Raw genomic sequence first — 72,089 nt, 5'->3', positions numbered from 1 at the left:
GAGTACGGCATACCACCCACAGACTGACGGACAGAGTGAGAGGACGATCCAAACCTTGGAAGACATGTTGCGAGCGTGTGTAATCGACTTTGGCAAGGCATGGGATGTTCACTTGCCTTTGGTCGAGTTCTCTTATAACAATAGTTACCATACTAGTATCAAGACCGCTCCATTCGAAGCCCTTTACGGCCGTAAGTGCAGATCACCCCTGTACTGGACGGAAGTGGGCGACACACAATTGGCAAAAGGTCTAGTCCCTAATAGCACCCTCACCGGCCTGGAGATCATCAGAGAAACGACTGAAAAGATCATGCAAATACGAGAACGACTAAAGTCCTCAAGGGATAGGCAAAAGAGCTATGCTGACAGGAGACGTAAACCCTTGGAATTCCAGATTGGCGATCGTGTTCTACTGAAGGTCTCACCCTGGAAGGGCATGATATGCTTTGGGAAGCGTGGAAAGCTAAATCCTAGGTACATTGGACCCTTCGAAATCATTTCGAGAGTTGGTCCAGTGGCCTACAAACTCCAACTTCCAGTCGAGTTTAACAAAGTACATCCAGTATTCCACGTATCGAACCTGAAAAAGTGTTTGTCCGGCGAAACACTTGTAATTCCCCTCAATGAAATCGAGCTAAACGAAAATCTTAACTTTGTGGAAGAACCCGTCGAGATCATGGATAGGGAAGTTAAACGGACGAAGCAGAGTCGCATTCCAATAGTAAAAGTTCGATGGAATGCTAAGAGAGGACCCGAATTCACATGGGAACGAGAAGACCAAATGCAACAGAAGTATCCGCACCTCTTCCTCAGTCCCTAAGACTTCTATTTTGTATTAAAATTTCGGGACGAAATTCCCTCTAACGGGGGGATGATGTAACAACCCGATATTTTAACTCTTTGTATTGACCTAAAAAGTCAAGTATTGTAACCATCTTGGGGTAATAAAATTTACTTTGAGAATAAAATGCCCCAAAAAGTATCTATTTAAATTACTATTATGTGTAATATCATTAAACCGGGATCATACTTAAAGAGAATGCTCAAATCCGGCTTCGTATATTGAAATTTAGATTTTTCCAAGTTCGGCTTAGCAGCAGACAGCTAAAAACTCGACTCGGAGATCAAACGACTTTTGGCCGGAATGACCTAAACGAGAATCGAAGGTCTCGACAATGGTATTTCAGCGGTAAAAAGTCTAGCAAAAACCGACGTCAGATAACGAAGCTATGAATTTTTGAAGAAATACCTTAAACACGATGAGTTATAAAATAAATAATAAAAATAATTTCGGAATTTGCCAACGAAGTCAAAACGAAAGTTGTAGAGCGTAGTCTCACCTACGCGTGGATATAAAGACCATCGAAAACAGAGTTCGTATGAAGAAGATATGAATTTTTGAAGTTTATTAAATAAATTATATATTTATTTAATTCAAAAATCAAGTATTATCCGAAGAGGAGTCAGCGTCCTCATCCGAGGTACGCGCCGCGTACCCCTGTACGCCCTGCGTACCCGAGGGTATTGGCCTCGGATCGTCCACGTCGCCCTATGCGAGGCTACCGACCCGTCTGACCCGTCGTCCCATCCGACCCGCCGTCCCATCCGAAGCCGAGGCAGTCGAGGCTTCAGTAATGCATGACGTACGCGTACGCGCTGCGTATGAGCGTACGCCCCGCGTACGAGGCTTCTCAGACCCCCCTATAAATAGAATGTGAGGCTTTCCGAAAAAAATGCTCAATTCTCTCCTTTCTCTCACGATCTTGCCTCGATTTCCGTGCCCGTTCAAACCCGAACCCCTGGTCATTTTTGCTCAAGTCCCGAGGGTCGATTTTACTCCCGAGATTCCCGAGAATCCCTAGAAAAGTCCGTTTCCCGAGGCGAAACTCTGTCCGGTTTTCCATCTCACTATCTTTAAACTACCAAGTGAGTTCATATCCCCCTTCGAACACTCTTTAAATACATTTTAAATGCTTTTATACTCTTTTCGGGGAGGAATACAAGTAAACATACCGTTATTATCATGTAAAATCTCATTTACTCATTTCTATCAAATGAATCACTTGTGATTTAGTTCTATTATGCGGAAACTCTTGTTATACTTTACATGCAATAGTTTTATACAAAGTTTTTAGTAACGCCAAAGCATCTTTTGTTGTTAAAACCGTTTCATATATTCTAAAAACTTATAATTTATGTTGGTCAAACATTGTGAAAAGGGATAAACTTTGCATACAAAACTATCACTTTAATACAGACTTAGTTGAGAATCCATGAGACGAGTATATCTTCAAACACTGCCTTTTAGATAAAAGGTATCGCTACAAGTCCTGTCTATAACCAGAGTCTCACGTTCGGAGAACGTGTCAAATGTGTATAGATCTATACGGGAAGTCATGATCCCGCGCCCTGACTGTTAGCTACAATCCGTCTTTTGGGGTGACAGTTTGTCATAACGCTACGATGCCTGAAGAACGTCGCTACAGGCATATTATGTTTAGTATGGTTATAAAACTCATCGGATATACAACTATTATAGTACTTTTGAATAATGAATAAGTAGTTACTACGGTTATTCATTATCTAACAAACTGAAATCTTCTAATAGGTTTATTATATAAATCTATGTTTAAAACTTTTCTAAAGCATGTGGATTGCTTCAAAATGTCAGTCTTTGACATTAAACAAACAACTATTAGGAAAATAATGGATTTTCTTGGTTCAACTATCTATGTTTTTCAATACCAACATTCTCATGCATTTCACACTTTTATAAGGAAATATGGGGTTTTCTTGGAAAATATATACACTCATTTTGGAATGGCATTCAATGTTCCTAAATCACTTATGAACTCACCAACTTAATTGTTGACACTTTTTCTTTGAAATAACTTGTATTCTTAGGGAATCGTTAAGCAGGTTTGGAAATCAACTTTTGGTGAATAACGCGCTGGCATTATTACTTCTTTTGAAAGATGTTTATGCATTTATCTTTTGGACATGTAATGAATACAATGATGTAAACATTTTAAAACCTTTATATATGATGGTGTGTACTTTCCTTTCTATGAACTGTTATGATACTGAACATGACGTCCTCTGCCCCCGAACGTTTCCGCCGTTCTGGTTTGGGGGTGTGACATATTCCGTCCACCCAGGTTCAGATAAAATGTATTTGGATCTTAAGAAACTGTACTGGTGGCCTAACATGAAAGCAGAAATTGCTACCTTCGTAAGTAAATGTCTTACTTGCGCTAAGGTTAAGGTCGAGTATCACAAGTAGAATCTGCCACTGTCTCTTGCTTGGAACTCTTCCAAGAAATTGCTCCTCCGTTTAGGGTAAAGACCCAGCCCGACTGAGAGCGGAAATTATCCCTATCAGTCTGAAAGCTAGCATCACTATACCCTACAACTCTCAAGTCATCATTTCCACCAAGGGTAAGGACCCAGTCCTTAGTCCTCCGTAGGTACTTGAGGATATTCTTTACCGCAGTCCAGTGTGCCTTGCCAGGGTTCGCCTGATACCTGCTAACCATGCTCAAGGCAAAAGCTACATCGGGTCGAGTACACGTCATAGCATACATGATCGATCCTACAGTCGAAGCGTAAGGTGTTCGACTCATTTCTGCTATCTCAGCCTCAGTGCTAGGGCTTTGTGTCTTACTCAACCTGGTGTTACTCTGGATGGGTAACTCTCCTTTCTTGGAATCCTGCATGCTGAATCGCTTCAGCACTTTATCCAAGTAGGTACTCTGACTAAGTCCAATTAGCCTTTTACTCCGATCTCTCAAGATTCTTATCCCTAGAATATAGGCAGCTTCACCAAGGTCCTTCATAGCGAAACACTTCCCAAGCCAGGACTTAACTTCCTGCAGGGTTGGAATGTCGTTTCCTATGAGTAGTATGTCATCCACATACAATACCAAGAAGCTAACTATACTCCCACTAGCCTTGACATACACACAAGATTCATCTTCACTCCTAGAAAAGCCAAATTCCTTGACCTTTTCATCGAAGCAAAGATTCCATCTGCGAGGTGCTTGCTTCAATCCATAAATGGATTTCTCAAGCTTACACACTCTATTAGGGTACTCGTTGCTGACAAAACCCTCTGGCTGACTCATGTAAACATCTTCAGCCAGCTTCCCATTAAGGAAAGCGGTTTTGACATCCATCTGCCATATTTCATAATCATGAAACGCAGCTATGGCTAACAGAACCCGAATAGACTTAATCTTGGCTACTGGAGAAAAGGTCTCATCATAGTCCACTCCAGGAATTTGAGAGAAGCCCTTTGCAACCAGTCTAGCCTTATAAGTGTGTACTTTACCATCCATGTCGGTCTTCTTCTTGAAGACCCATTTGCACCCTACTGTCTTACGACCTGGTACATTCTCAACCAAGTTCCAAACTTGATTGTCATACATGGATTGTATCTCGCTATCCATAGCCTCTTTCCATTTAGCAGACTCGGGGCCTGCCATGGCTTCCTCGTAGCTGTTAGGGTCATCTTGACTTACTAGTGTTTCATCACTAATAAGTGTCTCACCTTCTGCAGTAATATGGAATCCATAGTAATGCTCAGGTGCACTCCTAACTCTCGTGGAACGTCTCAGAGGTACAGATTTGTCAATTTGCTCAACAGGAGTTTCCTCCTCAAGTTGAGGGCTAGAGTTTGAAGTTCCTTCACCGCTTGATTCTTGAATTTCTTCAAGATCAACTTGCCTCCCACTGTCTCCTTGGCTTATAAACTCTCTTTCTCGAAAGACTCCTCTTCTTGCTACAAAGACCACATTGTCACTAGGTCTGTAGAAGAGGTAACCAAAGGAATGCTGTGGGTAGCCGATGAAAATACACCTCTCGCTTCGGGGTTCGAGCTTATCATGAGTCTCGCGTCTCACGAAAGCCTCGCAACCCCAAATCTTGATGTGGTCTAGTTTAGGTACTTTACCAGTCCACATCTCGTGAGGAGTTTTGGCAACTTTCTTTGTAGGGACTAGATTGAGGATATGGGCGGCAGTCTCTAAGGCATACCCCCAGAATGAGATTGGTAGCGTAGCTCGACTCATCATGGAACGAACCATATCTAACAAGGTTCGATTACGCCTCTCAGCCACACCATTCAACTGTGGTGTCCTGGGAGGTGTCAATTGTGAGACTATCCCACATTCCCTTAGATAGTCGAGGAACTCTGAACTAAGATACTCACCACCACGATCGGATCGAAGCATCTTAATGTTCCTGCCCAATTGATTCTCGACTTCCTGTTTAAATTCCTTAAACCTCTCAAAAGTCTCTGACTTATGCTTGATCAAGTAGACATATCCATATCTACTATAATCATCAGTAAAAGTCAAATAATAACGATTAGCATCCCTTGTGGCATGTTTGAATGGTCCACACACATCCGTGTGTATAAGGTCCAACAAACCTTCACCCCTCTCACATGAACCTGTGAAGGGTGACTTTGTCATTTTTCCAAGTAAGCATGATCCGCAACTATCATCTGACTTTAGGTCAAACGACTCCAAGACTCCATCCTTTTGGAGTTGGCCTATGCGTTTCTTGCTTATATGTCCAAGATGACAATGCCATAAAGATGCTTTATCCAAGTTATTATTATTAGAATCAATACACAAAACATTATTTCCCAAGTTATCTACAACAGATACAGCTTCATACACACCATCACAAGGTAATGCTTTAAAATAAAAGACATTATTATAGAACACATCTATAGAACCAACTTCATTATTAAATGAAAAGGTAAACCCTTGTTTGTACAAAGCATGAAAGGAAATAATATTTCTTGCCATTCCTGGCGAATAACAACACTTATTCAAATCTAAACTAAACCCACTACTTAGCGATAAAGTATAAACTCCAATCTTGGTAACAGGTATAACTTTCCTATTCCCCATGATCAAGTTTATCCTTCCTTGCTCCACATCCTCACTTCTTCTTAGTCCCTGCAAGTCACAACAAATGTGAATACCACAACCGGTATCAAGGACCCAAGAATTAGAATGGGGTGAGTTATTAGAAATGATAGTGTAAATACCTGCATGGTTGGGTTTAACTTTCCCATCCTTCACATCTTGCTGGTATTTTGGGCAGTTCCGCTTCCAATGAGCTTTTTCATGGCAATAGAAGCATTCAGCCTCTTTTGGGTCAGAAGAAGGAGTAACGAAACCATTCTTGGTACCACTTGAAGAAGAGCCATCAAGGGTCCGAACCTTGGTACCCTTAGAAGAGCTCTTTCTCTTCCTCCCTCGACTTTTCCCGATTGCCAAAACCGGAGTAGAGTTTTGAGTAGGAGTGATAGCAACCGACTTCCCCTTAAGACCTGTTTCTGCGGTCTTGAGAAGTCCCTGAAGTTTGCTGAGGGTGACTTCTTCCTTGTTCATGTGATATGTCATGCGGAATTGATCATAGCACGATGGTAAGGAATGCAAAATAATATCTATTGCAAGATCCTCCGGGAAGTTCACATTAAGCTTCAGCAAACGATCCACATACCTTTGCATTTTCTGCATGTGGCTCGTGACGGATTCCCCGTCCTTCATCATGGTTGTTATCATGGAGCAGATGATTTCATACCTCTCTTGTCTTGCACTTTGATGGTATCTTTCCATCAAATCTTGGTGCATGTCATAAGGGTAGAAATCCTCATAAGACTTTTGGAGTTCCGCTGTCATCGTGGCCGTCATGATGCAAGCCACTTTCGTAGCATCCCTTTCATGTGCCCGAAATTCAGCGATCTCCTGAGGAGTTGCAGTGGACTCATCAATCTCCTTAAGATCCTTGTCAAGGACATATTCTTTGTCCTCGTAGCGGGTAATCATCCTGATGTTTCTGATCCACTCATTGAAGTTGGATCCATCAAAGGTGACTTTCCCACACAAGTTCATAAGGGAAAAGGAGCCATTAGGATTAGAGCCAGAAGCATTGTTGAAAGACATCTGAAGGAGAGAGGACAAGATTAGTTTAGATATAAGAGAGTCCTTAATAAAACACCCAAATGTAATATTAAGGCTAGGATCCAATCACAATATAATATAACTTAGAAGAGGTATGCCGTAATCTAAGCTATATCATATTTGAAAGGTAGGTGAATGACGATTCACCAATTTCCACCACGAAAACCGCAATATTTTAGTATTAGGTTTTTGAATGGTTCTTAGAAATTCCTAGATTCTTTGAGATTCAATGAACTTTTCAAAGGCATGTTTCAATCTCGAGTGTGCCCTCCAAGTTTTGTGACTGGGATACCGAGGATCACAAAACGAGGTGTGAAGTAACCATGCAAATCACTTGGTACCCTTAAAGTTTATCACTCAATCGATGTGCCGGTTAACCACACACGCTCCACCGATACTATAATAAACCCTAAGTCACCCTTTACCTACCTTGTTAAGTCCAAGTTAGTGTGCCGGTTAACCACACACGCTCCACCAACGACTTAATCAAAGTGTAAAGTGTAATTTCATGGAATAGCACCTTATTCACATTTTTCCTAAAGTAACTAAGATTGGGAATTTAATAAAACATTTAGTTACTTTATAATATTCATCATACTTTGAATGAGAATTAATAAGTCCTTGTCTTACCCGTTCGGCTAACGACCCTCCACCGATCAAGCAAGCGGTGGGTGAGAGTGGACACCCATTAAGTCACCATTTTATAGGCAACAACCTTATACCCACCTTATAGACCGGCTTCGTGAATGAGGCGTACTAGCGGTAAGACGACTTTGTTCTTATACATATATATATAATTATTAAATCATAATAATATAAGTATAAGGGTTGAATTTTAACTTTTAAAATTCTAGGGGTTGGAACTAAAGTTTTAACTTAACTTTACTTGTTCCAAAACTTGAGGGCAAGTTTTGTAATCTTTCAAAACTTTTCATTTCTTGTAACTTATGAGTTTAATAGAGTAATAAAATGAGGACTTTTCATTTTTCTAACTCTTGTGTTCTTTTAATGGTTTTTTAATCCAAGAGACTTTTGGTTTTCCATAACTTGAGGACAAGTTATGGACTCCATTAAAACACATTATGATCATGAATTAATCTACCACATAGGTTACAAATAATTCCTATGATCATCTAAACATCATAAGAACAAGAACATGAATATGAACACTTTCAAGAATCAAAATCACATTAAATCTTTGTAATTTTGATAATTTGTTGTTGTAAATGAGTTAGAAAAGACATTACACCTTCTAAAATAAGTTTTCAAGTACCAAAACATTTTAGGGTAATGATTCTAATCCATTTCTAGCAACACAAGTCGAAATTCTGCACTCTGTCGACCCTACTCGCCGAGTGCATAAACCTACTCGCCGAGTAGGTTGAAGATACACATGAACTCGTCGAGTCCTCCCCATGGACTCGCCGAGTCCATCAGTCAGACAGCAAGATTTTCGACTTTCTTCAACTTTTAAGCACAAATAACAAACAAACAAGCCTAGGCTCTGATACCACTGATGGGTTTTGAGCATTCTAACACTTCCTAAGTGTACATGCAACCCTAATAACCTTGGATCTATGTTTGTCTAATTATCATGCAAAGTTGAATTCCAAGGTTATATTCCTATCTAGCATACATGGGGAACAATTTTAACTTGAATCATAGATAGAATAACTTACCTTGTTGTTGCTTGTGTTCCTTGAAACCTTGTGAGCCTAGCACCCCAAGTGTGATGCCTCAAATGCTTCACACAACACCAAATGCTCTTGGAAAGACACTTGAGATACCACACACTTCTCAAAATCGGCCAAGCCCTCTTGTTTCTTATGTCTAGCCGTTTTTGGTGGAGAATGGGATCCTTATATAGTGTTGACACATCTAGGGTTACACCATGTAAACCCTAATGTGTCATGACTCTTCATTTCCATGACCCATGGGTTTGTAACTCCCATGGAGCATCCATGGAGCATCCTATGGGTAGAACCCAACTTGATAATCCATGGAGCCTCTTAGCCCACTATACAAGATATGGATGAACCCATATATTTAATTAGTTAACCTTTGATCACTTAATTAATTCCAAATTAATTCTTGATCAAACTAATCAAATAATATTATTAATATATTAGAACTTATAATATATTAATAATCTCCAAGTGTTATTTCTCTCATTTAGTCTATCCAATTGCATGGTGCCATGCAACCCAAATGGACCATGCCGGGTCGGGTCAAGTACAAGCCCGAAATAGTTATGGACTTAGACACCTTATCCAACATCATCGTCGATAGATTTACCAAATCCGCGCATTTCCTACCAATCAAAGAGACTGACAAGTTGGAAAGACTTACAATAACTTACATAAGGGATGTAGTACGACTGCATGGTGTTCCAATATCCATTATCTCCGATAGAGATAGTAGATTCACTTCAAGGTTCTGGCAGTCACTACAAAGTTCCCTGGGGACTAGGCTAGACATGAGTACAGCCTACCATCCACAAACAGACGGGAAAAGTGAGAGAACGATACAAACTTTGGAAGATATGTTGAGATCCTGTGTGATTGACTTTGGAAAGGCATGGGATATCCATTTACCCCTTGTCGAATTTTCATACAACAATAGTTATCATACGAGCATAAAGGCTGCTCCATTTGAAGCTCTCTATGGCCGTAAGTGCAGGTCCCCTCTGTGCTGGGCTGAAGTTGGCTACACACAGTTAGCTAAAGGACGAGTTCCTGAAAGCACTCTCACCGGTCCGGAAATCATACGGGAAACGACAGAGAAGATCGTTCAGATTCGTGAACGGTTGAAAGCCTCTAGAGACCGCCAGAAAAGCTACGCTGACCAAAGGAGTAAACCTTTGGAATTCCAGGTAGGAGACCGCATTCTATTGAAGGTCTCACCGTGGAAGGGCTTAATACGCTTTGGAAAGCGTGGAAAGCTAAATCCAAGATACGTAGGGCCTTTCGAGATTCTCGCCAGAATCGGCCATGTAGCTTACAAACTTAATCTACCACGTGAACTTAGTAACATACATCCAACCTTCCACGTCTCAAACTTGAAAAAGTGTTTGTCCGATTAGACTCTTGTTATCCCACTCGACGAGATCGAGATCAACGAGAGCCTCAACTTCATGGAAGAACCGGTAGAAATCATGGACCGAGAGGTCAAACAAACGAAACAAAGTTGCACACCCATCGTGAAGGTTCGTTGGAACGCCAAGCGAGGACCTGAATTCACATGGGAACACAAAGATCAGATGAAGCAAAAGTACCCACATCTTTTTCTCTGATTCACAAGTATCTTTCTTACTTTAAATTTCGGGACGAATTCCCTCTAACAGGGAGATGATGTGACAACCCGATATTTCAACTTTATGTAATGACCTAAAAAGTCAAGTATTGTAACCACTTTTGATATAATGAAATTAACATCGAATTTAAAATGTTCAAAAGTCTCTTTTTGGTTACCTACTATGTTAGATATCATTAAGCCGGGATCGTACAAAAAAAGAGCGTCCAAATCTGACTTCGTATAAGGAAGTTATGATTTTTCCAAGTTCGGCATAGCGGCAGACAGCTAAAAACTCGAGACAGAGATCGAGCGAATTTTGGCCGGAATGACCTAAATGAGAATCGAAGGTCTCGACAATGGTTTTTCAATGGTAAAAAGTCTGGCAAAAACAGACGTCGGATAATGAAGTTATGAATTTCTAACGAAATTTTCTTACAGCGACCTTTTAAAAATAAATAATAAAAATAAATTCAAAATTTGCCGATGGAGTCTAAACGAAAGTCATAGAACGTAGTCTCACCTACGTGTGGTTATAAAGAACGTCGAAAGCGGATTTCGTATGAAGAAGATATGAATTTTTGAATTATATTAAATAATAAAAATATAAATTTTAAATCAAAATTCGGTATTATCCGAAGGAGGAGTCACCAGGCCAATCCGAGTTACTCCCAGTGTACTCGAGGACTAGGCCTCGGATCGTCCACGTCGCCCCTATGCGAGGCTATGCCCCGTCCCATCCGAAGTTCCGAAGCAGTCGAGGATGCGGTCACGCATGACGCACGCGTATGCCTAACGTACCAAGGCGGTTCCCAACCCCTATAAAAGGGATACGAGGGTTCCGAAGAAAGGGCCCAATTCCTCTCATCTTTCTAGCGTTTTTGCCTCGTTTTCCGTGCACGTAATATCCCAAAGCCCCTATTTCCTTGCTCAAGTGCCGAAGGTCGTTTGTGCTCCCGAGATTCCCGACAAAATCCGCTTTCTCGAGTCGAAGTTCTGCTTGGATTTTATCTCGCCTTCCTCGATCTTGCAAGTGAGTTCATACCCCTATAATCCACACTTTTAAATGTTTTATAAATGCTTTTATATGCTTTTAAGGGGGGGAATACAAGTAAAACACACGATTATTATCGGGTGTTATATAAAGTTTCATTATACAGTTTTTATCAATGGAATCATAGGTGGTTTATAACTATTATAGGGAAACTTTCGTATGCAAAATATATCACGATAACATATTATCTTTTGAAATGAAAAACTTTGTTATATATATAAATTAAATACTCTGCTTGTACTATATGTATATGTGTCCATCTTTGGCACTACAAAAATTATACTTTTCATAACAAGTGAGCATTTCACTAGGGTTTACTATACAAACGAGACACACTTTTAGAAAACTGTAATAGGTATAGTTTTACGAGAACATCACGAACTTTTACATACTAGAAACACTATTTCAAGAAGTCACTTTCATATACAAGAACAAACGAACATTTTCACACGTAAATCTGTTTTATACTAAGTTTTGTGAGGCATTAAACTTCACGTACGTTCGAGTACACATTTCAAGTCCTGTATTATATACCAAAATCCCTTGGAGGGGGAGCATGGTGTTTGTGTATAGATCTATACGGGATTGACAACCCCGCGCCCTGACTGTTAGCTACAGTACACCATTTGGGGTGACAAACGTCAGAACATTCCAACGCCTGAAGAACGTTGTGTATAGGCAAATCCAGTAAATAGCATGGTTATAAAACTCACATGGAGTATTAAAAACACATTGATTTACGGGGTTTTTCAGACGTCTTGACGACTTTACACGTACATAAATTAACTACTTTAGGCATGAAAAACATTATTGTGTTACAGTTTTAGAATTTCTAAACTGCCACCCACATACGAAAAAACATAAATTTTCAAGAAAGAAACTTTGGTCTTGATAGAAGGCTACATTTATATCAGTAGAAAATATGGGATTTTCTAGGAAGAAACAAACAAAAACAGACCATATCATTTTAGTTCATACAAATATTGTCATTTAATACTTATGAACTCACCAGCTTAAATGCTGATGTACTCTTTCAAAACTACTTGTATGTCCCAGGGATTCAGTAATTACAGGTAATAATCAGCTTTTGAAGAAGGAACGCTGCGGTGCCAGTTTAAATTCATATTTTGGCATCATATTGTAATTGGTTTTGAACATGTACCTTTTAACAATGTAAACTTTCAATTATATATATGATGGTTATATTGCTTTTTTTACTACGTATTCATTTGTTACGGTACTACATGAAGTCATCCGCCCCCGAACGTTTCTGCCGTTCCGGTTTGGGGGTGTGACAGATTGGTATCAGAGCAATGTTTATAGTGAACTAAGTATATCGAACCACATAAGATATACAAACTATAAATGCTTAAGGGACTAATACTCTCTGACAAAACATTTTTTTGTTTTACGCCTAAGCCGCGTTTCGTTTAACTTAAATTGTTAGTTCATTTAAGTACAAGTACATGCAAACAACAACTTATTTTCATAAATATAACTATACAAGAAGTATTTAGGCAAGTTGGGATACTACGATTAAGCCTCGATATAGGTAATCAGATTTGGGACAAATATAGCATGATCAATTATATTTATCCGAGATCGGACCAATGTATATCGAGGAATGCTCGTAGTGAGCAACAAGTCGAAACTTACCAAAACATCACAAGGATCAAACACACGAATTTAAATACTATAGGAGTATTTGGTACATAAAATAGTTTAACCTACATGTTTAGTCTTACATGTTCCAAATTTTGCTCTAATCTTATAACCTTATTCTCGTACAGTCAAATGGTTGGATTTCATCACCCCGACGACCCCTACTATCCCAACCAAGGCAACGGGGGATGGATCGAAGAGGATCCCGAGGAGGACGAAGAACCCATAGAATCGGATGAAGGGGAGGACTCCGGTACCGACTCAGAGCCGGAAGTAATCAACCCACCACCCGCACAACCTCCCGTCTTCGTGAGAAACTTTCAAGGACCGACTCCCGTTTGGGGAAGTCACCTCCACCATTGGAGCCAGCAACAAAGTCTACGCCCTCCCTACGGCATGTGTCGAGACTTCTATGATGTCCGCGGCGGAGGTTCAGCCGATCGAGCACTCCCAGTCATGGTGGGCAAGCTAGCCAACCAATCCTATAAATCCGGAGTTCAAGCTAGCCAAATTCGTGAAGTCAATGTGGAAGTACAGGTTCACACTTCCGACATCCGTAGGCTAGATAAAGCTCAGGATAATGCCCAACTCCAAACCGAAGCATTCCAAGCACAAATGATTGCAGCCCTCTCCGAGATAAGGGAACAACAAGCCGCCTTTGATAGGCGTCTTATGGAACCAAAGCAATCGGATGCGGAGTCAAGCTCCAAGCGCAACCTACGTCGCAAGTAGTGCTTGCCAAATCCCAAATTTTGTTATAAGTTAGGACCTCGGCTAAAAGTTTTATTTTTTTTTTTAACTTTGTAATCGGAGACCCGTAGAGGGGTCAAATTTTCGTGATCGTTGTATCAACTATTATATTAATATAATTGGCATGCTATTATTACTAGATTGAGTATTTCGTTCAGTCCTTAAAATATTATGGAGAAACGATACGCTTGTTTCATATATTCGGATTTGCGAATAACTTCCATTCTTCTATCTTTGAGACTCATACTATCATCGTTTGTTGAACTATAGCGATTTAGCTCATGAGACACATTCATTTTCTATGCTATGAAATTCTTACCTTTGTCTTTTCAACCTATAGTTGAAGGATGCCTCCGCGTAGAAACCCGAGACGAAACAAAGGTGTGGAAGCACCGATACCACCACTGCCTCCACCTCCTCAATTTCATGTTGCCATGTTCCAAGCAGCAGTCAAAGCAGCTGTGGCGGCTGCCATGTCACAAATCAATACCCCTGTTACTACTGGTTCGGGAATCGGCACACTTCCTTCCAACCATGGCAAGAGTCATGGGCAACCCCGAGAGTCCACCTATAAAGACTTTACGAATGCCAAACCCTGGATGTTTAATGGAACTGGTGGTGTGATGATTTTGAGGTAGTGGATCAAAAGGACAGAATCAGTCTTTCAAATCTGCTCCTGTCCCGAGCACAGCAAAGTCAAGTTTTCTACTTTCACGCTTACTGATAGAGCTTTAACTTGGTGGACTGGCCACGTTAAGGCACTTACTCTGATAGTGGCGAATGCAATAAGCTGGGAGAGCTTAAAAATCATGATGATGAGAGAATACTGTCCACGAGGAGAGATTCAAAAACTCGAGCACGAACTTTGGACTCTTGGAATGATTGGTACCAATATAGCAACTTATACCAATAGATTCTGCGGTCTGGCAATCCTTTGTCCAGATATGATTGCTCCCGAGAGCAAGAAAATAAAGAGATACATTTGGGGACTGTCGCCCCAAATTCAGTCAAGTGTGTTAGCTTCAAAACCAGACACTTTTGAAAGTGCCAAGGAGCTGGCACAATCTCTTGTTGATCACGGAAGTCATCAAAACCCAACAATTTCTGCACCAGAACCACAAAAGGGAAACAACAACAACAACAACAACAACAACAACAGCAACAACAACAGGAAGAGAGGATGGAATAATGGGAAGGGTGGGTCTTCCCAAGAATCCTCGAAGAAAAAACAACTAGTTACAGTGAATGCTGCTACTGTACCTACTAACGTTCCTACAAATCTCTACCCAACAAAGCCTTATGTGGGTAACCTTCCAAAGTGCACCAGATGCACTTACCACCACAATGGACCTTGTCGGGAAATGCAGTGCTCCAACTGCAACAGAAAGGGACACACTGTCCGTTTCTGCAGAGCCCCCGTAAAGCCGATCAATCAAGTTCCTAATGCTGGTGTAGGCCAAGCTTGCTACGGTTGTAGCGAGGTGGGCCACTACAAAAGAAACTGCCCGTAGGCAGCGAATACCGGCGGAGTGGGACGAGTTTTGGCAATAGGCCATGAAGAAGCCGTAGTTGATCCTACAGTAGTTGCTGGTACGTTTCTTCTCGATAATTCATATGCATGCATACTATTCGATAGTGGAGCAGAGAGAAGCTTCGTGAGTCAAAATTTTATTCACTTACTTAAACATAAACCTAGCATGTTAGAAAAATCATTCACTATAGAAATGGCAAACGGAAATACGGAAAACACTAACTACATATACATGGGTTGTACAATAACTTTAGACGGTTATTCTTTCCCAATCAACCTCATGCCGCTCCAAATTAAAAGTTTTGACGTCATAGTAGGCATGGATTGGTTAAGTCTTCTTCGCGCCGACATCATGTGCTTTGAGAAAGCAGTTCGTCTTAATCTCCCTAACAACGAAACATTAGTGATTTATAGCAACAAATCAAGTACAAACCTCCGCATCATTTCGTGCATCCAAGATCGAAAGTGTTTGCGGAAGGATTATCATGCATTTCTTGCACACATCGTCGATACGAGTCAGGAAGTAAAGGAAATTAAGAGCATTTCGTAAGTATGCGACTTTCCTGATATCTTTCCAGAAGAACTACCGGGATTACCACCGCAGCATCAAGTCGAGTTTAGAATCGACTTAGTTCTTGCCTTCCTCGATCTTGCAAGTAAGTTCATACCTCTATCATCCACACTTTTAAATGTTTTATAAATGCTTTTATATGCTTTTAAGGGGGGAAATACAAGTAAAACACACGATTATTATCGGGTGTTATATAAAGTTTCATTATACACTTTTTATCAATGGAATCATAGGTGGTTTATAACTGTTATAGGGAAACTTTCGTATGCAAAATGTATCACGATAACATATTATCTTTTGAAATGAAAAAGTTTGTTATATATATAAATCAAATACTCTGCTTATACTGTATGTATATGTGTCCATCTTTGGCACTACAAAAATTATACTTTTCATAACAAGTGAGCATTTCACTAGGGTTTACTATACAAACGAGACACACTTTTAGAAAACTATAATAGGTATAGTTTTACGAGAACATCACGAACTTTTACATACTAGAAACACTATTTCAAGAAGTCACTTTCATATACAAGAAAAAACAAACATTTTCACACGTAAATCTGTTTTATACTAAGTTTTGTGAGGCATTAAACTTCACGTACGTTCGAGTACACATTTCAAGTCCTGTATTATATACCAAAATCCCTTGGAGGGGGAGCATGGTGTTTGTGTATAGATCTATACGGGATTGACAACCCCGCGCCCTGACTGTTAGCTACAGTACACCATTTGGGTGACAAACGTCAGAACATTCCAACGCCTGAAGAACGTTGTGTATAGGCAAATCCAGTAAATAGCATGGTTATAAAACTCACATGGAGTATTAAAAACACATTGATTTACGGGGTTTTTCAGACGTCTTGACGACTTTACACGTACATAAATTAACTACTTTAGGCATGAAAAACATTATTGTGTTAGTTTTAGAATTTCTAAACTGCCACCCACATACGGAAAAACATAAATTTTCAAGAAACAAACTTTGGTCTTGATAGAAGGCTACATTTATATCAGTAGAAAGTATGGGATTTTCTAGGAAGAAACAAACAAAAACAGACCATATCATTTTAGTTCATACAAATATTGTCATTTAATACTTATGAACTCACCGGCTTAAATGCTGATCTACTCTTTCAAAACTACTTGTATGTCCCAGGGATTCAATAATTACAGGTAATAATCAACTTTTGAAGAAGGAACGTTGCGGTGCCAGTTTAAATTCATATTTTGGCATCATATTGTAATTGGTTTTGAACATGTACCTTTTAACGATGTAAACTTTCAATTATATATATGATGGTTATATTGCTTTCTTTACTATGTATTCATTTGTTACGGTACTACGTGAAGTCATCCACCCCCGAACGTTTCCGCCGTTCCGATTTGGGGGTGTGACAGATATTCGGTAACCCGACGAGTTACTCAGGTAACTCAGCGAGTTAGTAAACTACTAAGGCAACTCGGCGAGTTGATGGATGCACTCGACGAGTTGGGGTCAACATGGACTGTTGACCTTGACTATTGACTTTGATTTTGAGTAAATTAGTTCTAAGGAGTGCTTGAAGTGAACCAATTTTAATGAAGGAGATTATGAGATTAGAGTAAGGCCTGTAAGGAGTTGGGGCCCTATTTGGAAATTTAGGCCATTGATGAATTTATGGACATCACAGTGTTGGACTTTTGTTTTAGGCTTGGGCCTTAGTTTTGGATAATACTGCGCTACGGGTAGAATGGTTATTTCTGATGGGTTTTGGTCATAAGAACATCCTATGTGCTCATACAAACCCTAATGCTTGGATCTAGGTTTCTCTATTGTACATGCAAGTTATCCAAGACTATAAACCCTAATTCTAGCATTCAAGTAATCATATTAACATGAGAATAGGTTTAAGATATTACCTTGATTGTTATGTAGCAATAACAATCCCAAATCTCCTTGTATTGACTTTAGAAAGCTTAGAGTCACAAATGTCACTCCTCTAATGGTTCACAAACACCATAAGCAAGAGGATGAAGAGGAGAGAGGATGGAGGCTACCAAAACTCGTGTGAAACCCTAGCAAGAAGCTTAGCCACGTTTTTGGGTCATAAGGGATCTATATATATAGGAGGCAATTAGGGTTATCTAAAAAGGAAACCCTAATTTGGATGCTTAAGCCCTAAGCAACCCATGGATCCCTTTCCTTAAGGCCTTGGACGATTTCCTTATGGGTTTCCCCATAGAATTAGTCCACTCCTTAATACAAGGCAATCCATGGCCCAAATTACAATTATCTTATAATTACAATTCCAGTCCCTTAAGTTTAATTAATCTCTTTTAGTCACAAAACTAATTACCAATTAATTCTTGACTAATATTAATTAAACAATATGATTTCTCCTTTAATATATTATTCACATAATATATTAATAAATCATATTTAATCCTTTCTCTCCATAATTCATCCTATCAAGTTGCTTTGGTGAAGGCAACCCAAAAGGACCATGCACCATCGGGTCAAGTACATACCAAAATAGTTATGGACTTAGACACTAATCCAACAGTCTCCCACTTGGATAAGTCTAATAACTATTATGCATATGACTTCAGATCCTGATCTGCAATCGTAGCTTTCCAAAGCCGTTGTCAACTCTGATCTTATCAGATACACGTGTCCTTTAGATAAGGGATCATATATTCCTCCATTCTAGATATCATATGAGATACGATTTCAAATCATTCTCTTTGTATTATATCTCGATTCCCGATTTATGACGACTGACTAATTGAACAAATCAAATTAGCCCTAGCCCGGCCGAGCATTTTCGTTTGTCATCATTAAATCATCGAGGGGCCCAAAGATATCGCTTTTTTCCTACTTTGGATAAAAGGAACGGATAAACTTTGATACAATGCTTGCTTTCACTCACTCACCGAATCACACACAACAATATGTTTTATAACACTAAGTTACTAGTGCATTTACATATTATCAATGTGCAACCGATTTGCAAGATACAACTCACACATCTCGGTTTCAATAATATAAGATGTTATCATCTCACCAATCACTTGTGATACAATTCATGGGGTGATCCAAGTGAGCGTGGGTTTTATCCAATGCTCAAATCATATTCATAAGCACTCATGAACGTTGCAGCAAACATTTGCTTATGTCTAATGCTCTTTAGACAATCCACACACCAATTCACGACAGTCTTCATTCATACCTACTTCCAACATATGAACGACTATGGCCCGTTCGAATAATTTGACTGTTCTTAACCAATTAAATTATTCAGGAAGTCAAAACATGCAAAGGTGAAACACAAGAATAATACTAATCCCATATGGCCTCAAACCTTTGAGTATAAATAAAACACCTTTTATTTATCACCATATCGATTACTCATTATTTGTCGTTTCAGGTAATCAACTTCTTACTTGAATTATTACACTTGTCCCATGCTCTTAGCATGCACACAATGTTTACCTATGGTTCTTACTTTGTGAAATAAACCAAATTGAGCACATTTCCAATCATTCTCATTTCACAACTCCAAATCCTTTTCATAAGTGAAAGAATATCAAATTCTTGCTACTTATAGAATATGCTAGATTCTAACATTCTATGCAACGATCCTTTCATAATGTCACTGCACCAAAGTCACAAAGACTATTGCCAGTGATATTACAAAGTCCTCTATCGGAGATTGTTACAAGACAATTCCTTAGATATGATGTCTCTCACTCAAAGTACATTCCTTTGAACATCCTTTTGCATAAAAGTTTCTAATCTAGACATAGATTTTCAATATTCAATTCTCAATATGGACATGTTTCCATATTTTCCATATGACAACTCATTCTTAATAGAATTTTATCTATTCGTAATGATGTCGATATGGTCCATCCAATATGGAAACATTTCCATATTTTCCATATGACAACTCATTCTTAATAGAATCTTTTCTATTCATAATAATGTCGATATGGTCCATCCAATACTATACTTCCAACTACTCACAAGCGACCAATCCTAGGCGAACTTTGGATTGTCCTTTGATAGTTGTTTAATTATCTTAGTCAAAACCGATTCTTGTCCTTTTCCCTCTAAATGCGCTATACATTTGGAAAATTTTAGAATGGTCAAATATTATAGCATTTGCAATCGATCCTATACCCGAAGCATATGGGACACGATGCATGATGTCTTACATAAAGATTTGATACTTTATCAATCTTCTGCCATAATATTTTATGTGCTATGTTCTCAAAATTCGAACTATGAAGAGGAATGCCGTAATCATAATCGAAATTTGTGAACACACTATGTTTCCTTGACTAATTTATTAACATTCCACAACCTAAACCTTTTAAATTTGAAATGAAGCATAATATTCTCTCCCTTAATTATAGCAAAACAACTTTTTAACTCTTGCAACTTTGCAAAGTGTAACTATTGTTTTCTATAATTAATATTTCTAACTTGCAATACTTTCCATAATAATCATGCAATCATAACATTTAAGCTCCCACTATCATGATTATTATTATAAAACATAACACTTATGCTCCAACTAGCTTTGACATGTATTAAAAAAACAACTTAATTTTCAGAAAAATAATACTTATCGAATTTCTTAAGTTCATGTTTCTAATACCTAATGCTTTGATAATCCTTTATCTAAGCTTATACACCTTTCCTTTAGATAGCTCATATGTGTGTCTAAACAATTCAAACTAATTGCCAAACCTCACAATTCAAATCATGGAAAGGGATACCGTAACCATAATCGAATTCGAGAATACAATTTTTTTTCACAATCACTATCCTTTTAGAATCTTTCTTAGTGAAAGCATTTCCTCACAATCACTTTCATGAAGGAGGAAATCTTATGACACTTAGATTTTAATGGTGTATGTGTTCTTATCCATGTGAATTTGTCAAAACCAAAGTTTGCGACAAATTCAAACTCATATGGACCGAACTTTCTTAATCTTGATTTCTTGCCTTATGGTAGCACAACTGCCCACCATGTCTTCCAAGTATTTAAGCAGCTCACCCTTTCCTATCAATGTACCTTTCATTGATTAAGGTGCCTTGCCTTTTATGCGTTCAAAATGAGAACTCATAGAACTCACATGCATAATTAACTTAATTGGAACAGCACAGAAACAAAATAATGTCAACACAATAGGTTGTAAACCTCAACTCGTGTGCTAGTGATGATCGATAAGGTTTATTTGATTTGTTCTTGAAACCTTTCAAGACCATTAAGACTCCCACAGACTCCTTGACATATAAGATTCTCTTGTCAATAACCATTTCTTGACAAACAAATATTCAAGAGTTAGTGTAGCTTTTATCAAAACACTTCATAAATTGGTCCTAGTTGGTCTTTGTCTTATCCAAGACATCACAACTTTCCACATTTGATGAATGTTATAAACCTTCTTAATACTTTTTCACTCGATGTCACAATCTTAACTTTAAGACTTGTTATTGGAACAAAGTATGATGACTTTTTGATTTAACCATTTCTTCAATTCTTGATTCCTCTTCTTATACATACAATTGTACTAAGACTCACTTAGAGGATCAATTGAGATATGGTTCTTAATCATTAAGACCTATCATAAAGCATAAAAAGGTACTCTCCCATCTTCTTAGAATGGAGAACCTTTTATCTTTCTGCCTACTTGATTCTTCTTATTCGTTCTGCTATTGATTTAAACATTGTCAATCAATTCAGAATTACACTTAATCTTATAAGTATAATCATATTTACTAAACCTGTAGTAAATCATGACGAATATCTTTGTTTACTCTTATGGTGGACTTGATCAATACGCAACTTTGTGTCCTCGATCTCCTAGTCCTTCACTTGACACTTTGTCAATGAATTAGTCTAATTTCCAAATATGAAAGTTCTCATTCATCGTGCAACCGAGTTGCATGATTCCAAGTTTCTGTCCAATCGAAACTTGGGCGATGAGAAACTCTCCTTATTTGGTAAATTTTTCGACATTTCCATAATTAAGAATCAAATCCATTATTACTAATAATAGAAACATTCAAACATCAATTTTTCATATACGCCATGGCAAGGATAAATAAATAATATAAAATCAAAATTTATTTTATTGCGGAAAAAATTTGTCCTTACAATGCAATTCATTGAAAAACTATGTTCATACATATTTCTAATTCTAACTCTAAGTAGTAGCTCAAAATCTAATCTTCAAGTAATGCGATCGAAATCCATTTATTCACGGTTAGATTCTGCTCACTTCTTCCCTTAAGCTTCCTCTCTTTTTCTTCGATCCTACAAAACATCAATTGTAATCTTATCACATTATGTATTAAGAATCTAGAATGGGAGCTTAAAAGAGTTAGTCAATGGATTTTACCTAAAGCAGAGCCATACGTTTTAACTCTCCCATCTCTTAGATTTCTTAGGCAAATTGGGCAGCTTCGTTTCCAATGCCCCTTCTCTTGGCAATAAAAGCAAATTGACTCTTTTGGAACAGGACATGGAACTACTTCAGACATTGCCTTGATCAAACTTTTCGATCATAGCATGTCTTTCGTTGCCATTGTCTATATCCATAGAGGTCTTGAAGGTAGATTCACCAATCAACTTTGCTTTTCTATTGCGCCAAACCATTGTTGATTCAGCAGCAATAAGCATATAGGTGAGATCCATAAGGTTCACGTCGCAGTTCATCATATAGTACTCTCTTACGAACTCACTATACGAGTTAGGAAGTGACTGAAGAACCCAAGCAACAGCCATCTCCTCACAGACAACGGATCCCAACATTCTTAACCTATCAATGTGTGACTTCATCCCTAGGACGTGTGCACACACCGAATTTCCTTCTTTATGTTTACTTGCTAAAAGGGCTTGAGTGAGCTTGAACTTTTCAAGCCTTCGAACGTGTGGGTTAGGGAGAATAATTGGAGGAGGTGGAGGAAGTGAAGCATGATTTCTTGTTTCTCGATCGAATTGTGGAGTATCATCTTCATGTGGAATGCTTGTTCCACGGGATTTGAGAAGACCATAGTTGTCGAACTTTGACATCTACAAAACGGGAGAAAACGAATTCAAGTTAGTTGATTGATTGAGTCCTTAGTAAATCACATATATGAGATACTAAGGCTAGGACCCAACACAATATTCCACAACTCAGGAGAGGGATGTCGTAACCCTAATTGCAGAACATTTGAAGGTAAGTTAATGACGATTCACTAATTTCCATCACGAAAAACGAAAAAGAAATTTAAGTTTTAAATCTATGAAAACTCCTAGATCCTTTGAGATTCATTGAACTTTCAATGGCATGTTTAAATCTCGATATGTCCCTCTTGTTTGTGACTGGGATGCCGAGGATCACAAAGCGGGTGTGAATAACCATGCAAACTTACATGGTGCCCTCACATGTTACAGTCACCTATTTGATGTGCCGGTAAACCACACACGCTCCACCAAACTATGAAAAACATTGAGTCACCCTTTGCTACCTTTTCTTAGAACCATTTAGTGTGCTGGTAAACCACACACGCTCCACGAACGTCTTCGCAAGGGCACAAAGTGTAATTTCATGGAATTGCATCAATTCACTTTTGCCTAAGTAACTAAGATTGGGAATTTTATGAAAACATTTAGTTACTTTTATACTTCATTATACTTATAATGTAAGGTTTTGTCCCATCCTACCCGTTCGGCTAACGACCCTCCACTAGTCAAGAGTGCGGTGGGTAAGAGTGGATACCCATTCAATCGCCATTTTATAGGCAATTTCCTTAAACACCCCTTATAGACCAGCTTCGTGAATGAGGCCTACTAACGGTAAGACTGACTTTTACTCATACATATATATAATGTTAGACTTTTAATGTTATATATATATATATAGTATAGGGTGTATTTTACACTTTTAAAATATTAGGTGGTCAAATTTAACAATTATGATTTTAATTCAACTAAATTTAAAACCAAAAACTTTATGGATTTATTAAACCTCTTTTAATTATACACCTTAATTAATTAATAAAACCATAAGGGTGTGATTTGAATCTTTTCAAAACAATACTAGGGTTTTAGAATTTAACATTCCTAATTAAACTTTTAATCAACTTTTAAATTCCAAAACTTGAGGGCAAGTTTTGAAACATTTCAAAACATTAGGGTTTAGAATTTAAATATACATCAAATTAAACTATTAATCAAAAATTTTAAATTCCAAAACTTGAGGGCAAGTTTTGAAACCTTTTTCAAAACATTAGGGTTTTAACTATTTAAATTTCAAAACAACAAAACTTTTGGGTTCAAATTTAAACTATAAAACCTAAAAGGGAAAATATGAAACTTTTCAAAGCACAAGTATCAAATAACAAATAATCTAAATTAAAATTTCATTACATAATTATCCATATTTGATTTATTTAATGATTTCTTGCAAAACAATTTACCAATTTAATCAAAATAATTAATCAATTATCACATAAGGAAACAATTATCTTATTAATTGATAAATATCTTCAATTAGATCAAGAATATAGTAAAATATATCATAAAATCGGATTTATATTGATCTAATATGATAAGGTAACTATCCATAAGCAAAAACAACAAGAAATCGCGAAATATGCTCCATCTGACGAGTTGACTCGTCGAGTTAAGGAAGGACTCGCCGAGTCAGCATGGACTCGGCGAGTTCAGCTATGGACTCGGCGAGTCCAGCCTCCAGAAATCAAAAAAATCGAATTTTTCAAACATATCAAGCATCAATACAATAGAAACCAGACTAGTCTCTGATACCATTGATGAGTTTTGGTCATAAGAACATCCTATGTGCTCATACAAACCCTAATGCTTGGATCTAGGTTTCTCTATTGTACATGCAAGTTATCCAAGACTATAAACCCTAATTCTAGCATTCAAGTAATCATATTAACATGAGAATAGGTTTAAGATGTTACCTTGATTGTTATGTAGCAATAACAATCCCAAATCTCCTTGTATTGACTTTAGAAAGCTTAGAGTCACAAATGTCACTCCTCTAATGGTTCACAAACACCATTAGCAAGAGGATGAAGAAGAGAGAGGATGGAGGCTACCAAAACTCGTATGAAACCCTAGCAAGAAGCTTAGCCACGTTTTTGGGTCATAAGGGATCTATATATATAGGAGGCAATTAGGGTTATCTAAAAAGGAAACCCTAATTTGGATGCTTAAGCCCTAAGCAACCCATGGATCCCTTTCCTTAAGGCCTTGGACGATTTCCTTATGGGTTTCCCCATAGAATTCGTCCACTCCTTAATACAAGGCAATCCATGGCCCAAATTACAATTATCTTATAATTACAATTTCAGTCCCTTAAGTTTAATTAATCTCTTTTAGTCACAAAACTAATTACCAATTAATTCTTGACTAATATTAATTAAACAATATGATTTCTCCTTTAATATATTATTCTCATAATATATTAATAAATCATATTTAATCCTTTCTCTCCATAATTCATCCTATCAAGTTGCTTTGGTGAAGGCAACCTAAAAGGACCATGCACCATCGGGTCAAGTACATACCAAAATAGTTATGGACTTAGACACTAATCCAACAATTTCACCCCTTGTATGGATTGAGGATGTAACACCCAAAATTAGGAAAGCCAAGAAAGGAGAGGTAACCCTAAGTTAAAGGGCCGACTCGTCGAGTCCAAGGAGGAACTCGGCGAGTCCGAGCGGGATCCGGGTCAAGGAGTAAGTGACCGACTCGGCGAGTCAGCTAAAGGACTCGGCGAGTCTAGTCTGAACAAGGAAAACCCTAAACCCGGGAGTTGTATCCTATAGAAAGGGTGCTATATCCCTTCCTCAACCTCCATATCATCCTAGAGAGCCTGTAAACCCTAGTTTTCGTGTGAGCTTCCATCATTTGAGAGAAATAGCTTTGGAGGAAGGAAACTTTGGAAAGGAACTTGAAGATCAAGGAGGTTGCTTCAAAGGAGAGGTGTAGATCCGAGTCTACTTCAATTAGTGTTCATCTTGGAGGTAAGCTGCTATCTTCCCTCCTTTGCATCTAGATATATTTTTGTTATGAGATTTGGGGGTTTTATGGTTGTTTAAGACCCAATTCAGACTTGGGGCTTAGATATGTGGTTGCCACTTCAGATCTAGTGTTGGGATGGTCCAATATGTCATAAAGCATCAGATATTGAGTAGTTGGTGAAGCCCTTTTGTCCTAAAACCTAGCCCTAGTGTGTTTTGAGCCTAGATCTCTTTAGTTATACGTAAAGTTTGCAACTTTATGTGAGGATTGAGATTTGGAAGTATGGATCTATGATTTGGAGCCCCTGCATGGCTCGAAAAGCCACTGTATGGATTAAGAACTGGAGCGACTCGGCGAGTCACATGGGTGGACTCGGTGAGTTGGTTGAAGTTGGGTAGGAACTCGGCGAGTTGGAAGAACAACTCGGCGAGTCTGTTGAAGATTGCCTTGGACTCGGCGAGTCTGTTCTTGGACTCGGCGAGTCAAGTCGCGAAACCCCAAACCCTTCGAGTTAAGACTCGGATCAGTGAGTTGAGTGGGGACTCGGTGAGTTGGACAGGTCAGGACTCGGAAATTGGTGGACTCGGTGAGTCGAGTCGCGAATGGAAGGACTCTGAGCATATGAACTCGGCAAGTCAGAAGGCAGACTCGGCGAGTAGGGTTGACCTGGAAGGTTGACTTTGACCAGGACTTTGACTTTGACCAGAGTTGACTTAGTTGACTTTCAGGAGACAGTTAGACTAAGTGTTGCTTTGATATTGGTAGCTCGGAGAGCTAGTGGAGCAGGAGTTTAGAGAGTTGAGGGGCAACAACTAGAGGGGTTATCAGCAAGTGCAGGTGAGTTTTCCCTTTGTGTGAATGGGTCTAAGGCCACAATGCCGGCCCATGTAGTTATGAGTAGGAAGACCTGGGGGTTAGCCCTAGGAACAGTATGCTAGTATGATATTCAGGACGAGGTCCAGTGTAGCGGGCGGGTGCCCAAGGAATGGTTTGCATGATAGTTATACTTGTTGTCTGTGTGATACATGTATGTGCCTGGTAGGAAGGTGAGTGTGGGCGAGGTCCCGTACCTCACCAGCAGCAGGGTATGGACGCTGTTCCATATCTCATTATGTAACAGCCCGGAATCCCAGGTATTATTAAAATTATGTTTTTGGGGTGATTTAAGAGGGGACTCGGCGAGTTGGAGCCTAGACTCGCCGAGTAGGATCGCGGACTTGGTCGCGGTTCCGCGACTGGACTCGACGAGTCCAGATATGGACTCGGCGAGTCGACGCTGATTCAGCAGAAACCCTAACCGTTCAGGTTTGGGACGTATAAAAGGGGTCCATTGGCCGTCTTTGTTCGTTTTAGCTTTCTGAGAAAAACCCTAAATCGATTTAGTGCAGTAGGAGCAAGGATCTTAGGCCATTGGTGGTTATAGAAGAGTGGGTGTGCAAGGAAGAGGAAGGATTGGCCAAAAGAGCAGCAAGGGGGTCGCATTCTGAGGTTGGGAAGGCAGAGAACACATCATCCAGGTAAGAATTCGTGTATGCTCTGCTATATTGATGTATTTATGAAATTAGGGTTTATAGAACCCATTTAGTGATTTGATGATGTAATGCCTTGTTACCCCCACGACTATAGTCATGTATTAGGACCTTTAGAGGTCCAGAAGGTCCCATGCATGTGTACTTCGGGACGAGACCTATCTCAGGAAGCAGTTACTCGTCTGCATGGCATGGACTCGCCGAGTTGTTCTTCAGACTCGGCGAGTAGCTTGAAGATGTGCTGGGACTCGCCGAGTTGTTCATCAGACTCGGCGAGTGGAGTCGGGGTAGCCCCGCGATTCTTCCACGAGGACCTCGTCGAGTCGAGAGGTATACTCGACGAGTAGAAAGGGAATATTCAGGAATCTGTGAGGACGACTAGACTCGTCGAGTCGCCATGGTACTCGCCGAGTCCAGTCGAGTTGACCGTTGACCAGAGTTGACCTAAGTCTGACTTTTTAGGGATAGTCACACTTAGCTGATATGAGTGTTAATGAGTTATGTAATGTTATAGGAGGGTTGTAGCTCGTTGGTTTGTGCGTGAGCGATTTCAGGAGTTGCTAGCTTTCAGCACTTACGAGGTGAGTCTTCTCACTATACTGTACCCGGAAGGGTTTGACTGTGTGACCGGAAGGTCGGATATGATATGTGATATGTATGCTATATGTGGTATGTTATATGTTATATGTGCTATGTATTATGGGCCGGAAGGCGATATGATGTGTGATGGACCGGAAGGTCGGCGTGGGTAAGGCCGGAAGGTTTACCCAGCAGGGACGGAAGTCCCCTGAGACACATGGACCGGAGGATGTGTGATGGACCGGAAGGTCGGCGTGGGTAAGGCCGGAAGGTTTACCCAGCAGGGACGGAAGTCCCCTGAGACACATGAACCGGACGGTCGGGCCTGGAAAGGCGTATGTGCGTAAGTTGTATATTGGGGAACTCACTAAGCATTTATGCTTACAGTTGTTATGTATGTATGTGTTTCAGGTACTAGCGAGGACCGTGGGAAGGCGCCGGCATGATCGTTACACACTGAAGAATGTTTCATGATCTTGGGAGTTTGAATAATTGTATTGACTAAATAATCAAACTGCTTATGCCTTGGTTTTTAATGGAAATATTTATGTTTTAAAAATGAAAAATTTTGTTTGAAAATTTAAGTTGTTACAATTGGTATCAGAGCCTGGTTTGAGGGATTCGGGTACACCTTCGGGGGTAACTGAACTCAAACCGAGGATTTGAGGAAACTTTTCAAATAAAGGCATAAACTTTGGTAAATGGTTTTATGGTAAGCAAGAAAGAAGCAGTGTGTACGATCAGTCAGCGCCCGAACGGTAAAGATCCCCAAAATACCTTACAATATTATATGATGTGAATTGTTATGCATGCTAGAAGACTAGGTATTCATGATAGGACTAGAGTGGCCTGATTTGTGATGCCTTAGTCTAGGGAAGTTGCCTATATGTGATGCTTTGCTAGTATGCGGGTAAATAGAGCGTATCAGAAGTAGAGTACTCACTATCTGGAGTTTGGGGAGGAGGACTTGGGATGAACATTGATGCGGTGTGGTCGGTAGTATTGGGCCCGTACTACCGAGGACACCGGGTCAGTGGGAAGCCCAAGTAGGAATCCCTGGATATCTGGGACTGAGTAGGGTTGCGTGTCGAGTACGATTATACTCGGTAGAATCTCTGATAGTTTTATGTTGTATTTCAGAGATATCATGGTTAGACCGCGGCACGGGGCAAGTTCGAGCGGTATGAGTGACGAGGATATTCGTCAGATGATCCACGAGGAGGTGGCGGCGGCGATCCGGGCTGAGATCCCGGAGATGTTTGGGTCTATCAAGACCACTCTGATGGAGACATTCGACGAGCGGTACGCCGCATTGACTGAGGCTGCAACCGCTGCAGCTACCGCAGCTGTGGCCGCTGCTAGGCCACAGGGGGTGATTCATTGCTGTTCCGAGAGTTCAGCAACACGAAGCCACCAGAGTTCGATGGTACGCAGGATCCGATTGCTGCGATGAGGTGGATCGCAGATATAGAGGGGTGCTTCTATACTTGTTCATGCCCGGAGCACCTGAGGGTACGGTTCGCTTTGAACCAGCTCCGCCTGGGAGCGAAAGACTGGTGGAAGTTTGTGACAGCGAATTTCACCTTGGCAGAGACTACAGCGGTGACATGGGAGGGATTTACTACCATGTTCAGGGATGAGTACGTTCCCCCGGTGGAGAGGGAACGATTGGTGCAGGAGTTCTTAACCCTCAAGCAGGGTACCGATTCTGTTGCGGTGATTACACGGAAGTTTCATGAGAGGGCGATGTTTTGCCCTGAGCTGGTGTCCTCAGAGCAGGCTCGGATGAGCCGATACTTGGGTGTCTTGAGGAGGGATATTCGGGAGTTTGTGTCAAACTCCACTTACCACACTTTTGCTGAGCTTCAGGCGAATGCCAGGAAGCGCGAGATCGAGTTGGAGACTCAGGCTAGGGAGGAGGCCGAGTCTCAGCGGGTGGATCGGCGACCGGCTCAGTTCCAGCCGGCAGCCAAGCGGACCAAGTCCGCTGATTCGAGGACAGGAGGTTCGAAGGGTCGCACTTGCGGGAAGTGCGGCAAGAGTCATGATGGAGCATGTCGATCTGGTGCTTGCTACAAGTGTGGCAAGGAGGGGCACATTGCTAGGGAGTGCCCCAAGGGATTTTCGGTTTGCTTTCATTGCAACCAGACTGGCCATAGGAAGGCCGAGTGCCCTCAGCTTCTTCAGGGATCTGCACCTGCTGCCGGAGTTACTGCGACTCGACCGGTGAAGGCCGAGGCCCCGAGGGCTCGGGGAAGAGCCTTTCAGCTGACAGCGGAAGAGGTCCGCGCTGCGCCCGATGTTGTGGCAGGTATGTCGTAATTCATGTAATTATTTTAATGTCGATATGTTATGCTTATGTTGTTATGCGCGTAGGTACTTTCCTTGTGAACTCTGTGCCTGCCTTAGTGTTATTTGACTCGGGTGCGAGTAGGTCCTTTGTGTCCTTGGCCTTTAGTCAGCATATTGGCGTTAGTCGTGAGTCGTTGAGTCGACCTTTGAGAGTCTCTATAGCTGACGAGAAGGTGATTTGTGCTACGGAGGTTCTTCGGGGATGTGTACTAGAGATTTTCGGGGTTGGATTCCAGATTGACCTGATTCCTATCGCGATGGGGGATGTCTGTGTCATCGTGGGCATGGACTGGTTGAGCCGGTTTGGCGCTGTCATCGACTGTGAGCGTCAGTTGGTGACTATACGAGACCCAAGCGGGGGAGTTCTTTCGGTATACGGCGAGGGTACCCGTTCGGGATCGGCTTTTTGTTCGGCCGCTAGGGCGAGGCAGTGTCTACGTCAGGGCTGTAAGGGTTTCGTGGCGTATGTGATGGATACGCGGGAGGTTTCTGGGAAACCGAAGTCAGTTGAGGAAGTTCCGGTGGTGCGCGAGTTTTCAGATGTCTTTCCCGAGGAGTTGCCGGGAGTACCGCCTGTGAGGCAAGTAGAGTTTAGTATCGATCTGGTTCCGGGGGCAGCGCCTATTGCCAAGGTGCCCTATCGTCTTGCACCTCCAGAGATGCAAGAGTTGTCCTCGCAACTCCAGGAGTTGCTGGGAAAGGGATTCATTCGGCCGAGCAGCTCGCCATGGGGAGCACCTATTTTGTTCGTCAAGAAGAAGGATGGTTCACACCGGATGTGCATTGATTACCGGGAGTTGAACAAGCTAACGGTCAAGAACCGTTACCCGTTGCCGAGGATCGATGATTTATTCGATCAGTTGCAGGGAGCATCTTGGTTTTCCAAGATCGATCTGAGGTCAGGATACCATCAGGTGAGAGTACGGGATGAAGACGTCCAGAAGACAGCGTTTAGGACGCGATATGGACACTATGAGTTTGTGGTGATGCCTTTTGGACTCACCAATGCCCCGACTGTGTTCATGGATCTCATGAACAGGGTATGCAGGCCGATGTTGGATCGGTCGGTGATCGTATTTATCGACGACATTCTGGTATATTCGAGATCGAGAGAGCAGCATATGGAGCATTTGAGGGAGGTCCTTGAGGTATTGAGGTCGGAGAAACTTTATGCAAAGTTCTCCAAATGTGACTTCTGGTTGCGGGAGGTCCAGTTTCTTGGGCATGTGGTTAATCAGAAAGGGATATTGGTTGATCCGGCCAAGGTTGAGGCGGTGATGAGTTGGGAGGTGCCGAAGTCACCCTCTGAGATCAGAAGTTTCCTTGGGTTGGCAGGGTATTATCGGAGATTTATCAAGGATTTCTCCAAGATTGCAGTGCCACTCACCAGATTGACCCGGAAGGGTGTTACGTTCTCATGGGGGCCCGATCAGCAGACCTCCTTTGAGACACTTCGCCAAAGATTGTGCGAAGCCCCGGTATTAGCTCTTCCAGAAGGGATGGAAGATTTCGTGGTCTATTGCGACGCATCGATTTCGGGATTGGGTGCAGTGTTGATGCAAAGGGGTCATGTGATAGCTTATGCATCGAGGCAGCTGAAGCCTCACGAGGCGAGATATCCTACACATGATTTAGAGTTGGGTGCAGTAGTGTTCGCTCTCAAGATTTGGCGCCACTACTTGTATGGGGTTCGATGTACGATATACACGGACCATAAGAGTTTGAAATATTTGATGGATCAACCCAACCTAAATATGCGTCAGAGGAGGTGGTTGGATGTGGTCAAGGATTATGATTGTGAGATCCTGTACCACCCAGGCAAGGCTAATGTGGTAGCCGATGCATTGAGCCGCAGGGCGGAGAGCACTTCATTGCGAGACGTATGCTTGAGACTGACTGTGATGACTCCAGTATTGGACGCTATTCGTAGGGCCCAGGCGGAGGCCGTGCGACCAGAAATGCAGAAGAAAGAGCGGGTTATGGGGTTAATCTCAGAGTTTGTCAAGGATAGTCGAGGCCTTATGACGTTTCAGGGTCGGATTTGGGTACCGTTTGTGGGCGGTACGCGTATTACCTTGATGGAAGAGGCTCATAAATCGAAATTCTCGATCCATCCTGGTGCTACAAAGATGTATTTGGATTTAAAGAAGGAATATTGGTGGCCCTGTATGAAGAGGGACGTGGCATGGTTCGTTGAGAGGTGCTTGACCTGCCGTAGGGTTAAGGCTGAGCACCAGAGACCGCATGGCAAGTTACAGCCATTGGAGATCCCCGAGTGGAAGTGGGAACAGATTACTATGGATTTTATCACCAAATTGCCGAGGACTGCTAGGGGAGTTGACGCAATTTGGGTGATCGTGGATAGGTTGACAAAGAGTGCACACTTCCTTGCCATCAGTGAGAGTTCTTCGGCGGAGAAATTGGCGGAGATATACGTGAGAGAGGTGGTATCTCGGCACGGGGTACCGATCTCGATTGTGTCAGACCGTGATGTGCGCTTTACTTCCAGATTCTGGAAGAAATTTCATGAGGAGCTGGGTACTAAATTGCATTTTAGTACTGCATACCATCCCCAGACAGACGGTCAGAGCGAGCGGACAATTCAGACGCTGGAGGACATGCTCCGAGCGTGTGTGTTAGACTTCGGGGGTAGTTGGGATGCGTATTTACCCTTAGCAGAGTTTTCCTACAACAACAGCCATCATTCGAGCATTGGTATGCCGCCTTTCGAGCTGTTGTATGGTAGGAGGTGTCGAACTCCCATTTGCTGGGGAGAGGTGGGACAGAGAGTGATGGGCAGCACGGAGATCATACTCCAGACGACAGAGCAGATTCAACAAGTGAGACAAAGATTATTGACTGCCCAGAGCCGACAGAAGAGTTATGCAGACAGGCGTCGATCCGAGCTTGAATTTCAAGTCGGCGACTTCGTTCTCCTGAAGGTCTCTCCTTGGAAAGGAGTGATTCGGTTCAGGAAGAGAGGCAAGTTGGGGCCCCGGTATATTGGGCCATTTCGTGTGATTGCAAGGATAGGTCGGGTAGCCTATCGGTTGGAGTTGCCAGCGGAGTTGGGTCAGATCCATGACACTTTTCATGTGTCGCAGTTGAGAAAGTGCATAGCCGATGAGTCGGCAGTGGTTCCATTGGAGGATATTCAGGTGGATGCGAGCCTGAATTACGCGGAGAGACCAGTGGCTATCAGGGATCGAAAGATCAAGGTTCTGAGGAACAAGGAGGTACCTCTGGTGTTGGTTCAATGGCAACACCGTAAGGGATCAGAAATGACTTGGGAACCGGAGCGCGAAATGCGGGAGCAGCATCCGGAACTATTTGCAGAATGAGACTTCGAGGGCGAAGTCTAATCCAAGTGGGGGAGAATTGTAACAGCCCGGAATCCCAGGTATTATTAAAATTATGTTTTTGGGGTGATTTAAGAGGGGACTCGGCGAGTTGGAGCCTAGACTCGCCGAGTAGGATCGCGGACTTGGTCGCGGTTCCGCGACTGGACTCGACGAGTCCAGATATGGACTCGGCGAGTCGACGCTGATTCAGCAGAAACCCTAACCGTTCAGGTTTGGGACGTATAAAAGGGGTCCATTGGCCGTCTTTGTTCGTTTTAGCTTTCTGAGAAAAACCCTAAATCGATTTAGTGCAGTAGGAGCAAGGATCTTAGGCCATTGGTGGTTATAGAAGAGTGGGTGTGCAAGGAAGAGGAAGGATTGGCCAAAAGAGCAGCAAGGGGGTCGCATTCTGAGGTTGGGAAGGCAGAGAACACATCATCCAGGTAAGAATTCGTGTATGCTCTGCTATATTGATGTATTTATGAAATTAGGGTTTATAGAACCCATTTAGTGATTTGATGATGTAATGCCTTGTTACCCCCACGACTATAGTCATGTATTAGGACCTTTAGAGGTCCAGAAGGTCCCATGCATGTGTACTTCGGGACGAGACCTATCTCAGGAAGCAGTTACTCGTCTGCATGGCATGGACTCGCCGAGTTGTTCTTCAGACTCGGCGAGTAGCTTGAAGATGTGCTGGGACTCGCCGAGTTGTTCATCAGACTCGGCGAGTGGAGTCGGGGTAGCCCCGCGATTCTTCCACGAGGACCTCGTCGAGTCGAGAGGTATACTCGACGAGTAGAAAGGGAATATTCAGGAATCTGTGAGGACGACTAGACTCGCCGAGTCGCCATGGTACTCGCCGAGTCCAGTCGAGTTGACCGTTGACCAGAGTTGACCTAAGTCTGACTTTTTAGGGATAGTCACACTTAGCTGATATGAGTGTTAATGAGTTATGTAATGTTATAGGAGGGTTGTAGCTCGTTGGTTTGTGCGCGAGCGATTTCAGGAGTTGCTAGCTTTCAGCACTTACGAGGTGAGTCTTCTCACTATACTGTACCCGGAAGGGTTTGACTGTGTGACCGGAAGGTCGGATATGATATGTGATATGTATGCTATATGTGGTATGTTATATGTTATATGTGCTATGTATTATGGGCCGGAAGGCGATATGATGTGTGATGGACCGGAAGGTCGGCGTGGGTAAGGCCGGAAGGTTTACCCAGCAGGGACGGAAGTCCCCTGAGACACATGGACCGGAGGATGTGTGATGGACCGGAAGGTCGGCGTGGGTAAGGCCGGAAGGTTTACCCAGCAGGGACGGAAGTCCCCTGAGACACATGAACCGGACGGTCGGGCCTGGAAAGGCGTATGTGCGTAAGTTGTATATTGGGGAACTCACTAAGCATTTATGCTTACAGTTGTTATGTATGTATGTGTTTCAGGTACTAGCGAGGACCGTGGGAAGGCGCCGGCATGATCGTTACACACTGAAGAATGTTTCATGATCTTGGGAGTTTGAATAATTGTATTGACTAAATAATCAAACTGCTTATGCCTTGGTTTTTAATGGAAATATTTATGTTTTAAAAATGAAAAATTTTGTTTGAAAATTTGAGTTGTTACACATTAGTAGCAGAGTAAGGGCGAGGCCCCGGTTAGGGAAGAAGTGAGTGTGGGCCGAGCCCGAATCTCACTATCAGTAGGAGTGTGGACGGGGTTCCATCAGTTGCAGGACAAGGGCGAGGCCCAAGATAGGCGAGGCCTTTAGAACATGATTCGGTAGTGTGTGTTTAGTGTGTATGTGTTGCGATATGTTATGTGTTGGTGGGCGAGGCCCAATGACAGGCGAGGCCTAAGTGAAACAGATATGTATCCGAGCGGGACTCGAAGCCGGGCGGGGCCTGGAGCGGCGGGGCCGTTGTAGCGGGCGAGGCCCAGAATAGCGGACATGACCCAGTATGTGCAGTATGTGGTTATGCTTGGTGTGTGGTAGGTTGGGGAACTCACTAAGCTTCGTGCTTACGGTTTTCAGTTTTGGTTTCAGGTACTTCTGGTAGCGGAGGGAAGAGCTCGGGATGATCGCATGACACACACCATAGATTAGACAGCCTGGGAATGTTTTACTCTGATAATGATCATATGTTTGGAAATTAATACTTTGATTATGTTTTGGATTGATGATTTTGCTTTAAGTAATGTTTTATTAAAAGAAATTTTTAGTCTTGAATTTTGGGACGTTACAGAGGATTATAGCATGGAACCCAATTGCTAATTGGGTATATTGATTGGTATTGACAACTCAGGAAGTGGACAAGGTAGCAGCTAAGGATTTCATTTGGGAAGCTTCTGCATTCCAGGTGAGTCTTCTCACCATACCAATGGGTCTAAGGCACCAAGGCCGACCCATTTAATGTTATATGGATTGATAGTTGGTTATGTGATATGTCGTTAGGACATTTGTATAGAAGGGCATTACACCCGTTTCTCATTTAATTAGAGTTCAACAAGTTCAATTTGTCAGAAATCACCTCCTGATTAGTATCGATTCATCAAATTGACGATTAGAGTTTGGAGTTGAAGCTACGTGTTGAAGTCAACTGTAAGATGGCGTCCCCATCATCTACAGGTAAGTATCTAACCGTAGATGTTCATTACAGGGGACTATTTGCCCCAAATCCGTTGAAATACTTAGACCTCGAAACAATAATAGTGTGTGTGACATCCCCTAATTTCTCAGCCAGAAAAGACCGATTTAATTTATGCTTTTTAAAATAAAATCAGAGAAATCTTTTCAAAAGATGTTGCGGAATTGGTCCCCAAACAACATATGATAAAAGTTTATCAAAACCCTTCATTAAGAAGGTATATATTTTCCATATATATATATATATATATATATATATATATATATATATATATATATATATATATATATATATATATATATATATCAAAACCTCGGGATGTCATGTTCCGATACAGATCAAAAGCATAAACAAGACATTATAAGCCTTTCAACAGTTATTTACAACTACTGGCCTATAATCCAAAAATCTCTCGTCGTCCTTCGACTATGCTCGGGGTCCACTACCTGTAACATAAAAAGCTGAGTGGGTCAGGCTTGGGAGCCTGATGAGCATATAGGGTTTTCAACCCACAATAATAATAAACTTATTAAGTTCACCAATCAACAATAACCATGATTACCCGTTCCCGTTATCCTCACTTTACGTCCCTAAACACTTTTCACAAGGGACCTAGCCTAAAGAATATCATCGGGATGGACATTACTGCTAAGGGGTTTCCTCAGCCATACATGTCCTAAAGGCAACCATGAGGGGGATGGAGTACAACGAATGAACACTCTAGTTCATTAACACCTACAGGTTGCGGACCTGCTAATGTTTCCCACTGGACTGTCTAGAAAGTCCGTGGTCGTCATCCAAACTCCGCTAGATGACTGGATCTTAAAACACATCGAGGCCTCTTATCAATTTTATTTTTATCACACATCACTATCTACCCATGTTCTACCCAACATATTTGTAGATAAAAATACTTATACAGTTTAAAAACTTGTATAAAACATCAACACAACAGTCACCTTGAATAAACAATTAATATATTTACACATAGCACGTATTATAAGGTAAATACTTCATATCTATGTGTAAAATGAAAGTGACTATACACTCACCTGATTTGATGATAATCGGGCAGCAATTCGTTTCTTAAAACGATCGTTTCTAATAAAACCGGGAGTTTTATTGAGAAACCGGGCTTTGCAAAAGTCGGGCTTCGAAACCGAAAAGATAAATTTTCCGGGCTTCTCGGGCACTTCGTGGCGTATTCCGGGGCTTACAATCGATACCGGGGCTTTGGGGGATTCTAAGATGAAGAAAATATGAAGAGAGGGGCTAAATATGGCAAAACTCCAAAAGTAACCGAGAGGCTTCGCAGGTACCCTTTTATTTATAGGGTCCGAAGTCCTGATCCAACGGCTGAGAAGCACCTGATCCGACGGCTGAGAGGTCTCGTAGGGGGTGGCTCGCACGAGGGTAGAATGTGCGAAGGGGCTGCTGGCTTCTTGTGATTGGTCCGAAGCGTGTGTTCGAAGTTGGTTCCGGTGCGCAGGTGGTCAGCATGTGCGAGGGTCTCGGTGGCACTCGCTAATTGGACCGCGGACTCGTGACCCATGTGCGAGGCTCGGAGCTAGGTTGTGCGAGGTTCGGTCCATATGCGGGCCTCGGATTGGACCTCCTCCTCGGTCGAATCAGGATCCGACGCGTGGCTTCGCATGACTCAGCAACTTGGTGACTCTTTCAGCGAAGGTGACGTGGCAAAATGTGACTATGCGAATTTTCTCGATTTTCGTGCCAAAACTTCTAAAATCCATAATTTTCGCATAGGAGCTCCGTTTTTGACGTTCTTTATATGCACGCATAGCTAAAGTTACACTCTACAACTTCCGTTTAGACTTCGTCGGCTAATTTTGAATTATTATTATTTTTAACAGACCGGGACAGGAAATCCGTTAAAAATTCATAACTTCTTCATCCGACGTCCGTTTTCGTTAGACTTTTTACCGTTGTGCTCCTAATGATGAGACCTTAAATTCTCGTTTAGGTTGTGTCGGCTAAAAATCGCTCGATCTAAAATTCGAGTTTTTAGCTGTCTACTGCTAAGCTGAAACTTCGAAAAATCATAACTTCCTCATACGAAGTCAGATTTGAGCATTCTTTTTATCGAACTTCTCGGTTTAACGAATACTACGACTTTCGTTTAAATCACTAAGGCTAAAAAGTAGTTTATTGAAAACTCACTTTTTACGACATTCAGCACCGTGCCGTTTTTGTCGCGAAACTTCGACATGTCATAACTTCTTCGTTATAACTCGGATTTTGGTATTCTTTATATCCCCGAAATCCTTGTTTCGACCACTACAACTTTATGTAAAGATATCGGGCTTATCTCACACTTTAATTTTGATGCTTATTTTTATTCTTAATTAATTAAGCCCTAATAATTAAGCATAAAACACATAATTCACATAATATTCACATAATTCCTTTTCATTTCTTCAAAATGAGTTACAAAGGTTAACCTAGACTATCAACTCAATATAAATGCCTAGGCTAGAAACACGAGTGTTACAGTGTGTGATGTTGATTTTGGAGGATTTACATATAAAGAGTTTCGTTTGTGGCTTAGAGATTTAACTAAAGGAAGTTGTAATGATGTGTATTATTATAGTAGCAAGGAAACCTTAGCTGAGGGTATTATAAGAATCGACAGTGATGCTGATTATTGGGAGTTTGTTGAAGCTGCTTATACTCCTGAAGCTGAGTTGGATGTCTACATTGACCACCAAAAACAACTAATCCTTGATTGGGCTGACAATGAGGTGTTATCAGATGGTAACATGTATGATTTGGATGGCAACGAAGAAGAGGATGATAAGGAAGAAGAGGATGACAATGATGAAGATGATAACTTGGATGATATTATGGCATATGAACATGAAGTTGATGAAGAAGTCCATACCTTTAACAAAACTATTGGTGACGATTTTTTAAACAAACTTTTAGGTATTGGTAACCTCAGTGATGATGATGAACCTAATGATGGGATAGATGATAAGGTTGTATTCTCTGTCCATGATGAGAAACAACAATGAGATAAGATGGTGCCAGTTATAGGTATGGAGTTTTCTAACCCAATGTAATTGAAGCTATGTGTAACCAATTATGCAGTGAAGAATGGGTATGATTTATGGTACGGAAAAAGTGATCATAACAGGTTACTGGTGAAATGTTGCAAAGGTAAGAAGAATAAGAAGAATAAAGGTTGTCCCTTTAGGTTGCGGGCAACCTGGATGACCAATGAAAGGTCATTCCAGATTAAATCTTTAATTGATAACCATAATTGCTCAAGAGTCTTCAAATTTGGGTCCATTGTTAGCTATAAATGGATAGGGAATCATTTCATGAATGAGATACTCCAGAAACCAAAGATGAGTGTGAGGAAATTAAAGGCTAAAGTTAGAAAGAGATTTAATTTGATTGCAAGTGTGGGACAGTGCAGAAATGCTAGGAGGTATGCATTTAAGGAGATAGAGGGTACTTTAAAGGAACAATATGCTAAAACTTGTAGCTATGGAGAGGAGCTAAGAAGGTCTAACCCTGTATCAACAGTGAAGATGGATGTAGATGTGATGCCTGATGGAACCACTTACTTCTCAAAGTTCTATGTATGTTTAAAGGGTGTGAAGGATGGATGGATTCAAGGTTGTAGGAGGGTAATTGGACTAGATGGATGCTTCTTAAAAGGAATTTGCAGAGGTTAGTTGCTTGCTGCTGTAGGTAGGGATGCAAACAATCATATCTATCCTCTTGCTTGGGATGTGGTTGCAGTGGAGAGTAAAGAAACATGGAAGTGGTTTGTTGACCTTCTCCTTGATGACATTGAAATGGGAAGTGGGAATGGATTGACATTAATATCAGGCCAACACAGAGTAATGATTTTATATACTCTCTTTATTCAATACTCAATTTATATGAAGCTTATGTTTTCATTATAATGCTTACATGGATTACTTGAGGCTGACAAGGAAAGGGTGCCTGCAGCAGAGCATAAGCAATGTGCCAGCCATATATGTGCTAACTTTTTGAAAAAATTTAAGGGGAAGCAGTTCATTAAACTCTTCTGGTATGTTGCCGCTTCTACTACCCAGGCTAAATTTGAGCAATATATGAATGAAATCAAGAAGCTAGAACCACTTACCTATGATCATCTGATGGAGAGGGACCCTAAAACTTGGAGTAAATCATTCTTTGAGACTAATAGGGCATGTAATGCATATGAAAATGGTGTACCTGAGAGTTTTAACTCAGTCATTGATGATGCTAGGAAGAGACCTCTAATCACCATGTTAGAGGAAATTAGAATTTATGTTATGGAGAGACTTTGTACACAAAAAAGTAAGGGAAGTTCTTGGGGAGACTTACACATATGTCCTTCCATTAGACTGAAATTGTCTAAGATTAAGGCACTTCAAAGGTTAGTGGTTGTACCATCTGGTTATCAATTGTTTATACTTACATATATATATATATATATATATATATATATATATATATATGTGTGTGTGTGTGTCATTTAATTGTTTATACTTACATTTATATGTGTGTGTGGACAGATTTTGGAGAGTTGTACCATCTGGTTATCAAGAATTTGAAGTGAGGCTTGGATATGATGCATATTCTGTAGACCTTGGTAAGAAGACATGTGCATGTAAAGCTTGGCAATCAACTGGTTACCCTTATATGCATGCATATGCTGTCATTTCAAACCTCAAGTAAAAAAACCAAAGTAAAAAAAAGAAAGCCAAAAAAGAAGGTATGTGTTCTCCTTTACATTTAGATTACAATATAACAGTTTGTAATGCTAACATTTAAATTATTTCATAACAAGTAAAGTGAAGGTTGAATTGGCTTAGGAAGTTGATGTGGCAAGTGATAGTGACAGTGAAGTTCAAATGGAGCCTGATAGTGAGTATGACCAAAATTAATAGTTATCTCGGCTAATTATCCGTTGAAAACTAAAATAACATTTGAAAAGTGTTATCCCATGATTCATTTCATTTTCATATGTAAGTTTAACTTCATATCAAATATTAAGGGTGAGCATCCAGACTGCACTAGACAAAGAACCAAAGAACCGAAAACCAATTTAGTCGGAAATGGAGAATTGAGACTAGATTGAATACCCTGGTTTCGGTTCGGTTATACAAGTAACTATGCTTTTAAAGGATGTGTTCAGTTTCGGACCAGTCCGGACCGAACCAAAAACCAGGAACCGATTTAGTGAGAAACGAAACTGAGATCCAAACAGATATCCTGGTTCCAGCTCTAATTCTAATTCAGATTCAATTCAGATTTTTTTCGGCTCGATTAAATTCCACTGGGTCAAATGTTCTTGCTTACCGAATAGGGTAAATAGCACAAAAGACACTAATTATACACCAAAATTCTAATTTGATACTGTGTTTCCTAATTTTTTACAATTTTGACCACTTGACCGGTCAACCCGGTTACCTGCTGATGTGTCAAAACTAAATTTTTTTTCCTACAAAAGACACTAATTTTTTTTATTATTATTATTTTTTTATTTTACATTCAAACCATAATTTTATGTATAAATATGTATTAGTTATATAAAAACCGTATTTTATATTAAATACTCAACTTTAAAATGAGTTTGGAGGTTTAGAGGTGTGTAGTCGATTAAGACCCAAAAGTCTGGTTTGCAACCCGTAAAATTTTTACATCATATTTGAAACTTATGGTTAGTTTAGTTGCCATGATATAAGTTATGCATATTTATGCATAACATTATGCATTGAATGTAAAAAAAACCTTGATTTATATAAAAATGTTGTTTATAAACAAAAAAAATATATTTATATGGTTTAAAATGTAAAAAAAAAATATATTTATACGGTTTCAAATGAAAATGGTTAACATTGAACAAAATTGGAAAAAAATGATGTTCGATTTGAAACAAAATAATAGTATTAAAATTGAAAAAAAATAAACTTAGTGTCAAAATAAAAAAAAGTAAAAACTTAGTATCTTTTTTGGGAAAAAATTTCAATTTTAGCACGTCAACATAACACGTCATCAAAACTGACACGTCATTATGCCATGTCAGCAGGTTACCGAGTTGACCGGTCAAGTGGTCGGAATTGTAAAATATTAAAAAACGAAATGTCAAATTTGAGATAAAAAAGCATAGTGTCAAATTAAAATTTTGATGTAAACTTATGGGGGTTTGTGATAGCTTTTCAAAAGAGCTTATTGGCTTATTGACTTTTTGAAAAACTAATAAGTAAAAAAATGTTTGACAAACTCATAAGCATTTTTCAGAATAACAATAGTGTTCATAAGGTGTCTAAGGGGTGTCAATTTAACAACACCCTTTAATAAGCATGTGAAAATTAACTTTTTGAAATTGTTTATGACTTTTCAACCAAAATAACTTTAAAAAACACTTTTTAAATTATTGACCTTTTCATTATAAAAGCTTATCCAAATACTTTTTAATTTTTAAAAAGCTCCTTTTAACACCGCTATAAGAAAATACGTACTTTAATTAAAAAACACTTTTTTAGAGTGCAAAAAACTATCCGAAACACTCCCTTAATTATTTTATGATATTTACCCTACAAAATATTATATTTATTCAACTTTTAGAATTTTGTTCCCATTTCTTGAATTGCGGTTTTCATCGCAGCCAAACATACCTCATCGACTTTCAATAGTCGACAGTCGACACTTCACAAAACAAACCCAATTACTAATAGGTATCCTTCAATATTTAGACCCTAAATCTAATTTTTCAAACCTTGAAACCCTAGATTCTATTTCCACCATGGGATTATACTTTAGTAACTGAAATGGCTTCATTTTGGACTCTGCAATTGCATCCTACTTCGATTCCGGTATGTATATTCTACAAAAATTCAATCTTGTTCTATGTGGGCATTGTCGATTTTCGTGAATAAGATAACGAACGAGCTTATTCTCATGTGGGTTCTTTCGATATCGATAAGTGAGTCGATGTTTCATGCTATTAGGCTGCTTTTTTGCTTATATTTGTGTAAAATTTGAGTATCATCATTTGGGCAATTGCGTATGCACTGGATATTCTTCATTTTGGACTCTGTTTTTTTTTTTTTTTTTTTTTTCCTCCTTCAATACAAGCAAATTATTGAACAATGTAAACTCCATTTTTAATTCTTCCAATTATTGTGTTCTTGAAGCATCAAGCATTTGAAGTTAGACCACAACTAGGGTTCACCAAAAGGTACCGAATTTTGAAAGGGAAGAACAAACGTAAAGATTTCCTTCTTAAAGCCTCATCCAGTGAAGACAATCAAATCAAAGATGAAACAATCATCAGCAAAACAAAAAACAATGCTACACGGGTCCTTCAAAACCAAGTTTCAAGACTACAAGAAACAATCGTATCCCTCCCTCCCATTATTTTTTCGGTATGTTCTTCAAATCTAATCACATTTTTAATTATATTAAACTTATGTTATTGAACTTAAGCTATCTTCCTCTACTATTTGATAATCAATATTCTCTATCACTTTTTTTACAGATAAAAAGGTCTCCTCATTCCAAATTTGCGTTAGGGTTTTGTATAGCAGCAACTGTATTGATTGTTGCAGTGAGAGCTTATGTGGCAAGAAAGCCAAAGTACCAACGCCAGGGATCAGTTGCTGATCTTGTCAGACGTGGCCAACTAAATTCTGATAGAAGAGGCATGTATGACTCCAACCCCTTTCTTCATTTTCCATTATTTTCTATAAACTTTTCTATAGTACATTACAAAATGTCCAAAATACCCTTTATTAGCATTAGTTGTTTGTGACGATTGAAATGGCTGATAAGTAACTCATGATTTGAAAACATGCTAAAAGATCAAATGTTGCGAGTTTCTTGAGAGTCCATAGATGGAATTTCTGCAATTTTCTTGAAACAAGACTATTTATTATTTATTGTTATTTAAACAGTTATATGGAGTTTAGCATGTACATATGGGATAAGGTCACTTAATAGCAACATACCTTTTTTTTATACATCCTAGATCATTTTACAATTAATAAAGAAATCATTTTATGGTAAAAATTTAGTTACATTAATGCATGATCTCATTTTTTGAGATTGTAGGTATTATCAAGCTAACTATATTTTTGTTTTATTAAACTAACAAGCCTGGATTGTATATTTTGATGAGGTGTACAAGTGGATGCCACATGGACGCCATGTCAGCATTTTAACCGGTCAAGTTTTTACCAAGTGACCTAGGTTGAATGGTCTTTGAAGTTATAGTGGATGCATAACAGTGTACATGTGGATGCCATGTCAGCACCTTCATTGATGGACAAAATAAAATAAGTACATTGCTATTTACTGACACTAACGAATCCTGTGTGTGTTTTTACAGATCAAAGACACCCATGTATGATGATCCATTTAACAACCCGTTAGTAAAAATTAGCAAGAACAATTCGTCAGTTGAAATGTGTGGAAAAGTTTACCGTTTAGCCCCTGTGACTTTGACACGAGAAGAACAAAACATACATCAAAAAAGGAGGTCAAGGGCGTATCAATGGAAAAGGCCAACAATATTCCTTAAAGAAGGGGACCCGGTGCCTGCTGACGTGGACCCGGATACGGTTAGATGGATTCCTGCAAATCATCCTTTTGCAACAACTATTAGTGACATTACTGAAGATTTGGCTCAAAATAATGTTTATCAAAAACATGGGGTCCCATTTCGTATTCAGGCTGAACATGAGGCCTTGCAGAAAAAACTTGAAGCTTTGCAGGGTGTAAGTGATTCTTTACCTTTAACATGATCGATACAACAGGTTGTACTGTGTTTGATATGACTGATGTCAATGGGACAAAAATTCTAGCTTTTTCTCCCACCTAAAAAGGTGGGACAAACATGTTTTACTTTATCACCAATTTGTGGGACAAATGTTTCGTTATCTTTTGCCCTTTTAAGAAACAATGTTTTATTATTATTATTATTTTTTTTTTACCAATTTATGCAAAACTATGTTGGTGCATACTTCTTATGAAAAACTATGTTCTTGTTATAATTGACATATATATGAAAGTACATTGCTATTTTCTTGCATTTAACCCTTATAGTGCATCCCCTAAATTGTGTTTATGATAATGCAAACAGTATATCCTGGTCTGATGCTTGATTTGTTACTTTATGGTTGAATAAATTTTTATGAAATTCAAGAATAACATCATTACAGTTTAGTTTTTGCTATATAAAGAAAGTGTTATGACGTGTTGTGTATCAAAGTGACATATAAATACACATGAACTTATCTTTTGATGTGTAAATATTATGTATTTGCAGGATCAAAAGTTCAACAATTTGGTAATTGATCCAGGAACTGCTAGAAATTTTGAGAGGCCATTCAAGTCGAATATGAAGTTAGACGATCAGCAGCAAGGGGAACACAACTCTGCAAATGGTCAAACAGGTTTGCGACCAGAAAGTCAACCCAATTCAGCTTCTGAAGAGAAACAGACACAATGAAAAAAACTCATCTTTGTACAATGTTGTCTTGTCCTTACATCAATATGTTTTGTTTTACTTTTATATTAACAGGTGTATAGTTTTTTGAGCTGTTTTGGATTTGTTGATTTGACTATACTGACTTGTCAAAATCATATGTTGAAAATGGTGGATTTTTTTTTTTTGATAGTAGGGTTGATGACTTATTTATACTGTGAGATAGTTATATCAGTTTATAACTATATGAATAATGAAGACCCTTGGAATAAGAAAATGAGAACATTTGATAACATTACATTTTTGGTCCCAAGGTTTAACTAATTTTTTCAGGTTTGGTCCATAAAAGAATCGGGTTGCAATTTTGGTCACTCAGTTCCAAGTAAAAATAACTATATAACTCAGTCTGGAGTTCACTCTTTGGCACAAATATCCTTCTTTTGTGATTGATAACCTGGTTTCGAGGACTCCTAACTCACCACTCTGGCAATCAAATGTTTTTTTTTTCATTGGCAGGTTTGTTACAACTCCAACAACATTCTTTTATCATCCAAATGTATTTTCCTATATTTCTAGAATCATATTTAATGCTCATTTTGGAGTAATCAAGAAGTTTCAGTGAGTTGGAATTGTCTTAATTTTATTTTTGGTCTTTATCTTTTTCCCTGTTTTTTGGTAGAGAGAAACTCAAAAGTTTGCTTCGTTTTTTTTTTTTTTTTATACTTTCCTTCCAATATAGTAAGTAGATAATTAAAATGCTAAGAAAGTCCTCCATACAACCATGTTGTCTTTGTTAGTTACTACGCTTAAACATTGCAATAAGTGAACTTTTGCATCATATGATTATTATGTGATTAGTATATGCTAAAGAGGATATATGATAATACATGAATACTCTTTAAGTATTTAAAGGGATTGTTTATGTTGTAAATTTATGGTTGATGGAGCCTGATGGATCTCCCCTAGCTGCATAATCAATCATACTCAACAATGGCGTCTCACCCACAAAACTTCACCCTACCATTTTTTTTTTTTTGAGAATTTCTTAATCTTATAATGCTTATAGAGTAGGTCATGCAATCGGTACTCTATTTAGTCTTCAAGTATGATCATACTGTATTACCAATTTCAACAGCATTCTATTATTGGTTCTGTGTAAATGGAAGAAGTTTTTTTGACAAATACATAAGAAAATTACAATTGGGTCATAAAATTTGTAGCATTATATTCTCTGGCATCTCTCTTGGTTTTTGTTTGATTACTTCAATTCTGTAATATTTATTTCCATAATTCTTCAACAGCACAATCAAACCATTATCCGCACCAGAATCTGGTATCATCACAAACAGATGAAAGAAAATGATAAAACCAAACAACCAAACAGCTTTTGGGATGTGAGCAAAATTTCATATGGTTTAGTTAATTACATTTCATCAAAAGCAAATGTAATGAAGAAAGAGACCAATGGTACCAAATTTTAAGAGGGATAGGAACTCTTCATGCATGGTCAATTAGCAACTGCCCATTTCTTCAAATGCATTCTTGCTCTTTGTTCCTGAAATTTTTGTAACAAATACTTAATCTGATCTAGAGGTATTGATTTTGAATATTTTTTTATAAAGTTAGGTGTAGCTAAATAGCTTACCTCTTTTTCCCAATCACAACGACTTGTAATGATAGCCAATATGACTGTTTGAACTGCAGTCCCTCCGAAGATCATTCCAGCCCAAATACCCTAAGCAATACACTTAAATCTTTCATAAACACAAAGAAAAGATGGACAATATTTGACATACATTAGATTGTCGCGCAAACCAATGCCAATGAAACAAAAATTGCAATTTTCTATCTCACCCAGGGTAAAGTGGCGGATTCAATGTATGGGAAGGGGGTGCATGGCCCCTACTAAGTTTTAATGTTATTCTACTTTTAAGTATTTATTATTATTATTATTATTATTATTATTATTATTATTATTATTATTAATTTACATAGCCAAGGGTCAACGTCAACTATGCACCCCACTTGACTTCCAGACTGGATCCGCCATTACCTGAGAAATCCTAAATTGGCTTTTGATCTCTTGTTTATGATAAAGACATGATGCCCTTCTCATCCTCATTATTGAAAATAGCCAAATAAAAAAGTTTGTCCAATATAGTCAAGTGTAATAAAGATAACCTAAAAATAAAACAAAATTTTAAATGTGTACATACCATGACGCCAAGATGGAAAAACCACCCCATGGCAACTCCCATGGGGACACCTATCAAGTAGTAGCAACCTAAGTTTATGTATGCTACATATGCCTGCCATCCAGAACCAACCGCAACACCTATATATCAGATCAAATGGATTGAGTATATATCTATTGGAGATAATTAATATTGGAAACATATTATCTCCATTAATACTTTCAATGAATGTAGTGGTTCTCAAGTAATATAGATTCAAAAGGAGGATGGGTTCACCTGAAAGAACGGGTTGAATGCTATTGAGGAGAATGGTGAAGGCCAATAGGACTGAAAGTTTACTTACGGCATGCAACACAGGTTCACTGGTGGTGAATATTAATGCAAGCTCATTGTGGAATAACATGATCAAGATCCAGAAGAAGACACCTATCACTGCAGATGTTGCAACGGAAACTATGGTGGCAAATCTAGCACCTTTCCCGTTTCCTGCTCCTAACTCGTTTGCAACCCTTACTCTGAATCACGTGATCACAAATTATTTAAGTATTACATGTCAAGAATATTTAATCTTTAAAGTTCCTTTACAAATTACACAAATTTCGTTTTTCCTGGATATATATATTTGTGATTTGTGAAGGAATCGATTCAATAAACTCCGGGATTTATTAATTATATTTCATCCCAGAGAAGAAAGTTGGGTCTTCTATTTGCTTGTTAACAGATGGGCAGGTTCCTTTTGTTAGAAGATATTTTTAGGAGAAAGTTTCCCTTTCAAATTCGTTTTTCTGCAAAGAGAATATATGTTTTGAATGAGTATATATGTATATTAAGAAACCTACCCTGTTCCAGCAAAGAATCCAAGAGGGATCATGAGTTCCAAACCATTGATAGACATGCTACAGAAAAAAAAAAAAAACGAATATAGATATTATATATTGGTCATGATCAAAATAGGTAGTAATAATTAAAACTTTAGTATTGTTCAATATTTACAAGATTCTCATTAATACATACATCTATTATCCGTTTCTATATTGAAGCGCATGCACACAATTATACGCACACATACAAGCACACTTAGATAGCTAGCTTAATTTACAACCTCTTTTTTTTTTTTTTTTTTTTTTTAATTTTAACTATTTCTGTTAATTAACTATTAACGTACCCATAGCTGAAAATATAATATATTTTCTTACAAAATATATTAATGGGACAACATTATTGCTTTTAAAACTAGAACTCCAAAACTATTATTTAACGTTATTTGCATCATAAATTATACAATTAATTAAATTTGACCGTACTTTTAATTCCTTCGAATAAAGCGGTAACATTATTGTGTGGCTCCTTTAGAAATGACTCGGAATATATATTATATCTTCAACTAACGGTTTTTGTGTGTCAATTTATTTATTAATATATTTTATATTTTTCCATAAAGAAACACTTTAAAGATAAAAAAAAAAATATAATTAAGCAAAGGCAACGGTCTTATGCAATTGGTGGCCAATGACAAAAATTGTAATATCTTGATTCTCCCAACTCGCAAGCAGTTTGTATCGCAAACGGCAAGATGCCAATTCCGTTTTTGTATTTTAACATAAGAAAATAATATTCAGAAATACATAATTAATACCAAGAACAAAAATAGATAACCACATGTAAAAACATGAATAAAGAAATGTGGACCACAACAATTATATAGTATCAGATTATTATATTATATTATTACCATATTGACAAAGCATCCACAGCAATCTTTGCGTCCTCCAAGTTGCCTGTAATCACGATCAAAATCCTGTAGTACCAGTTTTCCAAACTGCAATTTCCCAAAAAAAAAAAAAAAACATTCGTGTGAAATAAATATGAAGTCTTTATATATAGCATAATCAACAGATCGAAAAACATATGTTAATTAATTACCACAACATGACGCCGGAAGCAGCGGAGAGTTTGAAAAACGACCATAATCCATTAAACGCTTCCATGGAAAACCCACCCCAAGTTTCCGGGCAACCACCGAACACAGAGTAACAGAACATCCCCAAAACAATCAGCCACCACGAGAAATTAAGCATAACCACCGTCCAAAACAACCCCAGCTGAAATCTATACACAACCAGCCAACTCAACACCGAATGAAGCACCAGTGTCCCCATTGATACATATGCAATGACATGCGTCTTAAGCTGACACTGAAGAAACCTTTGTAGTGTGAACTGAAAGCAAAGGCTGAAATGGAGTGGTATCAAACTCATGCACATCCTACCGGAGAGCTCAGATATGTCGTCCGGTTGTCCCATGAGTTTCAGCACCGGTGAAGCGAAGATGTATAAGGGGAGAAGGAGTATACAACATATGAAAAGTACGATCCATGAGCGTTGTAGATACACTCCCAACATTCGATAGTTTTTGGCTCCATATGCTTGGCCACATAAAGTCTCTAAAGCACTTGCCATACCCAACTGGAAATTAAACCAAATGAAAACATATTTAGAATCAGAGAAATCAACTGAACTTGTTTGCTGGGTTATAATAAGTTGTGTACATACCAAGAGGCCGATGTCAAAGCCGACGATAACATTGGTGGCAATGGAGACGGCGGCGAGCTCCAGATCGCCAAGATGGCCGGCGAAGGCTTGGGTGATGACCAGCATGGTGTAGGCGGATATACGGCTGAAGATGGTGGGGCCGACTATGTGCCATAGCTTTTTGGATTCGATGAAGAACCGTTGTTGGAACGAGAGTTCGAGGTCCTGGTCAGGGGTTTTCGAATCCAAGTCGATGTTTGGTGGTGAAGTTTCCAACAAGGGTACCAGTGTTGGTGGCTTGATGCGATCGCCGGTGCCATTGCCGGCTGCCATCTTTCTCGATTTATAATTTTCTCCTTTTCTGATGTATTCCTGTGATTCCTTCTCTAAAAGTGTAGAAAGAAAGAGAATCTGTGTTCGAGGCAGCGAGATATGCGTAGTTATAGCCTTATAGGAGTTCGAGTGGTGGACTAGGGCATTTGAATCATATCCCTCTTTTAGTAAAAAAGGCATCCTCCAGATATTGTCAACATGCTGTTGAGAGATTCGAGTTGCGGTTTCGATCGAAATAGCAAAGTGCGCATATGTTGTTTTTTTATTCCATTTGGTGTTGTATGGGTGACGAGTTAAACACTTAAATGGGGTGAAGAAGTACGTCCATATATTCGTTGTTTTCTGCACATTGTTTCTTTTATAAGATAATAAACCAAAAGTGACACTTGAGTTTTAGTGGCAACGTCTTTAATGGTGACGCTATTAGTTGTTAGGTATAGAAGAAAACAATAAATGAAAACAGATTTGAGAAATAAGAGAGATCATAAATGAAATCAAAGTACACAAAACACAAAGATTTAAGTGGTTCACACTATCTTGCGATGAGCTACGTCCACTGTCGACTCAGAGAGAGATTTTATTCCACACACGCTTTTCAACTATAATGTTACAGATATGGCCGTTTGTAAATATATAAACAAGAAAATCTGACCTAAACCTAAAAGGCCAAGCCTGACTGAAAAAACACAAAAAAAGTACAAAATATTTACAGTTTTTAAAATTCCAGATCTGATGATAAATCTTCAGATCTAACAATCTCCCACTTGGAGGCTTGATCATTCAGCTGCCAAGCAAGTCCGTATCCTCTGTAACACCCTCTCTCTCTCTCTCTCTCTCTCTCTCTCTCTCTCTCTTGTCCCCGCCTCATCTTCAAGTTCCTAAAAGCCCAGTTGAAACCATGCACAACTCTAACTTATCAGTTGGTACTACTTTAGTAAACATAACAGCTGGATTCTTTGTACCAATGAAATGATTCGTATGAAATGATATCGCGTCTTTATGTGTTTTGTTTGGTTGTGAAACACCGGATTTTTCACGAGATGCACTGCACTTTGATTGTCATAGTGGAGAACACAATCTTCTTGTTTTTATAACACCTCGAATTTTGGATGTGAAACTGGAGAGTTATAATGCACATTGTAGGACCTACTCGACGAGTTGGTTGGTCCTAACTCGTCGTGTAGGAGCTGAGCTGGTTGCACGTGTTTTGAAGCCTATCGTCGAGTCGAGGAGCTGGACTCAACGAGTTGAGTCTGTATTGAGAAAACCCTAATTTTAGGGCTTGCACCCTACTTAAAGGCCCTTAAGCCCTCATTTCCACCTCCCTAACCAATTAGAAACACTAAGAGAAACCCTAGACGAGTTGTAGTCATTGTAAGAGAGAGAAAGGCTAAAGATCTTGTGTTCAAGTGCATTTTTAGAAGAGGAATGAAGAGCAAGAAGGTTTGGAACGAGAAGAAGCTTTAGGTCCAGTGTTCTTTCAGTGCTAGCTGTCAATTGGAGGTAAAAAGCTATCTCCTTGATCATTCCTTTTGTTAGATGTCTTTCTAGAGAGTTTTAGGGCTTTATCCCATCTATCTTTTGGTTTGGAGTTGTTGAGCTGGTCATGGGAATGGAGACTACAAATCTAAGCTATATGAGTCCCTATGAGCCCAAAGATTCGAGAGTTATTAAGCTTTGGGCAAGTCTTCAAGCATAAATACCTTTATGGAGTGTGTTTTAGCATTTTGAGCCCTATATGCCATGCATGAACGTAAGGCTTGCAACTTTACATGATGATTCAGCCTTAGGAGGCTAGATCCAGAGTATGTGACCTTATTTCTGTCCAAATCGTCTGAATGAGAAAATAGACTTAAGGGACTCGGCGAGTTGATGAGACATGTAACGCCCCGATTCTCAGGTATTGATTTCTTATATAAGATTTTTCTTGATTTCAAGGTCTACTCGACGAGTTGGTTGCCCGACTCGTCGAGTAGCATCGGGTTGGTCCACGTGTTTAAGTGACCTACTCGCCATGTCCAAGTAGGGACTCGAAAAGTAGGAGCTGGAGGATGAAACCCTAATCCCCAGGGTTTTGCACCCTATTTGAAGGATTATTGCTCTCCCCAGCCTCCCCTTCACAGCTTCTTGATACTCCATAACCCTAACTCGTGTGAGTGTGCTCCATTTGTGTGTCTTAAGCTTCGAAGAAGGATTTTTGGTGAGAAAAGCTTGGGGAAATAGTAACTAGAAGCAAGGAACGTGTGGGAATCATAGATCTACCTCAGTTGGAATCCTTTGGAAGGTATTAAGCTGTTATCTTGGCCTCATTTCATTCTAGATCTTATTTGGGTGGATTCTAGGAAGCCTTTCTTGTGTTTGAGCTAAGATCTGAAGTAGCAACTTCCGATCTGAACTCTCTGTTGGAATAGTGTCTAAGGCTATAACTATATTCGGTGGTGCATGGTCCTTTTGGGTTGCCTTCACCATAGCAACTTGAAGGATGATTTGTTAAGAGAGAGTAAATATTATAAGGAATAATATTTGGCTATTTGATTAATATAAGTCATAAATTAATTGGTATTAATTTGGTGACTTAAAGAGATTAATTAAATAAGAGGGTATAAACTGTAAATTGTTTGATAGTTAGACTTTAGACTGTAAATCCATTAGGATATACCTTGGACGGATTCTAAGAGCTTTAGGATAGCTCAAATCGTCCATAGGGTTATCTATGGAATGGATTTGGATAGCCTTAAGAGAAGATTATCCAATTAGGGTTTAGGGTGAAACCCTTAAGGAGTCTAATAGTATAAATAGACCCTATGGATGAGGGAATTCGACACACAAGCTTAAGCAAGGAACCTCTAGTCGAATTCCTTCCTTCTCCTCTCTCCTAAATCATCTTACTTGCTATTGGTGTTTGTAAGCCATTAGAGGAGTGACAATTGTGACTCTAGAAGCTCTAAGACAAACAAGATTAACAAGGAATTCAAAGGTATGATTCTAGATCTGTTTCAATATTGTTATTTAACCTAATTAGCCATTATAAGTCTTGGATTCAAAAGCATGTTTATTAGAAAGCCTAGATCCAAGCATTAGGGTTTTGCATGCGCACATAGGAAAGTTCTTATGGCTAAAACCCATCAGTGGTATCAGAGCCTAGATTGGTTTTCTTTAAATTGTTGCTTGAATAACTGAAACAAACCTGCAAAATTCGATTTTTTGGGTTTTGAGTCACTGACTCGGCGAGTTCCAAGGTGGACTCGTCGAGTAGGCCTGACTCGGCGAGTCCACTTGTGCACTCGGCGAGTCCAGGCGTCAAGAAGGGCCATATTCGGGATTTTTTCATAATTATCTTATGGAAACTTACCTTAATCATATTAGATCAATCTAAATCCGATTTTTTGATAAATATGACTATTATCTTGATCTAATTAAAGATATTTATCATCTAATAAAATATTTAATTTCCTTATATGATAATGATTAATTATTTTGGTAATTATCTTCAAAGAAATCAAGATAAATCAAATAAAGATAATTAGAATATTAATTGTTAATTGGAATTATTTGTTATTTGATCCTTCATGTTTTAAATGTTTAAAACCTACCCTAAAGTTTTGAAATTTATATTTGTGATTAAAAGTTTTAATTTAGACAACTTAAATTTCAAACCCTAGATTTTGAAAAGTTTAAAATGCAACCCTATACTTATATGATATTACTAGAATAATATATATATGTATAACTAAATGCTAGTCTTACCGCTAGTAGGCCTCATTCACGAAGCCGATCTATAAGGTGGGTATAAGGTTGCGGCCTATAAAATGGCGCTTAATGGGTGTACACTCACACCCACCGCTTGCTTGATTGGTGGAGGGTCGTTAGCCGAACGGGTAGGATAGGGCAACCTCATCCTCTCATTAAAAGTATAATAAGAAATACGAACTAACTGAACCTTTTTTTAAATTTTCCCAATCATAGTTACTTTAGGAAAAGTGAATTGATGCAATCCCATGAAATTACACTTTGCACCTTGCTAAGATGTTAGTGGAGCGTGTGTGGTTTACCGGCACACTAATTGGTTCTAAGCGAAAGTGGCAAAGGGTGATTCATTGTTCATCATAGTTCGATGGAGCGTGTGTGGTTTACCGGCACATCGAATAGGTGATCGTTACAATGAAGGCACCATGTGAATTTGCATGGTAATTCACACCCGCTTTGTGATCCTCGGCATCCCAGTCATAAACAAGAGGGGCATATCGAGATTTAAACATGCCATTGAATAGTTCAATGAATCTCATCCGAACCTAGGAATTCTCAAAAACACTTAGGACTAATAGTTTAAGTTTTGTGATGGAGAATTAGTGAATCGTCATTCACTTACCTTCAATTTATTTGCATGTTAGATTACGGCATCCCTATTCTAGTATGTAAATGTTATTGTTGGATCCTAGCCCTAATTTTTCTTATTGGGTGATAATTAGGGATTCTTATTCTAATCAATCTTTGTCCTTTCTATAGATGTCAAACGCAAACAACGCTGCTGCTAGTTCTTTCACGTTGATGAGCCTTTGCCAAAAGGTCACCTTCGATGGAACGAACTTTAGCGAATGGATAAGATACATTCGCACCATTGCTCGCTATGAGGATAAAGAGTATGTCCTCGATGAGAAACTCGAGAAAATCAACCCCGCAGTTGCTACTCCCAAAGAAATCACCGCCTTTGAAACTCATGAGCGAGATGCAACGAAGGTACATTGCATCATGATCGCCACCATGAACTCCGAATTCCAAAAGTCCTACGAGGACATGTATCCATACGAGATGCATCAAGACTTGTTGGAGAGGTACCACCAAAACGCGAGACAAGAGCGTTACGAGATTTTCACTAACATGATTTCCGCTAAGATGGGTCATGGAGAATCTCTTACCGTGCACTTGCAAAAGATGCAAAGGTATGTCGACCGCCTTCGCAAGTTAAATGTTGACTTCGGCGAAGACTTGGCGATCGACATGGTGCTTCACTCTTTGCCTCCGATGTACAACCAATTTAGGATGACCTACCACATGAACAAAGAGGAGTTCACTCTAAGCAAACTCCAAGGTCTCTTGAGGGTTGCTGAGAGCAACTTCAAGGACAAGTCTGTTGCACCAACTCCCAATCCATCCGCTGCTCCTGTCTTGGCTATTGGTCAAGGGAAGGGAAAGAAGAGGAAAGCTTCTTCAAATAACTATCGAAAGGTGAAAGCCCGAGATGGTTCCTCTGATGGGTTTTGAGCATTCTAACACTTCCTAAGTGTACATGCAACCCTAATAACCTTGGATCTATGTTTGTCTAATTTGTCATGCAAAGTTGAATTCCAAGGTTATATTCCTATCTAGCATACATGGGGAACAATTTTATCATAAAGTGTAGATAGAATAACTTACCTTGTTGTTTTTTGTGTTCCTTGAACCCTTGTGAGCCTAGCACCCCAAGTGTGATGCCTCAAATGCTTCACACAACACCAAATGCTCTTGGAAGAACTTATGAGAGAATACTCACTTCTCAAAATCGGCCAAGCCCTCTTGATTCTTAGTGTAGCCGATTTTGGGTGGAGAATATGTTACTTATATAGTGTTGAAACATCTAGGGTTAAACCCTAATGTGTCATGACTCTTCATTTCCATGACCCATGGGTTTGTAACTCCCATGGAGCATCCATGGAGCATCCTATGGGTGGAACCCAACTTGATGGTCCATGGAGCCTTTTAGCCCACTATACAAGATATGGATGATTTACATAATCAACCCATATATTTAATTAGTTATCTTTTGATCACTTAATTAATTCTAAATTAATTCTTGATCAAACTAATCAAATAATATTATTAATATATTAGAACTTATAATATATTAATAATCTCCAAGTGTTATTTCTCTCATTTAGTCTATCCAATTGCATGGTGCCATGCAACCCAAATGGACCATGCCGGGTCGGGTCAAGAACATACCAGAAATAGTTATGGACTTAGACACCTTATCCAACAGTCTCCCACTTGGATAAGTCTAATAACTATTACTGCAAGTATGACTTCAGGAACCGATCGGCAATCGTAGCTCTTTACAAGGTTTCTCGAAATTGAGAAAATGATGGTACGCCATTTAAGATAAGTGATCATATAATCGTCTATTCTAGATATCAGTCGGACAAATACATGGAACAATGTCTTACTTATTGTCCAACATTTGTTTCCCGATTTCCGATTTGTTTGACAAAGAACTTCATTGAACACATCAATTTAGTTCTGACCGGGCCCGGTACATAGGTCAAAAACAAAATCATCGAGGGGCCCAGATATCAGCTTCTAATCCAAGAAGGAACAGATAAACTTCGACTCATATGTTTGTTCTACTACTCATTGAATTACACACAAGAGCACGATTTTATAACATCGAGTTACCAATGCGTTTTTCATACAATCAATGCATAATCAACTTGTAAGTAACAAATCATATCTCTAGGTTTAAAGACTTATATGATATTACCGTCTCACGATCACTCGAGATAGAATTCCATGAAGTGATTCCAGTGAGCGTGGGTTGAGTCCAATGCTCAGAACTTATGAGCACTCATGATTGTTGTAGCCTTGTCCCAGACCTCTACAACCAAAAATGACAGTCTTGATTCATACCTACTTCCGACATATGACCGACTGTGGAGGTTTGAATAATATGTTATACCAAACAAAATTATTCTGGAAGTCAAAACATGCAAAAGAAATATAGTAAACGATCGACAAGAGATAGCAACACTTTACTCATAAATAAAACAATTTTATTCATCATCAAATGTCAATTACACTTTACAAATTTCGAGATTATCTAACTACTAAATCTAATATCATCCTTCAGCCCTATGCTCCGAGCATGCTGGAGATGCTTAACCCGAGTCAGTCCCTTCGTGAGGGGATCTGCCGGATTCTCATATGATGATACCCTCTTTGCCACGAGGAGTCCTTCTTCGATCCGATGTCTGATGAAATGGTATTTTCTGTCGATGTGTCTGGATCTCCCGTGATCCCTTGGTTCCTTGGCTAAGGCAACAGCACTTTCACTATCACAGAAAATTTCCATTGGCTCTTTAATAGCTGGTACAACTCCAAGGTCTCCAATGAAGTTCCTCAGCCATAACGCCTCCTTTGCCGCTTCGCTAGCTGCAATATACTCTGATTCACAAGTAGAATCTGCCACTGTCTCTTGCTTGGAACTCTTCCAAGAAATTGCTCCTCCATTTAGGGTAAAGACCCAGCCCGACTGAGAGCGGAAGTTATCCCTATCAGTCTGGAAGCTAGCATCACTATACCCTACAACTCTCAAGTCATCACTCCCACCGAGGGTAAGGACCCAGTCCTTAGTCCTTCGTAGGTACTTGAGAATATTCTTTACCGCAGTCCAGTGTGCCTTGCCAGGGTTCCCCTGAAACCTGCTAACCATGCTCAAAGCAAAGGCTACATCAGGTCGAGTACACGTCATAGCATACATGATCGAACCTACAGCCGAAGCATAAGGTACTCGACTCATTTCTGCTATCTCAGCCTCAGTGCTAGGGCTTTGTGTCTTACTCAACTTGGCACTACTCTGGATGGGCAACTCTCTTTTCTTGGAGTCTTGCATTCTAAATCTCTTCAGAACCTTATCCAAGTAGGTACTTTGACTAAGTCCAATTAGTCTTTTACTCCGATCTCTCAAGATCCTTATCCCCAAAATATAGGCAGCTTCACCAAGGTCCTTCATAGCGAAACACTTTCCAAGCCAGGACTTTACTTCCTGCAGGGTTGGAATGTCGTTTCCTATGAGTAGTATGTCATCCACATACAATACCAAAAAGCTAACTATACTCCCACTAGCCTTGACATATACACAAGATTCATCTTCACTCCTAGAAAAGCCAAATTCCTTGACCTTTTCATCAAAGCAAAGATTCCATCTGCGAGGTGCTTGCTTTAATCCATAAATGGATTTCTCAAGCTTACACACTCTATTAGAGTACTCGTTACTGACAAAACCCTCTGGCTGACTCATGTAAACATCTTCAGCCAACTTCCCATTAAGGAAAGCGGTTTTGACATCCATTTGCCAAATTTCATAGTCATGAAACGCGACTATGGCTAACAGAACCCCAATAGACTTAATCTTGGCTACCGGAGAAAAGGTCTCATCATAGTCCACTCCAGGAATTTGAGAGAAGCCTTTTGCAACCAGTCTAGCCTTATAAGTGTGTACTTTACCATCCATGTCGGTCTTCTTCTTGAAGACCCATTTGCACCCTACAGTCTTTCGACCTGGTACATTCTCAACCAAGTTCCAAACCTGATTGTCATACATGGATTGTATCTCGCTATCCATAGCCTCTTTCCATTTAGCAGACTCGGGGCATGCCATGGCTTCCTCGTAGCTGTTAGGGTCATCTTGACTTACTAGTGTCTCATCACTAATAAGTGTCTCACCTTCTGCAGTAATATGGAATCCATAGTAATGCTCAGGTGCACTCCTAACTCTCGTGGAACGCCTCAGAGGTACAAATTCGTCAATTGGCTCAACAGGAGTTTCCTCCTCAAGTTGAGGGCTAGAGTTTGAAGTTCCTTCACCACTTGACTCTTGAATTTCTTCAAGATCAACTTGCCTCCCACTGTCTCCTTGGCTTATAAACTATCTTTCTCGAAAGACTCCTCTTCTTGCTACAAAGACCACATTGTCACTAGGTATGTAGAAGAGGTAACCAAAGGATTGCTGTGGGTAGCCGATGAAAATACACCTCTCGCTTCGGGGTTCGAGCTTATCATGAGTCTCGCGTCTCACGAAAGCCTCGCAACCCCAAATCTTGATGTGGTCTAGTTTAGGTACTTTACCAGTCCACATCTCGTGAGGAGTTTTGGCAACTTTCTTTGTAGGGACTAGATTAAGGATGTGGGCGGCAGTCTCTAAGGCATACCCCCAGAATGAGATTGGTAGCGAAGCTCGACTCATCATGGAACGAACCATGTCCAACAAGGTTCGATTACGCCTCTCAGCCACACCATTCAACTGTGGTATCCTGGGAGGTGTCAATTGTGAGACAATCCCACATTCCTTTAGATAGTCGAGGAACTCTGAACTAAGATACTCACCACCTCGATCGGATCGAAGCATCTTAATGTTCCTGCCCAATTGATTCTCGACTTCCTGTTTAAATTCCTTAAACTTCTCGAAAGTCTCTGACTTATGCTTGATTAAGTAGACATATCCATATCTACTATAATCATCAGTAAAAGTCAAATAATAACGATTAGCATCCCTTGTGGCATGTTTGAATGGTCCACACACATCCGTGTGTATAAGGTCCAACAAACCTTCACCCCTTTCACACGAGCCTGTGAAGGGTGACTTTGTCATTTTTCCAGGTAAGCATGATTCGCAACTATCATTTGACTTTAGGTCAAACGACTCCAAGACTCCATCCTTTTGGAGTTGGCCTATGCGTTTCTTGCTTATATGTCCAAGACGACAATGCCATAATGATGCTTTATCCAAGTTATTATTATTAGTAGAATCAATACACAAAACATTATTTCCTAAGTTATCTACAATAGATACAGCTTCATACACACCATCACAAGGTAATGCTTTAAAATAAAGTACATTATTAAAGAAAGCATTAATTGAACCAACTTCATTATCAAACGAAAAGGTGAAACCTTGTTTGTACAATGCATGAAAGGAAATAATATTTCTTGCCATTTCTGGCGAATAACAACATTTATTCAAATCTAAATTTAACCCACTACTTAGCGATAAAGTATAAACTCCAATCTTGGTGACAGGTGTAACTTTCCTATTCCCCATGATTAAGTTTATTCTTCCTTGCTCCACATTCTCACTTCTTCCTAGTCCCTGCAAGTCACAACAAATATGAATACCGCAACCGGTATCAAGGACCCAAGATTTCGAATGGGGTGAGTTATTAGAAATGATAGTGTAAATACCTGCATGGTTGGGTTTGACTTTCCCATCCTTCACATCCTGCTGGTACTTTGGGCAGTTCCGCTTCCAATGAGCTTTTTCATGGCAATAGAAGCATTCAGCCTCTTTTGGGTCAGAAGAAGGAGTAATGAAACCTTTCTTGGCTCCACTTGAAGAAGAGCCATCAAGGGTCCGAGCCTTGGTACCCTTCAAAGATCTCTTTCTCTTCCTCCCTCAACTTTTCCCGATTGCCAAAACCGGAGTTGAGTTTGGAGTAGGAGTGATAGCAACCGACTTCCCCTTAAGACCTGTTTCTGCGGTCTTGAGAAGTCCCTGAAGTTTGCTGAGGGTGACCTCTTCCTTGTTCATGTGATATGTCATGCGGAATTGATCATAGCACGATGGTAAGGAGTGCAAAATTATATATATTGCAAGCTCCTCAAGGAAGTTCACATTAAGCTTTAACAAACGATCCACACACCTTTGCATTTTCTGCATGTGGCTCGTGACGGAATCTCCGTCCTTCATCATGGTTGTTATCATGGAGCAGATGATTTCGTACCTCTCTTGTCGTGCACTTTGATGGTATCTTTCCATCAAATTTTGGTGCATTTCATAAGGGTAGAAATCCTCATAGGACTTTTGGAGTTCTGCTGTCATTGTGGCCAACATGATGCAAGCTACTTTCGTAGCATCCCTTTCATGTGCCTGAAAGTCAGCGATCTCCTGAGGAGTTGCAGTGGTCTCATCAATCTCCTTAAGCTCCTTGTCAAGGACATATTCTTTGTCCTCGTAGCGGGTAATCATCCTGATGTTTCTGATCCATTCATTGAAGTTGGATCCATCAAAGGTGACTTTCCCACACAAACTCATAAGAGTAAAGGAGCCATTAGGATTCGAGCCAGAAGCATTATTTGAAGACATCTGAAAGAGTAGAACAAGTTTAGTATAGATTTAAGAGAGTCCTTAATAAAACACCCAAATGTAATATTAAGGCTAGGATGCAATCACAATATAATATAACTTAGAAGAGGTATGCCGTAATCTAAGCTATATCATATTTGAAAGGTAGGTGAATGACGATTCACCAATTTCCACCACGAAAACCGAAATATTAGATATTAGGTTTTATTGGTTTTTAGAAATTCCTAGATTCTTTGAGATTCAATGAACTTTTTCAAAGGCATGTTTCAATCTCGAGAGTGCCCTCCAAGTTTTGTGACTGGGATACCGAGGATCACAAAACGAGGTGTGAAGTAACCATGCAAATCACTTGGTACCCTTAAAGTTTATCACTCAATCGATGTGTCGGTAAACCACACACGCTCCACTGATACTATAATAAACCTTAAGTCACCCTTTACCTACCTTGTTAAGTCCAAGTTAGTGTGCCGGTTAACCACACACACTCCACCAACGACTTAGACAAAGTGTAAAGTGTAATTTCATGGATTAGCACCTTATTCACATTTTCCTAAAGTAACTAAGATTGGGAATTTAATAAAACATTTAGTTACTTTATAATATTCATCATACTTTGAATGAGAGTTTATAAGTCCTTGTCTTACCCGTTCGGCTAACGACCCTCCACCAGTCAAGCAAGCGGTGGGTGAGAGTAGACACCCATTAAGTCACCATTTTATAGGCAACAACCTTATACCCACCTTATAGACCGGCTTCGTGAATGAGGCGTACTAGCGGTAAGACGACTTTATTCTTATACATATATATAATTATTAAATCATCATAATATAAGTATAAGGGTTGAATTTTAACTTTTAAAATTCTAGGGGTTGGAACTTAAAGTTTTAACTTAACTTTACTTGTTCCAAAACTTGAGGGCAAGTTTTGTAACTTTCAAAACTTTTCATTTCTTGTAACTTATGAGTTTAATAGAGTAATAAAAATGAAGACTCTTCATTTTTCTAACTCTTGTGTTTTCTTAATGGTTTTAACTCAAGTGTGACTCTTGGTTTTCCATAACTTAAGGATAAGTTATGGACTCCATTAAAACACATTATGATCAAGAATTAAACTACCAAATAGGTTACAAATAATTCCTATGATCATCTAAAACATCATAAGAAAAAGAACATGAATATGAACACAATCAAAAATTACATAAAACTTTGTAATTTTGATAACTAGTTGTTGTAAATGAATTAGCAAATACATTACACCACAAAAAAACAAGTTTTCAATTACCAAAACAGTTTAGGGTAATGTTTCTAATTCATTTTCCAGCAACTGAATCGAAAATCTGCACTCAGTCGACCCTACTCGCCGAGTGCATAAACTGACTCGCCGAGTTGGTTGAAGATACTCATGGACTCGACGAGTCCCCCTTATAGACTCGACGAGTCCATTCGCAGACAGCAAAATTTCCGATTCTGTTTTTCAACTTTTAAGCACAAATAAGAACAAACAAGCCTAGGCTCTGTTACCACTGATGGGTTTTGAGCATTCTAACACTTCCTAAGTGTACATGCAACCCTAATAACCTTGGATCTATGTTTGTCTAATTTGTCATGCAAAGTTGAATTCCAAGGTTATATTCCTATCTAGCATACATGGGGAACAATTTTATCATAAAGTGTAGATAGAATAACTTACCTTGTTGTTGTTTGTGTTCCTTGAACCCTTGTAAGCCTAGCACCCCAAGTGTGATGCCTCAAATGCTTCACACAACACCAAATGCTCTTGGAAGAACTTATGAGAGAATACTCACTTCTCAAAATCAGCCAAGCCCTCTTGATTCTTAGTGTAGCCGATTTTGGGTGGAGAATATGTTACTTATATAGTGTTGACACATCTAGGGTTAGACCCTAATGTGTCATGACTCTTCATTTCCATGACCCATGGGTTTGTAACTTCTATGGAGCATCCATGGAGCATCCTATGGGTGGAACCCAACTTGATGGTCCATGGAGCCTTTTAGCCCACTATACAAGATATGGATGATTTACATAATCAACCCATATATTTAATTAGTTATCTTTTGATCACTTAATTAATTCTAAATTAATTCTTGATCAAACTAATCAAATAATATTATTAATATATTAGAACTTATAATATATTAATAATCTCCAAGTGTTATTTCTCTCATTTAGTCTATCCAATTGCATGGTGCCATGCAACCCAAATGGACCATGCCGGGTCGGGTCAAGTACATACCATAAATAGTTATGGACTTAGACACCTTATCCAACATCCTCTTCTAGTGGGACCAAAGTTGATCCCTCTAAGCCCTGCTCTAACCTGAAGGAGGCAGAGTGCCACCACTGCCACAAGATAGGACATTGGAAGAGAAGCTGTCCGGATTACCTGCAAGCCATCAAGGAAGGAAAGATCAAGCCATCTTTCGCAGGTATATATGCAATCAAATCTAACGATTCTAATCATGCTATTTCTTGGGTTCTTGACACCGGTTGTGGTTATCACATTTGTTCTAATGTGCAGGGACTAAGAAGAAGTAGGGATGTGGAGCAAGGAAGGATCAATCTAATCATGGGGAACAGAAGATCGTCGCCTGTGACCAAGATTGGAGTGTATTCTTTAGTGCTTAAGAATAGTTTAGTTTTAGATTTGAACAATTGTTGCTATTCGCCAGAAATGGCTAGAAACATCATTTCATTTCATGGTTTATATAGACAAGGATTTAGATTTTCTTTTAATAATGAGAATGGTTCTATTTTGGCTTATCTAAATGGTGTCTTTTACTTTGAAGCTATACCATGTAATGGAATATATGAAACTGTTATGATTGTTGATAACTTAGGAAATGATGTTTTGAATATTGATTCTTCCACTAGTATGGATAAAGCATCCTTGTGGCATTGTCGTCTTGGACATGTCAACAAGAAACGCATAGCCCAACTCCAAAAGGATGGAGTGTTGGAGTCATTCGACCTTAGGGAAGATGACACATGCGAGTCTTGTTTACTTGGAAAGATGACTAAGTCACCCTTCACGAGTTCTTGTGAAAGGGGTGAGGGACTATTAGACCTAATACATACCGATGTATGTGGACCTTTTAGATCAACCACGAAGGATGGGAACCGCTTCTATGTGACTTTTACCGATGATTATAGTAGATATGGGTATATCTATTTAATCAAGCAAAAGTCAGAAACCTTTGAAAAGTTCAAAGAGTTCAAGAATGAAGTGGAGAATCAATTGGGCAGGAAAATCAAGATGCTTCGATCCGATCGAGGAGGAGAGTACCTAAGTCTTGAATTCCACGATTATCTCAAGGAGTGTTGAATAGTTTTGCAATTGACGCCTCCTAGGACACCGCAGTTGAATGGTGTGGCGGAAAGGCGAAATCGAACCTTATTGGATATGGTTCGCTCTATGATGAGTCGTGCTTCACTACCTATCTTCTTTTGGGGGTATGTCTTAGAGACTGCCGCCCATATCCTTAACTGAGTCCCTACTAAGAAGGTTGCCAAAACACCTCACGAGATATGGACAGGGAAAGCTCCCTCGTTGGCACATATCAAGGTTTGGGGTTGCGAGGCTTTCGTAAGATGAGAAACTCACGACAAGCTTGAACCTCGAAGTGAGCGATGTATTTTCATCGGCTACCCGCAAACTTCCTTTGGATATCTCTTCTATAGACCGAAAGATAATGTTATCTTTGTTGCGAGGAGAGGAGCTTTCCGAGAGTGAGAACTCATAAGCCAAGGAGACAGTGGGAGGCAAATCGAACTTGAAGAGATTCAAGAATCGATAGATGAAGGAACCTATACCGCTGGCATTCAACCCGAGGAGGAAACTCCGGTTGAACCGATTGACGAATCCTTACCTCTTAGACGTTCCGATAGAATTAGAGTTCAACCCCAGTTTTATGGTTTTCATATTACCACCGAAGGGGACACGTATATTAGTGATGGTACAGTAGTAAATCTTGATGAACCTAATAGCTATAAGGAAGCCATGGCAGGCCCGGAGTCTGCGAAATGGAAAGAGGCGATGGATAGCGAGATCCAATCCATGTACGATAACCAAGTTTGGAACTTGGTTGATTACGTGCCCGAACGTAAGACCGTAGGGTGTAAGTGGATCTTCAAGAAGAAGACCGACGTGGATGGGAACGTACACACATATAAAGCGCGATTGGTTGCGAAGGGCTTTACTCAAACTCCCGGAGTTGACTATGATGAGACCTTCTCACCAGTTGCGAAGATTAAATCTATTAGAGTGATGCTAGCAATTGCCGCATTTCATGATTATGAGATTTGGCAAATGGATGTCAAGACCGCTTTCCTTAACGGAAAGTTGGCTGAGGATGTTTACATGGCTCAGCCAGAGGGGTTTGTGGATCCGAAGCATCCGAATAGAGTGTGTAAGCTTGAGAAGTCCATTTATGGACTTAAGCAAGCGTCTCGCAGATGGAATCTTTGCTTCGATGAGAAAGTCAAAGAGTTTGGATTTGTACGAAGCGAAGACGAATCTTGTGTATATGTCAAAGCCAGTGGGAGTATAGTAAGCTTCCTCGTTCTATATGTCGATGACATATTACTCATAGGAAACGACATCCCGACTCTGCAGGAGGTTAAGTCCTGGCTCGGGAAGTGCTTCGCTATAAAGGACCTCGGAAAGGCTTCTTACATTTTGGGAATAAGGATAGTAAGAGAAAGAAGTAAGAGACTAATTGGACTTAGTCAGAATACTTACTTGGAGAAGGTACTAAAACGTTTTAGTATGGAAAACTCAAAGAAGGGAGAACTACCGATACAAGGAAATGCCAAGTTGAGTAAGACTCAAAGTCCAAGTACCGAAGCTGAGATAGTAGAAATGAGCCGAGTACCATACGCTTCCGCAGTTGTCTCAATCATGTACGCTATGACTTGTACTCGCCCTGATGTAGCCTTCGCTTTGAGCATGGTTAGCAGATATCAAGGGAACCCTGGCAAAGCACATTGGATTGCGGTGAAGAACATCCTTAAGTACCTTCGGAGGACGAAAGAATGGTTCTTAGTCCTTGGAGGGAGTGATGACTTGAAGGTGCGAGGGTATAGTGACGCCAGCTTTCAGACCGATAGGGACAACTACCGTTCGCAGTCGGGCTGGGTCTTTACCCTAAATGGAGGAGCAGTGACATGGAAAAGTTCCAAGCAGGAAACCGTAGCTGATTCAACGTGCGAATCAGAGTACATCGCAGCGAGCGAAGCGTCGAAGGAGGCAATATGGCTGAAGAACTTCATCGGTGATCTTGGAGTTGTGCCGGCCATAAAGGAGCCCATGGAGATTTTCTGTGATAACGAAGGTGCGGTTGCCTTGACCAAGGAACCGAGGGATCATGGTAGATCTCGACATATCAACAGAAAATATCACTTCATTAGACATCGTGTAGAAGAAGGACAACTCGTAGTGAAGAGGATATCATCAGAAGATAACCCAGCAGATCCGCTTAAAAGGGACTGAGTAGGGTTAAGCACTTGCAGCATGCTAGGAGTATTGGGCTGAAGGATGATATTAGCATAGATTAGATACTATTAGAAACGTATAATAGATAAATGTAATTAACATTTGATGATTAAATAAAGGAGTTTTATTTATGAGTAAAGTTATTGTCACATGTTAATTGTTTAACTATTGTTTCACTTTGCATGTTTTGACTTCCAGAATAATTGAGTTTATTAGGAATAATCGAATTATTCAAATGGTCCACAATCGTTCATATGTTGGGAGTAGGTATGAATGAAGATTGTCATGAATTGGTGTGTAGAATGTCTAAATGGTGTTAGACATAGCAAGGGTTGCTGCAACGTTCATGAGTGCTTATGAACTGGTTTTGAGCATTGGAATAAACCCGCGCTTGCTGGAATCACTTTATGGAATACGATATAAAAGGTGATCGCAAGATGATAATATCATATGGTCTTAAAACCTAGATATATGGTTTATTATTTGTTAATTGATTGTGCATTGATAATGCGAAAACGCATCAGTAACTTGATGTTATAAAACGCATTGTTGTGTATAGTTGGTTAATGAATAAGTAAATGCATATAAGTCGAAGTTTATCTGTAAATTTTATCCTAAGAGGATAGAAGAGATATCTTAACCACTCGATGATATGATTTGACTTATGTGCCAGGCCCGGTCAGAACTGAATTGATGTGTTCGATTAAGTTCTATGTCAAATAAATCGGAGATCGAGAAATCTAAATGCTAGACTAACCATTCCATAGGATTGTCAGCATGATATCTAACAGAGGACTGTACGATCCCTTATCTAAAGGACAAGTTTGATTAGATCAAAGTTGACAGCGTCTTTGAGAGCTACGATTGCAAACCGTATTGTACTTGTATAGTTACTAGACTTATCCAAGTAGGAGACTGTTGGAATAGTGTCTAAGGCTATAACTATATTCGGTGGTGCATGGTCCTTTTGGGTTGCCTTCACCATAGCAACTTGAAGGATGATTTGTTAAGAGAGAGTAAATATTATAAGGAATAATATTTGGCTATTTGATTAATATAAGTCATAAATTAATTGGTATTAATTTGGTGACTTAAAGAGATTAATTAAATAAGAGGGTATAAACTGTAAATTGTTTGATAGTTAGACTTTAGACTGTAAATCCATTAGGATATACCTTGGACGGATTCTAAGAGCTTTAGGATAGCTCAAATCGTCCATAGGGTTATCTATGGAATGGATTTGGATAGCCTTAAGAGAAGATTATCCAATTAGGGTTTAGGGTGAAACCCTTAAGGAGTCTAATTGTATAAATAGACCCTATGGATGAGGGAATTCAACACACAAGCTTAAGCAAGGAACCTTTGGTCGAATTCCTTCCCTCTCCTCTCTCCTAAATCATCTTACTTGCTATTGGTGTTTGTAAGCCATTAGAGGAGTGACAATTGTGACTCTAGAAGCTCCAAGACAAACAAGATTAACAAGGAATTCAAAGGTATGATTCTAGATCTGTTTCAATATTGTTATTTAACCTAATTAGCCATTATAAGTCTTGGATTCAAAACCATGTTTATTAGAAAGCCTAGATCCAAGCATTAGGGTTTTGCATGCGCACATAGGAAAGTTCTTATGGCTAAAACCCATCACTCTCTTGGGTCTCTAAGTCCATAAAGTTGTTAGCTTTGGCAAGTATGAACCTCCCCTCAAGTGAAAGACTTCTTTGCAAGCTTGGTTTTGTCATTTTTAAGACTTTAGAGCTTTGCATGCACGTAAAGTTTGCAACTTTACGTGATACACGTGCCTTGGGAAGCTGGATCTACAATATGGAACCTTAGCATGGATTAAAAAGCATATGTTTGGATGAAGGACTGAAGGGACTCGACGAGTTGCATGGTCAACTCGGTGAGTCCGATGAAGATTATCGAGGGCTCGGCGAGTCTGATGAGTGACTCGGTGATTCGGCTAGGGTTTTCCCAACCTTTGGATACGTATGGACATGGCGAGTGACAATGGAAACTCGATGAGTGGGCCAAGGAGTTTACAACCGCAAACCTTAGGAACTCGATGAGTCACTCTAGTGACTCAGCGAGTTGGCGAGTTATGCAAGGAACTCGGCGAGTAGCTGAGGGTGCTCGATGAGTTGAGGTCAACATGGACTGTTGACCTTGACCGATGATTTTGACTTTGACCAAGGGTTGACCAGTTGACTTCTGGGGACATTTTAGGAAATTGGAAATTTACAAGCATGGTTCTATGGTGAATATAGGTGGTGGAGTTGTGCCGGCGATCTGAGAGTTTAAGTTTATCTTCGAGTCGGCAGTGTGAGGTGAGTTATCCTCACTATATCAATGGGTCTAAGGCACCAAGGCTGGCCCTTTATGGATTGTATCCGGTTATAGCATGATATGTTTATTGATCACATCTTGGTAGTTAGGATGGTGATATGCTTATGCTTAGTGGCCTGGTTAGGTCAGTGTCCTGGTTATAGGATAATGCTATGTTAGTGATCGGTTAGGTCTCTATCCCAGTTATTGGGATGTGGCCATGATTAGTGATCTGTTAGATCGGTTTGACTGTTATATGATATGAGCTAGCCTATGATATTTATATGTACATGTTTGTTTGGTTGGGGGTTGGATTGAGGCGGTCCTGCTATGTGCTGTATGCCAACATACTCGGCGAGCGGTCCGGATAGGCTGTAGGCCCTGTGAGGCGGTCCAGTCATGCGGAAGGCTCGAGAGCGGTCCAGATAGGTTGTAGGGCTTGCGAGGTAGTCCATTTAGGCTGAAGGATCATTATGCATGTTGTTCTGTATTTGTTGATATGATATGATTATGGTTATAGGAGTTGGTATTTTGGGGGTAACTAACTAAGCTTTCGGGCTTACAGTTTCAGTTTATTGTTTCAGGTACTTCAGGGGATCGCGGTAAGGCAAAGGCGTGATCGTACAACTTCTCCTGTTTTTTTTATGTTTATGGTAAAACTCTGGTATGATACATTTTGAAAACAAGTTTGTAATGATTTAATGGTTTTGAAATGTTTTTAAAGGTTCAAATTTGGCATGAATTTTGTGGGTGTTACAAGACAACTCGACGAGTTGGTTAGGGTTACCTTGATGGTTTGGACGCATTGCAAACTCGGCGAGCTGACGAGACAACTCGACGAGTTCAAAGGGGTTTTACCCATCTTTGGATTCAGAGTGGACTCGACAAGTGATGGGATAACTCGACGAGTAGGTGGGGTTTTCCTGGTCTTCTGGACACTGTATGGACTCGACGAGTTGGCTAGCAACTCGGTGAGTTGACTCGGGTTTTCCTGATGTATTGAGTTATGGGATACATGACGAGTTCATGAGCTATGCTCGGCGAGTCGGGTCAACATGGGCTGTTGACTAGAGTGTTGACTTTTGTTGACTTTAGGGTTTGGTCAAGACAGGGATTATGGGGACCATGGAGGGGTAACATAATCTTTTACCCATCCCAAGAGTTAGAGAGAGAAAATAGCTTGGTTTATTTAAAGTTGTGATTGAAGTGCTAATTAGAGATAATTATCATATGTGATAGGCGGAGGCTAGATCGGTGATTCGTGTACGAGGTTTTTTGCTTGCTTTCGAGGTGAGTCTTCTTACTATACTTACTTAGAGTGGTAATCTTTATGTAACTGGAGGGTCTTATGTGCTTATATTGAGTATTGTGATATCCTGCATTATGTCTTTGTGATTTATGCTGTGTATTATTCTGAACTTACTGAGTTAGGACCAGAGGTTCCACCCGAGTTGTGGGACCAGAGGGTTTCACTGAGACACATTGATCGGAGGGTCTTATTCGAGTATAGATATGAGAGGCTAATGACATGTGTGTGGTATTTTGGGGAACTCACTAAGCTTTGTGCTTACCATGTTATGTGGTATGTGTTTCAGGTACTTCTCAGGTCGCGGGAAGGCGCCGAATTGATTGTACATAGGGATGAGCATTGGAACCGGGTACCCGCTTTTGGAACAGGAATCGCCTCAGAACTGCCGGTTTTGGAATTGGAACCACCTTAAGCGGTTCCGGTTTTGGTTCCTAAAGTTATGGAACCGCCATAAGCGGTTCCGGTTCCGGTTCTTGTTTTCTCGGAACCGCTACCCGCTGGGTACCTGCCGGAACCGGTTTATATATATATATATATATATATATATATATATATATATATATATATATATATATATATATATATATATATATATATATATAATTTCATATAAATGTGTGTTACTTAGACCGATTTAGAATATATTGGTCCGATTTTGTCTGTCTTTGGTCCAAATTGATTTGATTTGGATCGAATTAAATTGTGGTTTTGTCGAAAAAAGGTAACAAAATTAATGCGACTGGGTTACCCTCTCCCAGAACCGGAACCGCCGGTTCCGGGATTGGTTCCAAACATTTAAGAACTGCCTAGAGCGGTTCTAGTTCCGGTTCTAACTTTCTAGTAACCGCTGGTTCCGGTTCTCGCCAAATGAGGCGGGTACCCGCCTATGCTCATCCCTAATTGTACACACGAAATGGAATTATGTTTTTGAGGATCCTGGATTTTATTCGAGTAATTATTAATATGTGTTTTCGATAATTTGACTATTGGGTATTTTGTGAAATTTGTTGATGAGATTTATGTGATTTTAAATTGAAAAAATTTGTTTGAAAATTTACGGTATTACAAGTTGGTATCAAAGCCTTGGTTTGAGGGATTCAGATGTACTCTCGGTTATGTCCGGACTCAAACTGAGGATTTGAGAAATTTTTCAGAAAAGAAATGATTTTTCTAAAAACAAGTAAGAGTTTAAAGAGAAAA

General features: G+C 39.6%; 3 protein-coding genes across 5 annotated transcripts; 2 read left to right on the top strand and 1 right to left on the bottom strand.

The window, feature by feature from the left end:
* The first annotated feature begins 39,366 nt into the window (after nucleotides 1–39,366).
* On the top strand, nucleotides 39,367–41,044 carry LOC111908556 (uncharacterized). The gene is made up of 5 exons (XM_023904374.1): nucleotides 39,367–39,382; nucleotides 39,437–40,024; nucleotides 40,097–40,197; nucleotides 40,366–40,742; nucleotides 40,882–41,044. The coding sequence occupies exons 1-5, from the start codon at nucleotides 39,367–39,369 to the stop codon at nucleotides 41,042–41,044; spliced, it is 1,245 nt and encodes a 414-aa protein (XP_023760142.1).
* Nucleotides 41,045–42,952: 1,908 nt separating this feature from the next.
* Nucleotides 42,953–46,006, top strand: LOC111908560 (protein MULTIPLE CHLOROPLAST DIVISION SITE 1). Its single transcript, XM_023904380.3, has 5 exons — nucleotides 42,953–43,185; nucleotides 43,507–43,737; nucleotides 43,851–44,017; nucleotides 44,700–45,087; nucleotides 45,639–46,006. Exons 1-5 carry the CDS (start codon nucleotides 43,141–43,143, stop codon nucleotides 45,819–45,821), a joined length of 1,014 nt encoding a protein of 337 aa, XP_023760148.1. The 5' UTR covers nucleotides 42,953–43,140; the 3' UTR covers nucleotides 45,822–46,006.
* Nucleotides 46,007–46,914: 908 nt separating this feature from the next.
* LOC111908559 (protein DETOXIFICATION 27) lies at nucleotides 46,915–51,182 on the bottom strand. 3 transcript variants are annotated; one of them, XR_002855903.3, is made up of 9 exons: nucleotides 50,545–51,182; nucleotides 49,916–50,457; nucleotides 49,725–49,811; nucleotides 48,832–48,888; nucleotides 48,269–48,507; nucleotides 48,014–48,132; nucleotides 47,443–47,532; nucleotides 47,225–47,352; nucleotides 46,915–47,127 (listed from the first exon to the last, which is right to left on the bottom strand). XR_002855903.3 is itself a non-coding variant. In XM_023904379.3 (9 exons), exons 1-8 carry the CDS (start codon nucleotides 51,034–51,036, stop codon nucleotides 47,305–47,307), a joined length of 1,674 nt encoding a protein of 557 aa, XP_023760147.1. In that variant the 5' UTR covers nucleotides 51,037–51,182; the 3' UTR covers nucleotides 46,915–47,127; nucleotides 47,260–47,304. The 3 variants fall into 3 exon arrangements, 2 of the variants coding, with proteins under 2 accessions (XP_023760147.1, XP_023760146.1); XM_023904379.3 differs by having other exon boundaries at nucleotides 47,260–47,352; XM_023904378.3 differs by having other exon boundaries at nucleotides 47,269–47,352.
* Nucleotides 51,183–72,089: the final 20,907 nt, after the last annotated feature.

Source organism: Lactuca sativa, chromosome 2, assembly GCF_002870075.4.
Source record: "Lactuca sativa cultivar Salinas chromosome 2, Lsat_Salinas_v11, whole genome shotgun sequence".
NCBI classification, from domain to species: domain Eukaryota; kingdom Viridiplantae; phylum Streptophyta; class Magnoliopsida; order Asterales; family Asteraceae; genus Lactuca; species Lactuca sativa.
Note: the sequence above shows the minus strand (reverse complement) of the source record. Positions and strands in the feature narration are given on the sequence as shown.

Excerpts from the sequence above, each read along its gene's own strand:
- LOC111908556 (XM_023904374.1), top strand. Across the intron at positions 40,025-40,096 it reads CTTAAAAGGAATTTGCAGAG|TGGAGAGTAAAGAAACATGG; the intron begins GTTAGTTGCTTG and ends ATGTGGTTGCAG. Across the intron at positions 40,743-40,881 it reads AAGATTAAGGCACTTCAAAG|ATTTTGGAGAGTTGTACCAT; the intron begins GTTAGTGGTTGT and ends GTGTGTGGACAG.
- LOC111908560 (XM_023904380.3), top strand. The coding sequence starts at position 43,141 with ATGGCTTCATTTTGGACTCTGCAATTGCATCCTACTTCGATTCCG. Across the intron at positions 43,186-43,506 it reads TGCATCCTACTTCGATTCCG|CATCAAGCATTTGAAGTTAG; the intron begins GTATGTATATTC and ends GTGTTCTTGAAG. Across the intron at positions 43,738-43,850 it reads TCCCTCCCATTATTTTTTCG|ATAAAAAGGTCTCCTCATTC; the intron begins GTATGTTCTTCA and ends CTTTTTTTACAG.
- LOC111908559 (XM_023904379.3), bottom strand. The coding sequence starts at position 51,036 with ATGCCTTTTTTACTAAAAGAGGGATATGATTCAAATGCCCTAGTCCAC. Across the intron at positions 48,133-48,268 it reads CATTCAACCCGTTCTTTCAG|GTGTTGCGGTTGGTTCTGGA; the intron begins GTGAACCCATCC and ends TCTGATATATAG. Across the intron at positions 47,533-48,013 it reads TTTTCCATCTTGGCGTCATG|GGTATTTGGGCTGGAATGAT; the intron begins GTATGTACACAT and ends TGTATTGCTTAG.